This window comes from Papio anubis, chromosome 3, assembly GCF_008728515.1.
Source record: "Papio anubis isolate 15944 chromosome 3, Panubis1.0, whole genome shotgun sequence".
Taxonomy (NCBI): Eukaryota; Metazoa; Chordata; class Mammalia; order Primates; family Cercopithecidae; genus Papio; species Papio anubis.
Window position 1 is genome coordinate 182,466,840 of NC_044978.1, and position 70,550 is coordinate 182,537,389.

At 49.2% G+C, this 70,550-nt stretch overlaps 2 protein-coding genes across 7 annotated transcripts in view; both read right to left on the reverse strand.

The window, feature by feature from the left end:
• Nucleotides 1-14,547: 14,547 nt before the first annotated feature.
• RNF4 (ring finger protein 4) lies at nt 14,548-60,665 on the reverse strand. Of its 3 annotated transcripts, none has more exons than XM_031664779.1 (8): nt 59,942-60,665; nt 39,380-39,539; nt 32,450-32,564; nt 29,740-29,819; nt 18,438-18,447; nt 17,808-17,967; nt 17,263-17,311; nt 14,548-16,728 (listed from the first exon to the last, which is right to left on the reverse strand). In XM_031664779.1, the coding sequence occupies exons 2-8, from the start codon at nt 39,386-39,388 to the stop codon at nt 16,579-16,581; spliced, it is 573 nt and encodes a 190-aa protein (XP_031520639.1). In that variant the 5' UTR covers nt 39,389-39,539; nt 59,942-60,665; the 3' UTR covers nt 14,548-16,578. The 3 variants fall into 3 exon arrangements, with proteins under 3 accessions (XP_031520639.1, XP_031520637.1, XP_031520638.1); XM_031664777.1 differs by lacking the exon at nt 59,942-60,665 and adding an exon at nt 59,640-59,781; XM_031664778.1 differs by lacking the exon at nt 59,942-60,665 and adding an exon at nt 58,841-59,588.
• Nucleotides 60,666-66,103: 5,438 nt separating this feature from the next.
• The window catches only part of CFAP99 (cilia and flagella associated protein 99), a 44,816-nt gene continuing 40,369 nt past the window's right edge, over nt 66,104-70,550 (reverse strand). For 2 of the 4 annotated variants that reach the window (XM_017955719.3, XM_031664781.1), the window contains 5 exons: nt 70,195-70,336; nt 69,800-69,951; nt 68,801-69,006; nt 66,459-66,621; nt 66,121-66,252 (listed from right to left, as the gene is read on the reverse strand). In XM_017955719.3, the coding sequence (XP_017811208.3) occupies nt 66,136-66,252; nt 66,459-66,621; nt 68,801-69,006; nt 69,800-69,951; nt 70,195-70,336 (780 nt within the window). In that variant the 3' untranslated portion in view covers nt 66,121-66,135. Of the gene's footprint in view, nt 66,253-66,458; nt 66,689-68,800; nt 69,007-69,799; nt 69,952-70,194; nt 70,337-70,550 lie in introns of those variants that run through there. The other 2 variants (XM_003890881.3, XM_017955720.3) reach the window with 2 other exon arrangements.

Consider the following 70,550-nt stretch of genomic DNA (forward strand, 5'->3'; position numbering starts at 1 on the left):
GTAGTGGGAAGAGGGAGATAGCCAAAGGTTGGTTAATGGATACAAAAGTACAGCTTGAGGCCGGGCATGGTGGCTCACACCTGTAATCCAGCACTTAGGGAGGCCAAGGTGGGCGGATCACCTGAGGTCAGGAGTTTAAGACCAGCCTGGCCAATATGGTGAAACCCCATCTCTACTAAAAATACCAAAAAATTACCTGAAGTGAGTGAGTACAGCCTGTATTCAACTACTAGGGAGGCTGAGGCAGGAGAATCACTTGAGCCTGGGATATGAAGGTTGCAGTGAGCCGAGATTATGCCACTGCACTCCAGCACAATCTCAGCTCACTGCACCACTGCACTCCAGCACAATCTCAGCTCACTGCAACCTCTGCCACCCGGGTTCAAGGGATTTTCTTGCTTTAGCCTCCTGAGTAGCTGGGATTACGGGTGCCTGCCACCACATCAGGCTAATTTTTAGCATTTACAGGTACAGATTAAGGTTCACCATCTTAACAGGCAGTGAACTCTGACCTCAATCTCGGCCTCAAAATGCTAGGTGAAGTGAGTTGTTTTTTTTTTTTTTTTTTTTTCTGAGACAGGGGTCTCGCTCTGTCACCAGGCTGGAGTGTGGTGGTGAAATCTTGGCTCATTGCAACCTCCGCCTCCTGGGTTCAAGTGATTCTCCTGCCTCAGCCTCCCAAGTAGCTGGGACTACAGGCATGTGCCACGATGTTCAGTTAATTTTGTATTTTTAGTAGACATGGGTTTTCACCATGTTGGCCAGGATGGTCTCGATCTCCTGACCTCATGATCAGCCTGCCTAGGCCTCCCAAAGTGCTGGGATTACAGGCATGAGCTGTGAGCCATCACGCCCCAGCCAATATGCTTAACTTTTAAGGAACCAACAAATTGTTTCAAAAGTGATTGTATCACTTTACATTCCCAATCAACACTGCATGTGAGTTTCAGCTACTCTGCATCTCTGCCAATGGCCGATGTGGTGAGTATTGTTAATTTTAGATATTCCAATGGGTTAAAATGTGTGGTAATATCTTATTGTGAATCTTTTTTTTTTTTTTTTTTTTTTTTTTAAAGACGGAGTTCTGCTCTTGTTGCCCAGGCTGGAGTGCAATGGTGCGATCTCAGCTAACCGCAACCTCCACCTCCCGAGTTCAAGCAATTCTCCTACCTAAACCTCCCTAGTAGCTGGGATTACAGGGATGCGCCACCACGCCTGGCTAATTGTTTGTATTTTTAGTAGTGACAGGGTTTCTCCATGTTGGTCAGGCTGGTCTTGAACTCCCGACCTCAGGTGATCCACCTGCCTTGGCCTCCCAAAGTGCTGGGATTACATGTGTGAGTCACTGCGCCTGGCCCTTATTGTGATTTTAATTTGCATTTCGCTACTAATAATTGTGCTGCTTTTTCATGTTCTTACTATCCACACCACATATCTTCTTTGAGGAAGAGTCTACTAAAATCATTTGCTCATTTCTTTGCATTTTAATTATTGAGATTTGAGTGTTTTTTTTGTTTGTTTTGTTTTTGTTTTGTTTTGAGGCGGAGTCTGCTCTCTGTCGCCCAGGCTGGAGTACAGTGGCGGATCACAGCTCACTGCAAGCTCCGCCCTCGGGTTTATGCCATTCTCCTGCCTCAGCCTCCCGAGTATCTGGGACTACAGAAGCCCATGCCACCTATTTCGGCTAGTTTTTGTATTTTTTAGTAGAGGCGGGGTTTCACCGTGTTAGCCAGGATGGTCTCGATCTCCTGACCTGCGTGATCCGCCCGTCGGCCTCCCCTAAAAGTCAGGATTACAGGCTGAGCCACAGCGCCCGGCCCATGGTGTGTTCCTAAGGTGCAAAAGTTCTTATTTTTTATCAAATCCAACTTGTTTTTCTCTTACCCATCATGCTACTATAATTCTTTCCTGAGACAAAATCACAAAGATTTTCTCCCTTCATTTCAAAACTTTTTTTCTTTCTTTCTTTTTTACTTTGTCACCCAAGCTGGAGTGCAATGGTACAATCTCAGCTCACTGCAACCTCCACCTCCCAGGTTCAAGTGATTCTCCTGCCTCAGCCTCCGGAGTAGCTGGGATTACAGGCGCCTGCCACCACGCCCGGTTAATTTTTGTAATTTTAGCAGAGATGGGGTCCACCATGTTGGCCAGGCTGGTCTCGAACTCCTGACCTCAGGTGATCTGCCTGCCTTGGCTTCCCAAAGTGCTGGAATTAAAGGCATGAGTCACCATGCCCAACCAAAACTTACTTTTTTTTTTTTGAGATGGAGTCTTGCTCTGTTGCCCACGCTAGAGTGCAGCAGCACGATCTCCACTCACTGCAACCTCTGTCTCCGGGGTTCAAGCGATTCTCCTGCCTCAGCCTCTCTAGTAGCTGGGATTACAGGTGTACACCACCACAGCCTGCCAAGTAGCTGGGATTACAGGCTCGTGCCACCACATACATCTGCATAATATTTTATATTTTTAGTAGAGACGGGGTTTCACCATGTTGGCCAGGATGGTCTCCATCTCCTGACCTTGTGATCCGCCCACCTCGGCCTCCCAAAGTGCTGGAATTACAGGTTTGAGCCACCGTGCCCAGTTTTTTGTTTTTTTGTTTTTTTTTGAGATGGAGTTTCACTCTTGTTGCCCCAGGCTGGAGTGCAATGGCATGATCTTGGCTCACCACAACCTCCACCTCCTGAGTTCAAGTGATTCTCTTGCCTCAGCCTCCAGAGTAGCTGGGATTACAGGCATGCAGCACCACGCCCGGCTAATTTTGTATTTTTAGTAGAGACGGGATTTCTCCGTTAGTGAGCTGATCTTGAACTCCTGACCTCAGGTGATCCGCCAGCCTCGGCCTACATCTCAGACAGAAATTCTGTAGTCATTAAACAAAAACTTTACGTCCCCTCTACCCTCAGGCTCCGATAACTTCTACCGTTTAAATTTTTCATTTATTGTTTTTTAGAGACAGCGTCTTGCTCTGTCATCCAGGTTGGAATGCAGTGACACTGTTCATGGCTTACTGCAGCCTTGACCCCCTGGGCTCAAGCAATCTTCCCACGTAAGCCCCTGGAGTAGGTAGGCCATTTATATACCTTCTTTGGAGAAGTATCTATTTAAGTCCTTTGTCCATTTTCAAATTGGGGTATCTGTTTTTGTTGCTGAGTTGCAGTACTTTATATATTCTGAGTATTAATCCCATATCAGATGACTTGCAGATATGTTCTCCCATCCTGCAGGCTGTCTTTTCATATTTAAAAAAATTTATTTTGTAAATTATGTGCAAATATGCCATTTCCTCTTGATAGCGTCCTTTGATACACAAGTTTTTTTTATTTCTTTTCTTTCTTCTTCTTTTCTTTTTTTTTTTAAGATGGAGTCTCGCTCCAAGTCTGGCGCGATTTTGGCTCACTGCAGCCTCCACCTCCCGGGTTCCAGCGATTCTCGTGCCTCAGCCTCCTAGGTAGCTGGGATTACAGGTGCCTGCCACCAGGCCCAGCTTATCTTTATTTTGGTAGAGAGATGGGGGTTTGGAGCATGTTGGCCAGGCTGGTCTCAAACTCCTGACCTCAGGTGATCCGCCAGCCTCAACCTCCCAAAGTGCTAGGATTACAGGCGTGAGCCACTGCGCCTGGCAGTTCTTTTCATTTCATTGAAGCCTTTTGTTTCAATGAAGTTCAACTTATTTTTATGACTTTGTGCTTTGTGTGGTATTGCTATCTTAACACAGCATCGCTTTGTGAGCCTGCCTGTATTCCAGCATCTCGGGAGGTCGAGATCGAAAACACAGGTCAGGAGATCGAGACCCTGAGGACACGGGTGAAACCCCGTCTCTACTAAAAATACAAAACTAGCCGGGCTTGGTGTATGGCGCCAGTCCCAGCTACTCGAGGCTGAGGCAGGAGACGCATGGAACCCGGGAGGCGGAGGCCAGCAGTGAGCTGAGATCCGGCCAGCACTCAAAGCCTGGTGACAGATAAGACCTCGCCTCAAAAAAAACAATAGCATCTTCTGGTCCATGAACATGAGATGCCTGTTTTAGGACTTCTTTTATTTCTTTCAGCAATATTTTCAGCATGCACATTTTGCACCTCCTTATTTATACATATTTGTTCTTTTTTGTTTTGTTTTGTTTCAGGTGGAGTTTTGCTCTGTCATCCAGGCAGGAGTGCAGTGGCATGATATCGGCTCACTGCAACCTCTGCCTCCAGAGTTCAAGCGATTCTCCTACCTCAGCATCCCCAGTAGCCAGGATTAGAGGAGAGCACCACCATGCCCAGCTAATTTTTGTTCGTTTTTAGTAAAGACTGGGTTTCACCATGTTGGCCAGGCTGGTCTTGAACTCCTGACCTCCAATGATCCACCTGCCTTGGCCTCTCAAAGTGTTGGGATTACAGGCATGAGCCACATCACCTGGCCCGTAAGTATTTATTCTTTTTGATGCTACTGAAGATGGAATTGTTTTCTTATATCCCTCTTTGATTTACTTATTGACAGTATACAGAAATACAACAGATTTGTGTGTTTTATATCCTGCAACTTTGCTGAATTCATTTATAAACGAACACTGTGTATTCTTTAGGTTTTTCTTTTTTCTTCTTTTTTTTTTTGAGACGGAGTCTCACTCTGTCGCCCAGGCTGGAGTGCGGTGGCACCATCTCGGCTCACTGCAAGCTCCGCCTCCCAGGTTCACACTATTCCCCTGCCTCAGCCTCCCGAGTAGCTGGGGATACAGGAGCCTGCCACCATGCCCGGCTAATTTTTTGTAGTTTTTAGTAGAGACGGGGTTTCACTGTATTAGCCAGGATGGTCTCGATCTCCTGACCTCATGATCCGCCCACCTCGGCCTCCCAGAGTGCTGGGATTACAGGCGTGAGCCACTGCGCCCGGCCTCTTTTTTCTTTTTGAGATGGAGTCTTGCTCTGTCACCAGGTTGGAGTGCAGTGGCGCAATCTTGGCTCACTGCAACCTCTGCCTCCCGGGTTCAAGTGATTCTTCTGCTTCAACCTCCCAAGTAGCTGGGACTACAGGCGTGAGCCACCACGCCCAGCTAATTTTTGTATTTTTAGTAGAGACGGGGTTTCACCATATTGGCCAAGCTTGTCTCAAACTCCTGACCTCGTGATTTGCCTGCTTCAGCCTCCCAAAGTGCTGGGATTACAGGCATGAGCCATAATTTTTCTGGCTGGCCTGGCCATTTTTCTATATAGAATATATATATTCTATATAGAAGTGAACAGAGATGGTTCTACTTCTTCACTTCCAATTTGGATGGAAGTGAAGCAATTTAGCAATTTCTTGCTAAATTGCTCTGACTAGAACTTCCAGTATTTGGTTCAGTAGAAGCGGCAACAGCAAGCATTCTTGTCTTGTTTCTAGATCTTAGGTGACAAGCTTTCAGTCTTTCACCACTGAATATAATGTTAATGTGTGCTTTTTTTTTTTTTTTTTTTTAGACAGAATCTCACTCTGTCGCCCAGGCTGGAGCGCAGTGGCATGATCTCACCTCACTGCAACCTCTGCCTCCTGAATTCAAGCGATTCGCCTGCATCAGCCTCCCAAGTAACTGGGACTACATGCGTGCACCACCACGCCCGGCTAATTTTTGTAGTTTTAGAAATACAAAATGAGTATTTGTATACATGGTGATACAGGGTTTCACCTTCTTGGTCAGGCTGGTCTCGAACTCCTGACCTCAAGTGATCCACCCGCCTAGGCCTCCCAAAGGCTGAGGCTGGGATTACAGGCATTAGCCACCACGCCTGGTGAAATGTGGGCTTTTTAATATGGCCCTTATAATGTTGAGTTAGTTTTCTTCTGCGCTTGGGTTTTTCTCATGAAAAGGTGTTTTGTTTAGGATTTTTGCGTCTATATTAATAAAATACATTGTTCTACAGTTTTTTTTTTTTTTTTTTTGAGACTTGTTTCACTCTTGTTACCCAGGCTGGAGTGCAATGGTGTGATCTGGGCTCACTGCAACCTCTGCCTCCTGGGTTCAAGCAATTCTCCTGCCTCAGCCTCCCGAGTAGCTGGGATTATAGGTACCCACCACCACGCCCAGCTAAGTTTTATATTTTTAGTAGAGACAGGGTTTCACCACATTGACCTCAGGCGATCCATCCACCTCAGCCTCCCAAAGTGGTAGGATTACAGGCGTGAGCCACTGTGCCCGGCCAGTTCTGCATTGTTTTGTTTTTTTTTTTAGACGGAGTCTGCCTCTGTCCCCCAGACTGGAGTGCAGTGGCGCAATCTCGGCTCATTGCAAGCTCTGCCTCCCGGGTTCACACCATTCTCCTGCTGCAGCCTGCTGGACTACAGGCGCCCGCTACCACGCCCAGCTAAATTTTTGTATTTTTAGTAGAGACGGGCTTTCACTGTGTTAGCCAGGATGGTCTCGATCTCTCAGCCTGCCTCGGCCTCCCAAAGTGTTGGGATGACAGGCGTGAGCCACTGCGCCCAGCCAGTTCTGCAGTTTTATTTTCTTGCAATGTCTTTAGGTAGCTTCAGTATTAGGGTACTATTGACCTCACAAAATGAGTTAGAAAGTTTTCTTTCCTATTCTTTTTTTTTTTTTTTGAGACGGAGTCTTGCTCTGTGCCCTGGGCTGGAGTTCAGTGGCCGGATCTCAGCTCACTGCAAGCTCCGCCTCCCGGGTTTACGCCATTCTCCTGCCTCAGCCTCCCGAGTAGCTGGGACTACAGGCGCCCGCCACCTCGCGCGGCTAGTTTTTTTGTATTTTTAGTAGAGACGGGGTTTCACCGGATTAGCCAGGATGGTCTCGATCTCCTGACCTCGTGATCCGCCCGTCTCGGCCTCCCAAAGTGCTGGGATTACAGGCTTGAGTCACCGTGCCGGCCTCCTATTCATTTTAAAATGAAGTTTGAGAAAGATTAGTCTTTTTTTTTTTTTTTTGAGACAGAGTTTTGCTCGTCACCCAGGCTGGAGTGCAATGGCACGATCTCGGCTCACCGCAACCTCCACCTCCCAGGTTCAAGTGATTCTCCGGTCTCAGCCTCCTGAGTAGCTGGGATTACAGGCACCCACCACCATGCTTGGCTAATTTTTGTATTTTTAGTAGTGACAGGCTTTTACCACCTTGGCAAGGCTTGTCTCAAACTCCTGACCTCAGATGATCTGCCTGCCTTGGCCTCCTAAAGTGCTGGAATTACAGGAGTGAGCCACCATGCCTGGCCTGAGAAAGATTAGTCTTCATTTTCTTTTATGTTTGTTAGAATTCATCAGTGAAGGTCGGCTGCGGTGGTTCATGCCTGTATTCCCAGCAGTTTGGGAGGCTGAGACAGGTGGATCACGAGGTCAGGAGATCGGGACCAGCCTGACCAACATAATGAAATCTCGTACTAAAAATACAAAAAATTAGCTGGGCATAGTGGTCAGCGCCTATAATCCCAGCTACTCGGGAGGCTGAGGCGGGAGAATTGCTTGAACCTGGGAGGCGGAGGTTACAGTGAGCTGAGATGGTGACACTGCACTCCAGTGCAGGTGACAAAGTGAGACTCCATCTCAAAAAAAAATGGCTGGGGCGCAGAGGCTCACGCCTGTAATCCCAGCACTCTGGTAGGCCGAGGCAGGCGGATCACTATGTCAGGAGATCGAGACCATCTGGCTAACACAGTGAAACCCCGTCTCTACTAAAAATACAAAAAAATTGGCCGGGTGTGGTGGCGGGCACCTGTAGTTCCAGCTACTCAGGAGGCTGAGGCAGGAGAATGGTGTGAACCTGGGAGGCAGAGCTTGCAGTGAGCTGAGATCACACCACTGCACTCCAGCCTGGGCAACAGAGCAAGACTGTCTCAAAAAAAAAAAAAAAATTCACCAGTGAAGTTATTTGGTCTTGGACTTTTCTTTGTTGGGAACTTTTTGATTGTTTCAGTTTCACTTGTTGCAGGACTAATTAATTTTCTGTTTCTTTATGAATCAGTTTTGGTAGTGTGTTTCTAGGAATTCATCTATATTATCCAATTTTTTGGCAAACAGTTGCTCACAGTAGTGTGTGATAATTCTTCTGTAAAGTCGGTAGTCATGTCCTATCTTTTTTTTTTTTTTAAGATGGAGCCTCGCTGCGTCACCCAGGCTGGAGTGCAGTGGCGTGGTCTCAGCTCACTGCAACCTCCGCCTCCCAAGTTCAAGCGATTCTCCTGCCTCAGCCTCCCAAGTAGCTGGGACTACGGGTGCCTGCCACCACGCCCAGCTAATTTTTTGTATTTTTAGTAGAGATGGTGATTCACTGTGTTAGCCAGGATGATCTCGGTCTCCCGATCTTGTGATCCATCTGTCTTGGCCTCTCAAAGTGCTGGGACTACAGGCGTGAGCTACGGTGCCCAGCCATCCTTAACTGTTTGTTTATTTATTTGAGACCGAGTTTTGCTCTAGTTACCCAGGCTGGAGTGCAGTGGCACTATCTCAGCTCACCACAACCTCTGCCTCCTGGGTTCAAGTGATTCTCCCGCCTCAGCCTTCCTGAGTAGCAAATTCCTGATCTCAGATGATTTGCCTGCCTTGGCCTCCCAGAGTGCTGGGATTACAGGCATGAGCCACCACGACCGGTTTATTTTTTTGTTTTTTGAAATAAACAGAGTCTCACTCTGTCGCCAAGGCTGGAGTGCAGTGGTGCAATGTCGGCTCACTGCAACCTCTACCTCCCGTGTTCAAGCGATTCTTCTGCCTCAGTCTCCCAAGTAGCTGGGGTTATAGGCACCCGCCACTATGCCTAGCTAATTTTTGTATTTTTAGTAGAGACAGGGTTTCACCATGTCGGTCAGGCTGTTCTCAATATCCTGACCTTGGGTGATCTGCCCACCTCGGCCTCCCAAAGTGTTGGGATTACAGGCGTGAGCCACCACACCCAGCCAATTTATTTATCTATTTATTTAGAGATGGAGTCTCACTCTGTTGCCCAGGCTAGAGTGCACTGGCGTGATCTTGGTTCACTGCAACCTCCACCTCCCAGGTTCAAGCGATTCTCATGCTTCAGCCTCCCTAGTAGCTAGGATTACAGGTATGCACCACAACACCCAGCTAATTTTTGTAGTTTTAGTAGAGATGGGGTTTCACCATGTTGGCCACACTGGTCTTGAACTCCTGCTCTCAAGTGATCCACCTGCCTCCACCTCTCAAAATGCTGGGGTTACAGGCGTGAGTCACTGCGCCCGGCCTACCTTGACTCTAATCTGTATTATGGCCTTCCTTCTGCTAACTTTTTATTTAGTTTTTTGTGTGTGTTTCTTAAGGTATACAATTATGTATTGGTTTGAGATATTTTAATGTAGGTGTTTACAGCTACAAATATTCCCGAGCAGAGCTTCCGCTGCATAAATTTTGGTATGTTGTCTTTTTATTTTCACCCTTCTCAAGGTATTTTCTAATTTCTCTTGTAATTTCTTCTTTGACCCACTGGTTCAGTGTTCTATTCAAGTTCCATATATTTGTGAGCTTTGCAGTATGTTCGTACTGCAAGTCCAGTAATTTCACTTTTAAGTATATACCCATTAGATATGTGAGCAAAATTGCACCAAAAGAGACACACAGAATGTTCATTTTTTGGCTATTAATAGCCCCAAAACTTAAATGACCCGAATAGTGGATAAATTGAAGCATATCCATCTAATAAAATAACATACAGTGAGAAAAATGAACTACAAACATCAATGAATCTTACAATATAATACAGTAGTACACCCTTTTCTACGCTTTTGCTTTGAGAACACAGTTACCCACAGCACACACTACCATGAAATATTTTCAGACCATATTCAGGAGGATTGCTGGAGGCCAGGAGCTCAATACCAGCCTGGGCAACATAGTGAGACCCTGTCTCTACAAAACACAAATAAAAAACTGGAAAAGAAAGTACTACGCTGGGCACAGTGACGCACACCTGTAATCCTAGCACTTGGGGAGGCTGAGGCAGGTGGATCACAAGGTCAGGGGTTCGAGACCAGCCTGACCAACATGGTGAAACCCTCTCTCTACTATGAATACAAAAATTAGCCGGGCACGGTGGTGCATGCCTGTAATCCCAGCTACTCAGGAGGCTGAGGCAGAATTGCTTGAACCTGGGAGGCCGAGTTTGCAGTGAGCAGAGATCGCGCCACTGCACTCCAGCCTGGGTGACTGAGAAAGACTCCGTCTCAAAAAAAAAAAAAAAGAAAAAAAAAAGTACTGCATATACAGTATTTTATTAGTTGCTAACCTCTTACTGTGCCTAATTTGTAAATTAAAACTTTATATGTATGTATATATAAATAAGAAAAAACCAATATATATACAATTTGGTACTCAGGTTTCAGGTATCCACTGGGGGTCTTGAAATGTACAGTAGTGACCGGGCATGGTGGCTCACGTCTGTAATCCCAGCACTTTAGGAGGCCAAGGACAGCAGATCACCTGAGGTCAGGAGTTCAAGAGCAGCCTGGCCAACATGGTGAAACCCTGTTTCTACTGAAAACACAAAAATTAGCCGGGTGTGGTGGTGGGTGCTTGTATCCCAGCTACTCGGGAGGCTGAGGCAGGAGAATTGTTTGAACCCAGGAGGCGGAGGTTGCAGTGAGCCGAGATCGTGCCATTGCACTCCTGCCTGGGCCACAAGAGTGAAACTCCATCTCAAAAAAAAAAAAAACCAAAAAACAAAACAAAACAAAAACAAAAACAAAAACAAAACATATAGAAGGACAAAGTATCATAAATAGGGTGAAGTTATCAGAGAAATGCAAGTATAGTGTATGCTAGAAAATCAAATACAGTCATGTGCTGCTGTAGACCTTTCAGTCAGCAGACCACATACACAATGGTGGGTGGTCCCACTGAGTATAATGGAGCTGAAAAATGCCTATTGCCTAGTGACAGCTTAGCTGTCATGCTGTAGTACATTGTTACATGTGATGCTACCAGTTGTATAAAGGTATAGCACATATAATTTATGTGCAGTACATAATAATAAATGACTATGTTACTGGCTTATTCATTATATTTTAAGATTGTAGTCCTTCTATTATTGTTATTTTTTGAGATAGAGTTTCGTTCTTGTCACCCAGGCTGGAGTGCAGCGGTACCATCTTGGCTCACTGCAACCCCCACCTCCTGGGTTCAAGCTATCCTCCTGCCTCAGCCTCCCAAGTAGCTGGGATTACAGGTGTGCACCACCACACCAGCTAGTTTTTGTATTTTCAGTAGAGATGGGGTTTCACCACGTTGGCCAGGCTGGTCTCAAACTCCTGACCTCAGGTGATCCACTTGCCTCAGCCTCCCAAAGTGCTGGGATTACAGGAGTGAGCCATGGCACCCTGCCTTTTCTGTATCTTTTCTATGTTTAGATACACAAACACTTACCATCGTGTTACAACTGCCTTCAGTATTCAGTATAGTAACATGTACAGGTTTGTAGCCTGGAGCAATAGGCTGTATCACATGGCCTAGATGTGTAGTAGGCTCTGCCATCTAGGTTTATCTAATTACACATTACACTCTACAATGTTCATACAACAGCAAAATTGCCTAACAACACATTTCTCACAACATATTCCTGTAAGGTGGCGCGCAGTGGCTCACGCTTGTAATCCCAGCACTTTGGGAGGCTGAGGTGGATGGATCACTTGAGGTCAGGAGTTCGAGACCAGCATGGCCAACATGGTAAAACTCTGACTCTACTAAAAATAGAAAAAATTAACAGGTGCACACCTGTAATCCCAGCTATACTCTGGAGGCTGAGGCAGGAGACTTGCTTGAACATGGGAGATGAAGTTTGCAGTGAGCTGAGATTGTGCCACTGCACTCCAGCCTGGGGAACGGAGTGAGACTCTGTCTCAGGGGGAGAAAAAAAAAAAAAAAAGAACATATCCCTGTAGTTAAACTACATATACCTGTGTTACACAATACATTAACTATTAGAGAGGCTAATGAATCTTGTCTCAATAGAAGCAGAAAAAGGACTGATAAGATTGAACATTCACTTGTGACCAAAAACAGAAATAGAGAAACCCCATCTCTACGAAAAATACAAAAACTAGCCGGGTGTGTTGGCGGCTCCTGTAATCCCAGCTACTCAGGAGTCTGAGGCAGGAGAATTGCTTGAACCTGCCAAGATTGTGCCACTGCACTCCAGCCTTGGCAACAGAGCAAGACTCTGTCTCGTTAAAAAAAAAAAAAAAAACAAAACAAAACCCAAAAAACAAAAAACAGAAATCGAAGACAAATGCCGCTAGGTGCGGTGGCTCAAGTCTGTAACCGCAGCACTTTGAGGCTGAGGCAGGCGGATCACCTGAGGTCAGGAGTTTGAGGGCAGCCTGGCCAAGATGGTAAAACCCCATCTCTACTAAAAGTACAAAAATTAGCCAGGCGTGGTGGTGGCATGCTTGTAATCCCAGCTACTCAAGAGGCTAAGGCTGGAGAATACCTTGAAACCAGGAAGTGGAGATTGCAGTGAGCAGAGATTGCACCACTGCACTCCAGCTGGGTGATAAGAGTGAAACTCTGTCTTTTTTTTTTTTTGAGACGGAGTCTCGCTCTGTCACCCAGGCTGGAGTGCAGTGGCCGGATCTCAGCTCACTGCAAGCTCCGCCTCCCGGGTTTATGCCATTCTCCTGCCTCAGCCTCCTGAGTAGCTGGGACTACAGGCGCCCGCCACCTCGCCTGGCTAGTTTTTTGTATTTTTTAGTAGAGACAGGGTTTCACTGTGTTAGCCAGGATGGTCTCGATCTCCTGACCTCGTGATTCGCCCGTCTCGGCCTCCCAAAGTGCTGGGATTACAGACTTGAGCCACCGTGCCCGGCCATTTTTTTTTTTTAAAACAGACTTTCGGCCTGATAGTTATCTAACAAGAACCTACAGTAAACATCTGTCTTGATGAAACACTGAAACACAAAGGTGTCCACCCACACCATTTGTGTGTTAATAATAATGAACTGGGCTAGCCTTGGCGTCATGGCTCAAACCTTTAATTCCAGTGCCTTTCGGAGGCTGAGGTAGGAGGATCACCTGAGGCTAGGAGTTAAAGACCAGGCTGGGCAACATGGTGAGACCTCCGTCTATACAAAAATAGAAAAAATAAAAAATAAAAAAAAACAGAGTTGGGGCTGGGTGTGGTGGCTCATGCCTGTAATCCCAACACTTTGGGAGGCCGAGGCGGGCAGATCACTTGAGATCAGGAGTTCGAGACCAGCCTGGCCAACATGGTGAAACCCCGTAACTACTAAAACTACAAAAATTAGCTGGGCAAGGTGGCGTGTCCCTGTAATCCCAGCTACTTGGGAGGCTGAGGCAGGAGAATCGCTTGAACCCGGGAGGCGGAGGCTGCAGTGAGCCGAGATCGAGTCACCGCACTCCAGCCTGGCGACAGAGCCAGACTCTGTCTTGGGGGAAAAAAAAGGAAAAAAAAAAAAAAAAAAAAAAAAAAAAAAAACAGTTGGCAAGGATTCTGGATACACAATATACAAAACTCAATTGTTTCTATGCTGCCAAACAAAACAAAAGAAAAAACCCAGTTAATACAGACATTTTTTGAGTTTCCACAGCCAGCCTTGGGGGCTCCCTCCTTTCCAGGACCAGACCCACTCCAGCAGTACCAGTCTTAGGGATACACTGCTCCCTGCCTCCCCCGGGTAGCCACCAGAAGTGTCTGGTCCAGTGCCTTGAGGTATCAGGGGGGCCTGCAGACCCTACTGTACGCCAGCAAGCAGGTCTTTCTCCTAACTTTCACAGGCCTGGCCTGGAGTCTCTGGAATTCCTTCTTCTCCTTTTTCCCTAGAGAGCTTTCTGGACCTTGAAGATGGCAACTTAGCAGCCCTTACTCAGGGAGAGCTTTCTGGACAGGTTCAACTTCCTCCTGCTGAATCTCCTGGTTTCCTGTACCTCACCCTCGTCAGTTTCAATTTTCCGCTGGCCTGGGGGACTGTCTCCTCTGTAAACATGTTCCATGATGTCTGCCTCACTGCCCACAGAGCCAAAAGTGCAGTGCCAGGAGCATGGTAAGAAACTGCACCGGATGGTAGGCCTTTGGGACCTAGGCAGCCAGCATGTTAGCCTTTCTAGTCCCTGCGGACAGCTGGATAGGTACAGAGGAGGGCAGAGGCAAAGGGAGAGCTTGGCCACACTGCCAAGCCCATTTCCTCCTTGTGGCTTTGCTGGCACTGCTCGCCTGCTCAGCACTGCTCGGCAGTGGCTGGCACATCCATGCACTCCCAGTGCTGACTCCCACTCAGAGGGCAAATTTTGTATCTAGGTGGCAAAGGGGGGCACTGCAATGCAAGGCATCCAGGGCAATCTCAGTCCATCGCACTCAGAGCAGCACCCCAACACCTCTGAGACTGGCTGAGCTGAGCAGACAGCTCCTCGGTCGACCCTGCCTCTCAGGGTAGACTCTGCTCTCTCAGGGACTCCAGGGCTTGGGCTTCCGGCTCTGCTTCGAGAATAGCCTCCCACAAGCGTGCTGGATTTCGGACATGCGAACTTCCCGAACACACACCAACGCAAAATACACTCAACGTGAGGCAGACAAAGGGGGAAACCGATTCTAGTTCCAAAGAGCAAATGAGTGTGTGAAAGATACTTGGTTCAAATTAATGGTTTTATTTCCATCTTTAACACTAGCAGAGGAGTCCAAAGCAGACTGATATCCATGGATATAGTTTAAATGTAACAAAGAAAGAGTTGAACTATGTACATTGAAAAAAGGAAAGACATTTTTTTCATACCAACCTTTCCCTAGTTCGCAGTTTCTGAATAGTAGAAACAAAACACATTTTAAAATCTTTTTATCAATTTAATTTAGGACGAAGTAACACAACTTTTATAATTAACCACTGAAGTTGTCTTTAAGGATAAAACTTAAAGAAATTTTAAAATGGGTGGTACCACATTTTATTAGTGGACTGACTCCAAGGTTGCCTTGCTCCAAGTCTGGGCATCATGACACTCGCATGATGCCCAGAAGAAAGTTAATGGCAATGATGTTCAGTCAGAGGGCAGACATGCTACACATCACAATGATGAGAGCTGAGGATTCTGCCCTCTTCAACTCCAAGTAGAAAATTATTATTTTCATTCAAACTAACAGTTAAAAAGTTAGAATGAAGAATAAAACAATTTTCTTTTCACATAGAGGAGGGACACTCCTTCAGCCCCATCTAAAGTGAATTCTGTGCTGAGTCCCTGCTCCTTCAGAAGGGAAACTGAAGGTCAGTTATTGCTAACAAAGCCAGAAGTGGCCCCTTTCCCACTCTCAAGATGTTTCACACGAAAAGGCCGTTTGTTTGGCTTGAAGCCCTCTGAGGAAGGAGGACAGCGGAAGAGGAGGCAGCTGGCACTGTAAGGCCTCTCTTGTTAGCCACCCCCAGGCCCTGTGCTGTCAGAGGCAGCGTGGGCCACTTTGCTGCCCTTCAGAGAACCTGAGGCTCCCACATACCTGTGGAGTGAGGGAGAGGTTGTCATCTGGGCCCGTGTTTCACCCATCAAAACCTATGGAGCAGTCAAAGCCCAAAGGATCCAAGCCCAGCTGGCCAGAGGAGTAGCTTCTGAAACAAATGGCACTGGGTTGGGAAGGATGAGAAAGCCAAGTCAGGTGGGCCAGGTTCTCCGAAACATGGGGCAACAGTGACTTGGGCAAAAGCCTGGAACTGAGCGGCTGATAAGGCCACAATTACTGCCACCACCTCTCAGTATCTACGCGGGGGCAGACGTTAGGCAGTGGGAACCGAGGAACTGAGGACTGGAGGGCGTGTGGCAAATACAGGATGGATTTTATCAGAAAAGAGAGGACACCCAAACACGTGCCTGCCCTATTTATCTTGCATGTCCTGTGCCAGGTGAAGGACACTGGAGCATGGGTAAGGTTCCTGAGAACAACTGGCAGGCAGAAACGGGCTGGGATGGGCACTGCTCCCCAGGCAACATTAGGCCTCTGAGGGGGACGCTAATAGTGCTACATCTTGTGGGGTGCTGAAAAGTAGGTAACGAATGGCCTTTATTGCACTTTTTTGTTCTTAGGAAACAGGGGATTGCCCTGCAGTTTCTCCTGATTTGCAGAAATCACTGCAGATCAATGGTAAGGTGCAGGCAGAATCACGGGTGACCTCTGACTCTCAAGGGAAGAAGTCCAGTGATTGATCTTTCCAGGGCCTCAAGGGGCCACTCTTGCACCTGGGATCTTCGAGCTGGGTGAACTGGGTCTGGCTTGGTCAATGTGTGGCAGGCAGATTGGTCGACCGGCAGACACTTGGAACAAAAGGTGGTGTGCCTGGGAAAGCTGGGGCAAACTTTCCAAACAAGGAAAATTTCTTGGCAAATGTGCAGGTTCTGCAACCAGACTAGAACCACGATTCCCAATGTGCCTGACTCCCTTTCTCCCACTCTAGAACTGGACCACCCCAGACGAACAGAGATGGCCTGGGAGGGCCCTGGGTCCAGCGCCATAGCATCAAACTGGAGATAACAAAAAGAAGGGGTTGGAAACAAAAGAGCAGTTTACATATCAGACGTTGGTTCTGAAACAGTCTTTTTGAGCTCAGGAAAATGGAGGCAGATACCACTGGAGAACCTGTCTGTCTGTCCATCCGTGTCTCCTGGGCGACTCTGAATACTTCATATATAAATGGGGTGGTACCGTTTGTGGTTGATCTTTTTCCTACAAGTTGGGCAAGTATTAGCATTCTTCAGGGAATCGCGGAGGCACTGGCTACAGAAGACATGGCCACACTCTGTGGAAACGATGAGACGTCCATTCTGCACGATCTAGAAGGGATTAAAAAGAAGAGCCTCTGAGTTTGTCCTTATCCCAGAGCAGCCATGGTCCCCAGAGAATCCCACCCATCTATGCCTAAGATGACCAATTGAAGGAAAACAAGAGCCAGGCTGCAACAGGGAGGGGTCTGGAGAGCTAACTGTGCCTGCTGCGATCACTCTAAGCTGGAGAGGAGGAGGCAGGGGCCATGGCATCTCAACAGTGTGACAGCCCAAGGTTATGAGGGACGCCAGTAAACACTAGCCGCTTCCAGAAGAGTCAGGATGGGGGACACAAAAGGAGGACGCATTTACACCTGGAAGCTCAAGGCATACAGGGGTACAGGCGCTGAAGGTGAAAGTTGTAGGGTCCAAGGAGAAACTGGCACATTCTCCACTCACAAGCAGATCTGCAGCAAGTGATGCCCAGGCACGACTGCGAGTAGGGCTGTCCAGCCCCACCAAGGGAGAAGATCCTGTCTCATCCAGTTCTTTCAATGAAGTTTAGAAACCAGAAGCAAGGAAGATACAGCTTGGTTTACTTACCTCAGAGTATCCATCCATGCAGATAGGACAACTGACAGTACCCGAGGGCCTAAGAGCACAGTGCTTCACATTAGTTTTTCAGTCAATGCAAACATTTTATTATACCCCATAAGTGACCTTCATGTAAGTGGCCTGCATCCTCTACAAGAGAACGTCCCCGGCCTCCTCTGACTCTGCCTTAGCACAGGCATCCAAGAGACTTTCAGAAAAGCCAACTGCCCCAAGGGCATGTGGCAGGGTGAACATCAGAAGGTGCAGACAACCTGAGTCACCCTGCCCTCCCCCAGGTCCCTACTGGCCCCAGGATCCCTGTCTGGAGCCACCAGGACTGCCTGCGCCCACTCTGTCAGCGCTCAGCATACTCTGGTTACAGTGGAAACAGCTGGGCTCAGTTCTGGGCCAGGTTCCAACTGTATCCAGATGCTGGGGAGAGGCTTGGTCAAGCCCTGCCAGGGCCAAGCGCTCACAGATTTGCTGAAAGGCATTCCTATGCCCTGGCCCCACCCCCTAGCATGGCAGCAGCAGAGCTGGGGGCATGTTGGTACCTGAGGCCTGTAGCGCCCTCATCCCTGGTGTTTCTGGGAGTGTGGGTAGTCACATACACGTCTCTGTCCCTGGACAACTCCTCATCGTCACTGCTCACCACGCAGCTGTCAGCATGGTCCTGGGGCAGCCTCCTAGCATTCCTCCTTGGTCTTCTTCTTTCTAAGGTAAGAGGTCACATTTTCAGGTTGGAGGCTCCCTACTCTTACCATCCTCACCACCCCCATCCTGATGCCTCTTAAGACCCTCTTCCTTCCCTGCCTGGGACCCCCAGAAAGAAACTGCTGCCATGCTCAGCTACAACCCAGAAGGTTCTGCCCAGCTCTGGAGGCCACTATCTTATCTTCTCAGGAGAAATGCCCCAACCCCTGCTGTGAGCTACCAGCCTTCCCCAAAATCTGGTAGGCCACAAGAAAGGACGACAGCTCAGTGTCAGTGATAGGGGTGAAGTTTCTTCAGCAGGCACAAGCGGACTGCCTGTGCGGGTCTGACCACAGTATGTGTGAAGGGATCTTCCTGCTTGGAGAGCTCCAAGCCCTTGGGGAAGGTCTGCCAAGGCCTGTCGCACCGCAGCTCTCACCTAAGGCAGTTTTTGCTCCAAACCCAGTGAAAAAGGAAATGAAACCACTTACCATCAACAATCTTGTAAAAAGAAGGAGAAAAACAAAAGAGAAACAAGCAATCAGTTTGATATAAGTGATAAATGAAGGCATTTCTTTTTTCTGACCTGTGACGCCCTCTGTGGAACCCTCCGGTGAGCAGCAGGGGCCCCACCCTCCTCCCACCCGCAGAGTATCTGTGCACCTCCCCCAGTCAATCAAGCCCATTTCCCAGGTCACTCCACCTCCCAGCTGATGGGCTGCGTCTCTCCCTGTTGGGTGTTTAGTGGAGTCTCTGGGAGCGTGAACACAGCCACAGCCACAGCCATAGCCACACCATGTGCTGGCTGCAAGACCTGGGGACCTTACTTACTATCTGGGGGCTGCAGCTTCCTCTTCTGAAAAACAGAGTCACCAGAGCCCACCTCTGACTGTGGTGTTGTGAGGATTACATGAGGCAGTGAACATTCAGACAGCACTAGGGGCACCATGCTTTCGCAAGCTGACATGGCCAATGTAGGCCCCTGCCAAGGTGGAGCCTTCATGTGGAGGAGGATTTGCATTGCTCAGTAGGTTGTTACAAATAACTAACAAAGCAAAGCAGGCTATGCATGACCAATGCGTGTGACACACACCAAGGACAGAGCTCAATCCAATTCTGTGTCCTGGGGGTCTAAGAACCTGACAAGCCCCTCACCTGCCAGCTCAGAACTTACAGCTAGACGATTTCTGCTCCAACAGTTTCAAATTCCGTTCCTCCCGCCTTCTGGCCAAGTGCTCTTACCCATCTAGGGAGGTCAGTGGAACGCCCTTTCCCTCTTGCTCAGCATGCAGGAGGGACTGCTTCAGGAAAAGTTCTCACCGCCAAAGCCCTACTGCTCACCTCACCCTGCCTGTTCCCTGGGCAGGATATCTGCCCCACAGTGACAAGAAGCTCTAATCCTCTACTCTGACTCCCGCACAGCTAGGATCCTGGACGTGAACCATGTTCCCTCAAAAAGACACACTCATGCTACTGGCAGGGCAGGGGGTGGAGGCCGACTTGAGCTGCTGTGGGTGTTGGCACTGGCAGGCACAGCTGCATCATGAAGAAACAGTTCTGGCAGAGGCTGCTATGTCTTGAGTCCAGGCCTCTCCTCCCTAGAAAGGGTCTGCAGTACTGTCTACTCGAACCCAAAGATATGAGTGCAGGGGGTGGATCCCACCTCCAGACTTTCTTCGTGGAGCAGACATAGCAGCTCCCTAGGTGGGTCAATACTTCGAGGTCAAGAGTTATTCCTTGCGACGCAGCCCGGAGACTGCTGATTTAGGCTTCTCCTTCCATGTTAAAATCCACTAAGCTTAAGAATAATTAGAGTGGATTTTGTTTCCCAAATGGCATCCTGACATACACAAATGGCCATGCAGGAAGAATGTAGGCCTGAGCATAAAGGTCTTCGATTTGCGGATGAGAATATAATCCACACATGTGGAGGCGCTGAAAAGTGCTCCCCTTTCCTCTTAGAGGAGACTGCAGAAGGTGAAAAGGGAAATCCGGGGACAATCAGTCAACCTCATCAACAGGACCAAACTTACCAGGGCCAGCACAATGTACTGTCCGCATGAAATCTAGAAAGGAGGCGCTGGTAACAGTGCTGGCCCTTGTGGAAACCCCTGGGTTTAGCTGGGAGCAGAAGCAAATTCTTCTGTGGCTCGAAATGACCCCAGCTTTCTACAGCTCCAGCATGCCCCCACCCTCTGCCAAGATGACCCACTAGTTAGGTGTGGACACCTGGAAGGGCTATGACACTCCCAGTTCCCCAGCCATGAGAGTGTGGGTACTGAGTCTTTATGGTCTCCTATGAGTCATACCCAGTTTGCCCCTGGATAGTGCCAAACTGAGGCCTGTCCTGAGCCCTGAGCCCGGGGGCTGCTGGCAAGCAGCAGGTGATATACACACAACTACTGGGTGCATAAGAACAGGGGGGCCAGAGTGTTTCCTCACTGGTAACAATTCTGACGGTCCCCACTTTCAATGAGAGAAAAACAGCTTACAGATGAGTCTTCAGCATAAGAATGACACCACAGGCCAGGCGCAGTGGCTCACAACTGGAATTCTAGCACTTTGGGAGGCGGAGGTGGGTGAATCACTCACGGTCAGGAGTTGGAGACCAGCCTGGCCAACAAGGTGAACCCTCACTTCTACTAAAAACTGGGCTACAAAATTAGCTGCGTTGGGCTTAGTGGTTCAAGCCTGTAATCCCAGCACTTTGGGAGGCCAAGACGGTGGATCAATGCAGGTCAGAGATCGAGACTATCCTACACGTGAAACCCCGCCTCTACTTAAAAAAATACAAAAAAAAAAAAAAAAAATTAACTGGGCGTGGTGGTGGGCGCCTGTAATCCCAGCTACTTCGGAGGCAAAAGCAGGAGAATCACTTGAACCCGGGAGGTAGAGGCTGCAGTGGGCCAAAATCGCACCATTGCACTCCAACCTAGGCAACAATAGTGAAACTATCTCAAAAAGGGGAAAAAAAAAAAAAAAAAAAAAAAAAAGCCTGGGCACGGTGGCTCACGCCTGTAATCCCAGCACTTTGGGAGGCCGAGGCGGGCAGATCACCTGAGGTCAGGAGTTTGAGACCAGCCTTGCCAACAAGGTGAAACCCCGCCTCTGCTAAAACTACAAAAATTAGCTGGGCATAGTGGTGGGCACCTGTAATCCCAGCTACTTGGGAGGCTGAGGCAGGAGAATCAATTGAACCCAGGAAGTGGAGGCTGCAGTGAGCCAAGATCGCGCCATTGCACTCCATTCTAGGCAACAATAGTGAAACTGTCTCAAAAAGAAAAAAAAAAAAAAAAAAAAGCCTGGGCGTGGTGGCTCACGCCTGTAATCCCAGCACTTTGGGAGGCCGAGGTGAGCAGATCACCTGAGGTCAGGAGTTTGAGACCAGCCTGGCCAACATGCAGAAACCCCGCCTCTACTAAAACACAAAATTAGCTGGGCGTGTGGTGGCTCATGTCTGTAATCCCAGCTACTTGGGAGGCTGAGGCAGGAGACTCACTTGAACCTGGGAGGCGGAGGTTGTGGTGAGCCGAGATCGCACCATTGCATTCCAGCTTGGGCAACAAGAGCGAAACTCCGTCTCAAACAAACACACACACACCACAGCCTGGCCTCTCAGCTGGTGGACAATACAGTATTGATCACTGGTGTTCCCTCCACACGGTGGCCGAGTCACATCAAATTCCAGAATCCCTGCAGACATCCCAAGAACTCTGTAATGTACTTAACTCACAGCTGTGGCCCCGCGGGTGACACAGTGCTTGCCTAGCACAGAAGATGGGTGCAAGGGGAAGAGTACCAGCGCTTCATAAACGCCTACTGGATGAGTTGAGAGATGGACAGAGGTGCAACACAAGCTCTGCGGCCTCTAATCCATTTGAGAGGCCTTTAAGATAAGTGAAAAACCGAAACTGAAATAAGAACAATGAACTAATCCCCTGGACTGAATAGTTTAATTAGTGCTGTGGTAAGCTAGCCCAAGATCAGAAATTCACACTTCCTGGGCTGGGCATGGTGTCCCACACCTGCAACCCCAGCACCATGGGATGCCAAGGTGGGCTGAATCGCTTGAGCTCAGGAGGTCGAGACCATCCTGGGAGGGCAACATGGCGAGACCCCGTCACTACAAAAAATACAAACAATTAGCTGGGCATGGCAGGGAGTGCCTGTAGTCCCAGTACTCCTGAGGCTGAGGCAGGAGGATCTCTTGAACTTGGGAGGTTGAGGCAACAGTGAGCTGAGATTGGGCCCCTGCCCTCCAGCCTGGGCAACGGAGGAAGACCCTGTCTCAAAAAGAGAAAAGAAAAAAGAAAAAAAGAAGATTCACTCTCTCATACATTCTACTTTACTCTAACTTCTTAACTATGGAGAAGAGTCCACAGGTCAGAGCATTTAGAGACAAGTGGGCCTGCAGCAGGCACATCTGATTGGTCACTCAAAGCCCCTTTGTGCTTCTAAAAGCACAAGTGAGCCTCAGAACACCTCTGCATGAAAGAAACAAGTATAGGAATCACTGGGGTCCCGTGCACTCAGGCTGGCCCCTAGCATTTCTAGGAATGTTCACCCAGCCAAGAGCACCGAGACACACTTGCTTTAGACAACTTCACAGCTCACAGCACTGCACATTGCTCCACTGGAGAAACAGCCATCTCCAAGCACTGTGCACACAAAAGGCTACTCGATGTCCAACAGCTACACACATCATGCAGTTACTGATGCCTGTTACGTGGAGCACTGGCAGGAGTGTTGGGAAGACTGGTGCCGACAATTACGTTCTAGCTGAGCAGCCAACCCATCTTGGCTCATTCCTGGATATGATATTTGGGCTTTTCTGAGCTCTTCTTTCTTCCTATAGAATTGGGCTGGCTCACTTATTCCAAGAGTGTGCCTCCTGTGTCCTTTATACCCAGAGATCTACAGGGTTCTGTCTCGTCCTTCCTTCCAGAAATATCAAGCATCGTTTCTACAGAGTCTCATAGGAAAACCAGGCAGGATACAGAATAAAAAGCAAATAGTGTGACTTATTAATACACTGTAGAAACAGACCAAAAAAAGATTCCAGAAAAATCAACCTTACTAAGAGACAATATTTGGAAATTTAAGAAAAACAGCCTAAGTAACATTTTCAATAATCTCCCCCTAAAAAATCTCGATTCCTTGAAGAGAGGTGCCAGTCTCTTTTCTACCACTGCATTGCTTCCAGCCAGAGCAGAGATGGGCATACTGAAAATGCTCATGAAGTGATCCAAGGCCAGCCTCAGTGGTTCACAACTATAATCCCAGCACTTTGGGAAACCAAGGTGGGAGGATTGCTTGAGCCTAGGAGTTTGAGACCACCCTGGGCAACATAGTAAGACCTTGTCTCTACAAAAAAAATATAAAAAATCACTATAGTGGCACACCCCTATAGTCCCAGCTACTTAGGAGTCTGAGGCAGGAAGCTCAACCGAGCCGAAGAGGTACAGACTGCAGTGAGCTGTGATGGCACGACTGCACTCCAGCCTGGGTAACAAAGTGAGACCCTGTTTCAAGGGGGGAAAAAAAAAGAAAAAAAATCAACAAATTTGGAAAAGGCACACAAAACAGAAAAAAAAAAAAAAAGATTTGCTGTTTAAAAGCAACCAAGGAGGCTGGGCATGGTGGCTCACGTCTGTAATCCTAGCACTTTGGGAGGCTGACTCAGGTGTATCACTTGAGGCCAGGAGTTCAAGATCAGCCTGGTCAACATGGTGAAACCCTATCTCTACTAAAAATACAAAAATTAGCTGGCCAAGGTGGCATGCACCTGTAATCCCAGCTACTCAGGAGGCTGAGACATGGGAATCGCTGGCACCCTGGAGATGGAGGTTGCAGTGAGCCAAGACTGTGCCACTGCACTCCAGCCTGGGTGACAGAGGGAGACTCTGTCTCGGGGGGGAAAAAGAAGACAACCAATGGTTTGCTTTGTTCTAGTTCAATTTCTTCAACTATTTAAAAAGCTGATAGGACTCAAGGAACCAAAATTGTATCTGATGGCCTCAAGGGTTATGTTTGAAGGCTTGCTGATTTGCAGAAAACTCAAGCTGACTGTTCAAGATGTTCAGGGCAAAAACTGCCTAGCTTCCATGCATGGGTCTTACCCATGACAAAATGTGTTCTGTGATTTAAAAATGGCAGGCCAGGCGCGGTGGCTCACGCCTGTAATCGCAGCACTTTGGGAGGCCGAGTAGGGCGGATCACAAGGTCAGGAGATCGAGACCACGGTGAAACCCCGTCTCTGCTAAAAATACAAAAAACTAGCCGGGCGCGGTTGCGGGCGCCTGTAGTCCCAGCTACTCGGGAGGCTGAGGCAGGAGAATGGTGGGAACCTGGGAGGAGGAGCTTGCAGTGAGCCGAGATCGTGCCACTGCACTCCAGCCTGGGCAACAGAGCGAGACTCCGTCTCAAAAAACAAAAAACAAACAAACAAAAAAGGCAGACCACCTGGGCAGATCACTTGAGGTCAGGAGTTCGAGACCAGCCTGGACAACATGACGAAATCCTGTCTTTACAAAAAATACAAAAATTAGCTGGGCGTGGTGGTACATGCCTATAGTCCCAGCTACTCGGGAGGGTGAGGAGCAGGATAATCGCTTGGACCCAGGACGCGGAGGTTGCAGTGAGCTGAGGTCATGCCACTGCATTCTAGCCTGAGTGACAGCAAGACACCGGCTCAAAAAAAAAAAAAAAAAAAAAAAAAGGGCAGACCATGATTGAAGCTCATGTTGATGTCTAGACTACCAATGGTTAGAGAAAACCTCAGCACCAACAGTTCTAAGATGATGGAAATTATGATCCAAGAGATGCAGATAAGTAACTTGAAAGAAGTGGTGGAGAAAATTATTCCAGACAGCATTGGAGAAGACACAGAAAGGCCTGCAAATCTATCTATCCCTCCGTGATGTCTCTGTTAGAAAAGTGAAAATGCTGAAAACACTCAGGTTTGCAAACGTAGGGAGCTTTTATGGTGAAGACAGCAGTTCTGGAAAAGCTACTGGGATGAGACAGGTGCTACAGCGAAAAGTCCTATTTATGATGAAAAAAGTTTATATATGAAAGTTGTATTAAAAAAAGGTATACAGCCGGGCACAGTGGCTGACGCCTGTAATCCCAGCACTTTGGGAGGCCAAGGCGGGTGGATCACGAGCTCAGGAGATCGAGACCATCCTGGCTAACATGGTGAAACCTCGTCTCTACTAAAAAGTACAAAAAATTAGCCGGGCGTGGTGGTGGGCGCCTGTAGTCCCAGCTTCTTGGGAGACTGAGGTAGGAGAATGGTGCGAACCCGGGAACCAGAGCTTGCAGTGAGCCGAGATTGCGCCACAGCACATAGCACTCCAGCCTGGGTGACTGAGCAAGACTCCATCTCAAAAAAAAAAGGGGGTATACAACAGTCAGGTGCAGTGGCTCATGCCTATAATCCCAGCACTTTGGGAGGCCAAGGCGAGTGGATCATCTGAGGTCAGGAGTTCAAGAACAGCCTGGGCAACATGGTGAAACCCCATCTCTACTAAAAATACAAAAAATTAGCCTGGCATGGTGGCATGTGTCTGTAATCCCAGCTACTCAATAGGCTGAGGCAGGAGAATCGCTTGAACCTGGGAGGTGGAGGTGAACTAAGTGAACTGAGATCTTGTCACTGCACTCCAGCCTGGGTGACAGAGTGAGACTCCGTCTCAAAAAAAAAAAAAAAAAAAAAAAAGTTATAAAACAAAAAAGTTTTATAACAGGCACTTCACAAAAGAGAAAAATAAACATGAAAAGGTGTTTGATCCCATCAGTAATCAAAAAGCACAAATTAAAACTACAATGAGACACCACTGGACAAGCATCAGAATGGCTAAAATTAAAAGTGACCACGAGGATGTGGAGAACCTCAAACACTGGCACAAATGTGAACTGCTCCCTCTTTAGAAAACAGTCTGGCATTTATCCAGTAAAACTCAAAGACACTCACACCTCGGGACGCAGCAGTGACGCCTTTTTTAGGCAATGCAATGCCAAAAATGAAAGTTCATTTTGAGGGAAAGTAATAAAGCGAGATGAACAAAGCCTCTCACTGCATCTTACCACATTTTTCATTTCCCTTCATATTTCAGGGGCTTTGAATTCCTTTGAAAGTTGGAAGAAGGTGCACACCTGCATGCAGAGTTTCCAGTCTTTTTTTCTTTTTTGAAGGAAACAGGGTCTCACTACGTTGCCCAGGCTGGCCTTGAACTCCTGAGTTCAAGAGATCCTCCTTGCTCAGCCTCCCCAGTAGCTGGGACCACAGGCACAGAGTTTGGAGGGTTCCCTGATGTTCTGACGGCTACCTCTGGATCCTGGTATCCGGGGATTCCTGTCTTAAAGGTACAGAGCTCCAGGAGCTAAAGCAGTGCACTCAAGCTATTCAACAGGTCCTGGTGGAACTGGTAAGGAAGGTTACCCCACTTCCAGAAAGAATACATTTATCCATTTTACACTTCCCTGCAGGTGGAGTCTAGGGTCACCCTGAACACATGATCCATCTATAGATGCCCCTTGTCCTCAGTGAATAGCATTAGAGGCCTCCCAAACAGATTCGCTCAGAGAGGCAGAATTCCAAACTCAGGTATACGCCTCAGTGTAAATTCATAAACTGGCATTTATTAAATGGACTTATTAAAACCAAAAATAAGTGGAGAATGATTAGCAAGAGCTATCAAGTCCAAAACAATTATTTTGTGGCTGAGAACACTAAGGACAGTGTGAGATAAATCCACTGATCAAACTGACCAGTAGATCTCAGACCAGAACCTAAGACTCCTGCCTCCCAAGCCAGGAGTGTCTCCCTTTTACCTATCAGCTCTCCCTCTGGCCACCCATCCATTTTCCAGGGCAGCTCCCTCAATGCCAATATTCCCGGTCCCTGGGTCTCCCAATGACTGCAGATCTTATAAAGGTTAACCAGGCAGCCCCAGGTTAATTGGGAGTAGGACTGACAACATAGAGCCCTAGCCCAGGGAAACAGAAGGAAGGTAGGGAAGTACAGAGAGGAAGCCCTTGAAGCAAGAGCAGTTTAGTCATCAAAACAAAACAAAGCTGGCCAGTGTGGTGGCTCACACCTGTAATCCTAGTGCTTTGGGAGGCTGAGGTGGGTGACTGCTTGAGCCCAGGAGTTCAAGACCAGACTGGGCATCACAGTGAGACCCTGTCTCTACAAAAAAATTTTTTTTTTTTTTTTTTTCTCGCGGGGTCGCCCAGGCTGGCCCGCAGTGGCCGGATCTCAGCTCACTGCAAGCTCCGCCTCCCGGGTTCCCGCCATTCTCCTGCCTCAGCCTCCCGAGTAGCTGGGACTACAGGCGCCCACAACCGCGCCCGGCTAATTTTTTGTATTTTTAGTAGAGACGAGGTTTCACCGTGGTCTCGATCTCCTGACCTTGTGATCCGCCCGTCTCGGCCTCCCAAAGTGCTGGGATTACAGGCGTGAGCCACCGCGTCCGGCCACAAAAATATTAAAAAATCACCACCACCACCCCACCCAAATTTAGTAGGGTATGGTGGCATGCACCTGTAGCCTCAGCTACTCAGGAGGATAATGTGGGAGAATCACTTAAGCTCAGGCGTTGGAGGCTGCATTTGTAAGGTATGATCATGCCATTGCTCTCTAGCCTGGGCAACACAGTGAGACCCTGTTTCTTTTTTTTTTTGAGACAGAGTCTTGCTCTGTCACCCAGGCTGGAGTGCAGTGGCGTGATCTCAGCTCACTGCAACCTTTGCCTCCTGGGTTCAAGCAATTCTCCTGCCTCACCCTCCCGAGTACCTGGGATTACAGGTGCGCATCATCACGCCTGGCTAAGTTTTGTATTTTGTTTGTTTGTTTTGTTTTGTTTTTGAGATAGAATCTCACTCTGTCGCCCGGGCTGGAGTGCAGTGGTATGATCTTGGCTCACTGCAACTTCCGCTTCCTGAGTTCAACCCATTTTCCTACCTCAGTCTCCCCAGTAGCTGGGATTATAGGTGCCCGCCATAATCCTTGTATTTTTAGTAGAGATGGGGTTTCACCATGTTGGCCAGGCTGATCTCAAACTCCCGAACTCGTGGCCCGCCCACCTCGGCCTTCCAAAGTGCTGGGATTACAGGCGTGAGCCACCCCGCCCAGTCTGAGATCCTGTTTCTAAAGCAAAAGAAAACACAAGTGTGAAAGGGGAAATGATGTTGGTTTGTCAGCCAACAAAAAATCAGTAATTGTCTTCTTGTGGTCAGAATCCTAGCTCTCTCCTCAGGGTCCGGCAGAGAGAAAAGGCCAAGAAGACTGGTGAACATGGAGTATTCAAGAAAAAAAACTTTTGCAGACACCACTTTTCAGCTTTAATTAGCAACTGGTGAAACCAAGGTGTCAGCTGGGAAAAAGAAAACAGGGAAAAAAATCAGTGACTGTGCTATAGCTTTCCGTTAACATACCAAATTAGTTATCTTTCCAGAACTCCATGGAGTACACAGGGACGATAAGCAAAGTCGTATGTGTATATGCACCTCAGAGAAAACACTAATGAGACCTAAGCAGAGACCACTTACAACTAAAGCCACTGCTGCTTATCTCAGATGGTTTTCCATCCCTGCCCTTTTCTATGGATTGAAGTCTTGAAACTTCTCAGTACAACCCTATTCTGAAGTTCTCAGCACAGCTAAGAAGCAACACCTATGGTATGTCCCTGTTCAGATACCCTGGCATCAGCCAGACAGAATAACCCGAACACCAGTGAGCCCAGGGCCAAGGCGAAGACTCAGCTACTAGCAGCCCCCACACCCTACAGTCCTCCTCAGCAGCACCTACCACCCCACTGCCAATGCTGCCAAGTGTGCCACTGCCCCTACCCTTGACCTGCAGTCCGAGCACACTGTCAGAAAACGCTCAAGTGGCATCTTCTGGAGGCAAACCTGTACTTAGGATGCTGACCAGACTCCCAGACCTGCATGTACCATGAAACAGGTCTACTAGAAATAGCTTCTCCATGTGTCCTCTGATCAGACAAGGCCTCCCTCCTGGCAGGCAGGACACGCAACACACATGTCCCCTGCCGTCTGCAACCGGTGCCATGGGACAGGGACACAGGCAGCCTCCTGGACTCCGGCCTCCCTGGCATCAGGACACAGCAGGCATCAGGTGGCAACGCAGGGAGCCTGCATCCCCTGAGGCCATGCTCAACAGCAGGTGCTTTTAGAACTTGAGAGATATCCCACTGGCAGTGCTGGGCCAACGTTCTTTCCTTTCAGGTGGGAGGGCATAAACTCACAGTGACTGGGCACCATTCTAGGTGTCAGGCACTCAAACATGGCATCTCTTGTAAGATCTCTTACACCATGCCCTACTGTCATGAGTGACCTGTCCCCATTTCATGGAAAGTGAATGAGGCTAATGAGGCTAAGTCACATGCCCAAGGTCACACAGCTGGTGTAAACTGCGTAATCAGGGACTGAAGGCAGATGTGGGGGCCTTGAGATTTTCCCCAAACCACTTTTGTGCCCAGGTGTGGCAAGGTCAGGTTACACAGACCTACTCCATAGGCAACAAGGCCATAACAAATTTTTCCTGAAACATTTTTCATTTTGGGCTCTCGTCACTGAATGCATGTACTTCTTTATTATTATTGTTGTTACAGTTTCTTTCTAAAAGCTCAATTCCACAAGATGCATGAACTTCTTTAGCATAAGCTATAACCTTGACCCGTAGTCTGTGACCAAGGCTGTCAGATGCTGGCACTGGCCAGGGACCCACACCCAAGAAAGAGCCGACTCTCACACTCCAACACTTACCACAACAGAGTCATTGTGAGTCAGGTCAACAACCACGGGCTCTAAAGATTCACAGGTGAGGTCCACAATTTCATCTCCAGCTTCAAAAGAAAGTATTTCAACAAGCATTAAGAGGAAAATAAGGTTGTATCCCTCTACCCTTTAGTATGACTGCAAACGTAATATACGTTTACCCCAAACTAAAATAATCCTGAAGTACACACTGCAAAGAGCACCAGGACCAACACCTCCTTCAGGAGGGAAAGCCAGTCAACACCCTTCCAGAATTCTGCTCTGAGTGGGGATGTATGGTTTTTACAAATGTACCTTGGCGGTTATATATGTGTGCACACGCGCACACCTCTATTCCACGGCATCCCACTTCCACACGGCTATGCCTCTGTGCCCCATCTGGGAGAAGGCACCATGCATGCCCAGCCCTGGGCCTTTCTCTTTGGGATGGACCAGCCTGAAACTTTTGCTCCTCCCAGTAGGGGAAGCAGACCACTCTCACCTGGCCTAAGGACCAAAAGTCAGGCTTAGTTTAGTAACTTCATTGGTTAATCTAGGGATCTAGGGCAAACTCTTTTTTTTTTTTGGAGACAGAGTCTTGTTCTGTCGCCAAGGCTGGAGTGCAGTGGCGTCATCTCAGCTCACTGCAACCTCCGCATCCCAGCTTAAAGCAATTCTGTCTCAGCCTCCCAAGTAATTGGGATTACAGGCACCCGGCAGCATCCCTGGCTAAATTTTTTTGTATTTTTAGTAGAGAAGAGGTTTCACCATTTTGGCCAGGCTGGTCTTGAACTCCTGACCTTGTGATCCACCCGCCTCAGCCTCCCAAAGTGCTGGGATTACAGGCGTGAGCCACCATGCCCAGCCAAGGACAAACTTTTAATCTCCATTTATCTCCCAAGTGTCCCCCTACTCGGATGGAGAATAACAGTGATATTTACTGGTCCCTAGAACCTCAGCACACAAAATGGGTTGCATCTCTTGTGAAGCTTGCCTTTCAGCCCTTAGGGTATACTGTGATGTCTACGTGAGCACAGGATGAAGGTGAAAAGGACATGGACCAAACAGTTAATGTACAACTTCCATTTATATAAAGTAAAAAATGACTCACAACCATTTTGTTTCTGATTACTATTAATATTTAAAAGCACTAAATGGGCCAGGCACAGTGGAACTCCTGACCTCAGGTGATCCGCACGCCTCAGCTTCCCAAACTGCTGGCATTACAGGCGCGAGCCACAGCGCCCAGCCTAACGTAACTTCTTTTACTTTTTAGGTGGGGTTTTGCTGTTGCCCAGGCTAGAGTGCAGTGGCATGATCACAGCTCACTGCAGCCTCAATGTTCCAGGCTCAAGTGATCCTCTGATCTCAGCCTCTCACACTTGGCTAATTTTTTTATTTGTAGAGACAGGGTCTTGCTATGCTGTCCAGGCTCGTCTGGAACTCCTGGGCTCAAGCAATCTGGCTGGCCTGTTTTATTTTCTTGTATCATAAAGTTTCACAGGAATAAAAACCATGATAACCTTAGATATACAATATAATTTATATAACATTATTGCATTCTTTATTAAAAAGAAGGGCTGCCCAACAGTCCATATACTGATATACAACAATTTATTGAACCATTCTCTTTCTGGTGAACACAATTCTGGGCTCTTACAAAAACAGTGCTCTAGGCCTGGCGCAGTGGCTCATGCTGATAATCCCAGTACTTTGGGAGGCCAAGGCAGGTGGATAATCTGAGGTCAGGAGTTTGAGACCAGCCTGGTTGACATGGTGAAACCCCATCTCTACTAAAAACACAAAAAAATTAGCCAGGTGTGGTGGTGGGCACCTGTGATCCCAGCTACTTGGGAAGCTGAGGCAGGAGAATCGCTTAAACCTGGGAGGCAGAGGTTGCAGTGAGCCGAGATCGCACCATTGCACTCCAACCTGGGTGACAGAGTGAAACTCTGTCTCAAACAAAAAAGTGCTCTAATGGGCAGCCCTAAGCACACACAGGGGTAAGACTGCCTAGAGGATGACAAGTGCCATGCTGGAAAGCGGTTGGTTCCTTTTTGGTCTAGAGCCAGGATCTTAGCCTCAAGTCAAGGCTTTCAAGAATTCACTTGTAGAAGTGAAACTCAGAGACCACATAGAGAACTTCACTACTCCTGGGGGGCCCATGAAATTTATCTTGCACTAAGCTGCTTCTGTTTAAAATGCCAGTTTGCAGATATCCTAGTTATAAAAACAATATATGCAGAGCAAAGGGACTTAACTCAGGCGGGTCATCAACCACTTCTTGAGCAGGCAGAAAGGCGAAATCCAATCTGGACTCTGCCTACACCAAGCTCCAACACAGAGAGCTCTGTGGACAAGTTTACCTTCGCGGGTGATTTTGTGTCTTAATGAAAACCAGAGGAGGAAGGCCAAGTCCTTTATGAGGTCAAGCAAATTGGGGATGTAATTTCAAAAAGAAAAGGTGGGCTATCTCATTGGCACTAGAGACTTTTCTAAATGGGTCCTACCCCACTGCTAAACATTATCAGAGTTGAATAGTTAAACCAGCTGAGAGGCTATTTCAGAATCCGTGAAGCTTTGAGTTGTAAATGGTGAGCTGAGATTGCATAGGCCTTCTAAAGACATGGAAAACACCTTCTAATAGCTCACCCTGGTACAGTGAGCTACCTATCTCCACTTTAACATCCCACAGTTGTAGCGTCCCTGGCAATCTTACCGGTTTCCACGAGTTCTATGGGCTCTGCTTCCAAGGAAATCTCGGGGGTGGAGGTTGCTTCCCGAGTTCGCTTCTGGGTTTGTCTAGAATTTATTGCTCCACCACGACGTTTTCTCTGAGTAGCAAGAGGGAAAGAATAGTCACATGAACACCAGAATGTCAGGGTTTCAGGAAGAACTAAAGGGGCAACAACAGAAACGGTTCACCTCATTAACAGGTCAGTGAGTAGACTTGAAGTTAGGGCTCCTCTCAAAACTTGAGATTCCAGAATACTGAATGCTTATATAGAGAGAAATCATCCAAGACATACAACAAGTAGAAATTCTAGAAAGTAAAACTTCTGTTTTATCAAACCATCAGCAGGTCGGCTTGGGGTGGTGGCTCATGCCTGTAATCCCAGCACTTTGGGAGGCTGAGGCAGGAGAATCATGAGGTCAGGAGTTCAAGGTTAGCTTGGCCAACATGGTGAAACCTCATCACTACTAAAAATACAAAAAGTTAGCTGGGCCTGGTGGCAGGCACCTGTAATCCCAGCTACTCCAGAGGCTGAGGCAGGAGAATCGCTTGAACCCAGGAAGTGGAGGTTGCAGTGAGCTGAGATCACGTCACTGTACTCCAGCCTGGACGACAATGTGAGACTCCATCTCAAAAAAAAAAACAAAAACAAGCCAGGCGTGGTGGCTCATGCCTGTAATCCCAGCACTTTGGGAGGCCGAGGCAGGCGGATCATGAGGTCAGGAGATCGAGACCATCTTGGCTAACATGGTGAAACACCTCTCTACTAAAAATACAAAAAAAATTAGCCGGGCCTGGTGGCGGGCGCCTGTAGTCCCAGATACTTGGGAGGCTGAGACAGGAGAATGGCGGGAACCCGGGAGGCGGAGCTTGCAGTGAGTTGAGATGCGCCACTGCACTCCAGCCTGGGCAACAGGGCGAGACTCCGTCTCAAAAACAAACAAACAAAAAAACCCAAAAAAACAAAAACTATTGGCACGTCAAAAGGGACACGATGCATCCCTTTACAAAAGCTTCAGGGCAAGTCAGGATTTGGACTTGTCGTGGATGCCCTGGCCAAAAGGCTGGAAACCCTTCCCTTTAACCAAAAGTTATCAATTTATCTTCCCTGACTTTGTGTCCAGCCTTTCTGAGCCCTTTTTGTTTCTTAGCATAAAGAACTTGGAGTTTTCTGAGTTTCTATACATTGTGGAAAGCTCATCTTCCCCCGGGGAAATGTGGCCTTGAACCTTTCAGGGTATTATCAACTGTGATTCACACCAGACAATCATCCCCCACAAAGAACTCAGAGAACCAAACCTGTTTTAAGCCTGTTCCCAGTGGCTACCCAAGAGCCATGTCTTCCGGAAGGTTCAGGCTTTCAACTGGCTGATCTGCAACTGATGCTCTGACCAGCCTTTCTTCCAAATCCTTAGGCTGCCTTTTGCCAATATGCTCTAGCCATTTCTGGGCTGGCTGGTCCCAAAAGACTAGCTGAGAATACCCTCCACCTTAACCAAGAGACAGAGCCTCCCAACAGAGCCTGTCGCCTTGTTATTCCCACTGTGTATTTCTGTGCTCTTCTCCCCTGTGCCCTGTACTGCTATCCTTCACACTGGACCACCTGGACAAGTACTGCACTACTAAGTCTCAAGTTCCCCACCAGTACCAGCCTTGCAGAACTGTTAAAAGGTCTAAATGAGATCATGTATGTAAAGTACTGCGCAGAGGTGGAATATGCTACTATCCCAATTCCTTAGCCTTACTAGGGTCAATCTGTCCCAGGAAACTCTCAAAGGACCAGATATTGCAAGTGAGATTCATACAAGATCTAGGAACACTCATCACCCAGCCAAGCCCACGCCAGGTAACAGGGATAAGCCTAATTATATCTGTGTTGCAATGCTACTCTTATCAAATGGCAGCTTGAGATGTTCTGGAAATGAAGCTGGGTCTAGCAACTTCCCACCGACTAAGGAGCACAAAAACAGCCCCAGGGGGGCCCAGAGGCCAAGTGACAGCAGCCATAACTCCCAGGTGAGCAGCTGCTCTTGGCCTCAAGTGAGCTGACAATAACCCCAGTGGGGTTCTACTGCCTAGTGTTTTAAGGGTTTCCCCAGCAGTCACTAGGTTACTTATGTAAAAAGTAGAGGTTCCTCTTCAAAGACTTTCCTCCCCATCTAATTACAAATAAATAGTAACTTCTCTTAAAAGCAAAACTTACTCAAAGACCTTTACTAACATTCTTAAATATCTGCTAGCCATAAAAAAGAAATCAATGTACTTTATATTCTTAGCTCCCACAATTTAGCCTAAATATTTACCCTAGCATGCTTACATTAGTCCAAGCAAGCATTAGATCATAGCCTGTTTCTCTTCCTTATTTAAAGGTTATTTTTACCTTTCTCAGCATTCCATAAGTTACTTCCTCATTCCTTTATTCTCCTCTGCCTTTGCCTCTTTTACAAAGTTCTGGCCGGCGCGGTCACGCCTGTAATCCTAGCACTTTGGGAGGCTGAGGTGGGCGGATCACGAGGTCAGAAGATTTGAGACCATCCTGGCTGCACACAAACCCCACCTCTACTTCAAAAATATAAAATTAGTCATGTAGGCGGGCTTCAGTCCTGGGCCACCAGGGAGACTGGCAGGAGAATGGTGTGAACCTAGGGAGGCAGAGCTGCAGTAAATGAGCCTAGATCACACCGCCTGCACTCCAGCCTGTGGAGACAGAGCAGACTCCATCTCCTCCTCCCCAATACTAAATAACAACAAATAAGTTTGTAAGACAACTCATCACAGCTATAGAAATGGGAGGGTCCCATTCCACCAATAAAAAAACCGGTCGACAGCATTAGGTAAACACACCAAGTTATAAATAACCCTGTTCCTTTATCCATGCCCTCAAACCACAGAAAAAATCCTCTCGCAGAAAGAGGAAATTACCTGTCAAGTCAAGCGCCGTGGTCAAGCCTAACGACACTTTGGAGGCCGAGATTCATGATCACGTGAGGTCAGGAGATTGAGACCATCCTACAACCCAGAAACCCTGTTTCTACTTAAAAAAAAAAAACTAGCCAGGCAGGTGGCGGCTTTGGGTAGTCCCCAGCTACTGGAGGCTTGAGTGCAGGAGACGCAGGGAACCTGAAGGCGTGAGCTTGCAGTGAGCTGAGATCCCACACTGCATCTGAGTCTTGGCTGGCAGGAGTGAGACCGTTCCAAAAAAAAAAAAAAAAAAAAAAAAAGGCCTTGCTGTGCTATTAAATTTATGTTCAAATATGGTTTTTACAGCACTGAAAACAAGCATTTTAAACATTCTAGGACTTTTAATATTTACCCCATTCTATGGACCGAGGTCAGAGTTCAAGACCAGCCTGAAGCAAGATGCTGGAAACCTTTGTCTCATTATGATAAAGTAGCCATCTGGTGGCATGGACCCAGTCCCAGCTACTTGGGAGGCTGAGGCAGGACAATCACTAGAACCCGGGTGGCAGAGGTTACAGTGAGCCAATATTGCACCTACTGCACTCCAGCCTAGGCGACAGAGCATGACTTCTGTCTCAAAATAAATAAATAAAAAATTTATCCCATTCTCTTTGATAATGTCCTTTTGTCCTTGTACCCTCCTTCCCTTGTAGCTGACCAAGTCTTTTTTTTTTTTTTTGAGAGAGTCTGGCTCTGTCGCCCAGGCAGGAGTGCAGTGACACGATCTCAGCTTACTGCAACCTCTGCCTCCTGGGTTCAAGCAATTCTCCTGCCTCAGCCTCCCGAGTAGCTGGGATTACAGGCACCTGCCACCATGCCCAGCTAATTTTTTTGTATTTTTAGTGGAGATAGGGTTTCATCATGTTGGCCAGGCTGGTCTCGAACTCCTGTGATCCACCATGCCCAGTCTGTAGCAGACCAAGTCTTTCTTATTAGACACTGCTAAGCAGACCTTCATGTCCCACAGCTACCTGTGTGGTTTCTGGGCCCCACTGAGGGAGCCAAGAAAGCAGCCATGGGTCCTGGATCCCAAATCTCCCCTCATAGATAATTACAGGAATGTCCCCACCCCCTCCCTAACCTCAGGAATCCTCTTTCCTGCCTGCTCTATCGACCCCTCCATGCCTTTATCCAGAGCTTCTTCCCTGCCTGGAGTACCCATCCCTCCCTTTCTTCACTTGGCCAATTCTTGCCCAGCTTTCCAGAACCCACTCAAATGTCACCTCCTTCCTGAGGACATCCTTCACCCTCCCACTCTGCTTTCTCTGAGCCCCCTCCTCCCCCCAAGTAGCTTCCCTGCACCACTCAAGACAGGCTCAATAAATCCAGGAATATCTGCAGAACTCTCCCCTCTCGCCCTCCCATAATTCTGGTTATAACTCTTCTCCTTTTTACTAGCAGGGCCCTCAGAGGTCCACAGCTTTTGGTGAAAACTGACCATCCAATCACAACCACATAAGCTATAACCACACCATAACTTTCAGGAATTTTAACCAATTTCTTCACACACACTCACAAAAGGCTACATTGTTTTGCCTGTTCTGATCCAGCCTAAGCAGAGATGGGGCTTCAGAGGTAAGGCTTAGAGCACCTATTTCCGTATAGGTGAGCTACGTGGTAACCTGCAGGTGAAGCACCAAGGTGGGAGGTCAAAGAAGCAGGCTTTTTTGTGTATCACTATCAAAAGTGGGTCCTGGAGCAAAATGGGGGCCAGGAATGGCCAGGAAGTAACAGAAGAGGGTGAGCACTCAAATGACTCAGAGGGTGTGACCAGCATTTCCATGACCGTTTCCTCTGAGAGCTGTTTGTTCAGCCTCATCCTGCCCCCACCATCCATCTTCCCATACCATTCACAGCATCTCTGGAGCACTGGAAGAAATCAGCAGGCTATTTCACATCTGGTCTGTCTGACAAGGAATTCAGGATCTCAGACAACAGTTGTTTTAGAGTTTAGATCATTTAAACCACCTTGCAGTGGGAACTCTATCAGTAGGGAATAAACTGGGACAGGGGGACCTTCAGGCAATCTCCTCTAGAGCTCAAGGGGTTCCATGTGATACCTGAATTACACCAAACCAGAGCTGCCTCACAGATGTGATAAAAGCTCTAAACAGTCTGGATATGGTCACTCACTTTGGGAGCCTAGGTGGGAGGATTGCTTGAAGCCAGAAGCTCAAGATCAGTCGGGGCAATAAAGCAAGACTCCATGCCTACAAAAAAAATTTTTTTTTTTTTTTTTTTTGAGATGGAGTCTTGCTTTGTCCCCCAGGTTGGAGTGCAGTGGCGCGATCTCAGCTCACTGCAAACTCTGCCTCCTGGGTTCACGCCATTCTCCTGCCTCAGCCTCCCGAGTAGCCAGGACTACAGGTGCCTGCCACTATGCCCGGCTAATTTTTGTATTTTTAGTAGAGACGGGGTTTCACCGTGTTAGCCAGGATGGTCTTGAGCTCCTGACCTTGTGATCCGCCCACCTTGGCCTCCCAAAGTGCTGGGATTACTGGTGTAAACCACCACGCCCAATCAATATTTTCTTAAAAATTAGCCAGGTGTGACGGTGCATGCCTATGATCCTAGCTACCCAGGACGCTGAGGTGAAAGGACTGCTTGACTCCAGGAGTTGGAGACTGCAGTGAGCTATGATCACACCACTGCATGCCAGACAGGGAGACAGACAGAGACCCTGTCTCTTAAAAACAAACAAAAACTGCTGGGCACAGTGGCTCATGTCTGCAATCTCAGCACTATGGGAGGCCAAGATCACTTGAGGTCAGGAATTTGACATCACCCTGGCCAACAAGGTGAAATCCCGTCTCTATTAAAAATATAAAATCAGCTGGGTGTGGTGGTAGGCGCCTGTAATCCCAGCTACTCAGGAGGCTGAGGCAGGAGAGTTGCTTGAACTCAGCAGGCAGAGGTTGCAGCGAGCCGAGATAGTGCCACTGTACTCCAACCTGGGCGACACAGAGAGACTCCATCTCAAAAAACAAACAAAAACAGCCTGGCCAACATGGCAAAAACTGTCTCTATTAAAAATACAGAAATCAGCTGGGCAGGGAGGTGCACGCCTGTGATCCCAGCTATGTGGACGGTTGAGGCACAAGAATCACTTGAACCCAGAAGGTGAAGGTTGCAATGAGCCAAGATCGGGCCACTGCACTCCAGGCTGGGTGACAGGGCAAGACCCTGTTTTAGAAGATAAACAAAAGCTCTAAACAGTTATTATAATGACGAATCAACTTTGGTCACAGAATATAAGAAACTTTTCACTATGGATCATTACTATCATGCTCACAATGAATGAACCAAGAACGTCACAGGGAAACAAAATAGAAGGAAAAATGGAAAACTGGGTGGAAAGACTTTTATAGAGACAGGGTCTCACTCTGTCATCCAGCTGGAGTGCAGTGGTGTCATCATAGCTAGCCTTGAACTCTTGGGCTCAAGGACTCTTCCTGCCTCAGCCTCCCAAGTAGCTGGGACTACAGGTGCACCCCACCACGCCTGGCTCAATTTTTTTTTGTTTATTTGTTTGTAGAGATAGGGCCTATGTTGCCCTGGGTGCTCCTAGACTCAAGTGATCTTTTTACCTTAACCCCTCCCAAGTGTTGTGATTACAGGTGTGAGTCACCATGCCCAGTCTACAAATAATTTTAAAAAGCAAAAAGTCTTAGTATTTCCATGACGCTGACGACTGCTGTGAAGGTCTGAGATTACCAAACCCTAAGTTATTCCTTCTTAGCCTTTTGTCTTCCGGGCACTGCCCTTTATGACTGGAATTTAGTTCAGTGTCGATAAGTGAGCTGATGTAACTACCAGAAAGATCCTATACACACTCCTTCAAGAAGTGGGGCTACTCTGAAGTGCCATTATGGAACTCACTTTCATTCATGTGCTACAAGGAAGAAGGTAGTTAATTAGTCCTAAAAAATCACAAATTCAAGAGATAAAACTTACTGTACTCATTGTGCTCTTTGGTGCCAACCTACAGGAGAGGAAGTGATCTATACCAAGGTTTGCAGGGAAGTCAAATGTTCTCAACCTTTCATGCCGTCTGGTTACTCATCTGGCTTGCAAAAGAGTTTGGATCCGGACAGATTTCCAGTATTTTCAAGTCCTGAAAAACAAAGATACTGATTTGATAAATGCTGCCACTTACATCACTGAAACAAAGCTCAGCTCGATAAAGTACTGGTCCTTTCTGTCCCTAGGTTCTTTGCTGAATATGTTACGCAATGACATCCTTAATTCTATATTCATCTTAGGAAGCAAGCATTCTTGTTGCATATAGGACTTCCTGATCCCAAAGTCTGCAACTGTAATTATTATGCTCCCTCCTTTCTGGCTCCTGCCATCTCGGCAAGGTACTGTGCTAACGCCTGGGAAGCGGTGCAAGTCAGGACTGCCACACACGACCACACCAACTCCTCAGTAACCGTAACCGGAAGGGAAGGGAAAGAGCTTCTGAGGCCAAACAGAGCTCAGAGCCTCAGGCTCTTCCCACAATTTCACTGTCACCGTCTAGAGTTGAGGAGACAAGAGCCATTCACTCTAAAGCACACTGTGTGTCCAGCTGAGACTTCTGTTGCTGGGACCAGGTGAATGGTGAACCAGGAGACTGTGGACTAGGCAGCCAAGTAGAAGCTTTGAGCAAAGGCAGAGAAATCACCAGATGCAGAGGTTGAGAGGCCCTTGGATTTCACTGAGAAGTGAGGCTGAACACGGTAAACTCAGTGTCAGCAATGCAGTGGGTAATGGAGCCACAAGCCCTGAGCACAGGACAAGGCTGAGGGACTAGGAGAGAGCCAAAGCAAGGACAAGACCCTTGTGGTCACCCACTGCTGGGTGCTAGCAGCTTAGATTAGGAGAGTGCTTCTCAAGCATGAGCCTCAAGCATCAGGCTCCCCCACAGAGGGCTTGTTAAGCCCAGGCTGCTAGGCCCTCCAATTTACACGTCTTAACAAGTTCCCAGGTGCTGCTGTTCCAGAGACCACACCATGGTACATACTGAAGTAGCATAATGGGATGGAGTTGCAAAGCAGACACAGGTGAAAGGGATCCAGGTGGCGGAAACAACAGGAACGCTCTTCATATCCACCCTCTGTGCATCCCCAGTGCTGCTGCCGTGTCATCCTTCTCTGCACCATCACCATGCCTGCTCATGCTGGGTCTCCTGTCCCTGGGTGCCCATCTACCCTACTGCCAGGCCATCTTTCCAAAACATTTGCCGCAGCAACTTTCCCTGGATCCTTATCCTAAGCATGGTGTGTGGAGCCAGGCTGGCACTGCAATCAGCGCACATCTCTTGAGCCAGGCAACTGGGATTGAAATCCAAGCACCAGCTGGGTGCGGTGGCTCACACCTGTAATCCCAGCACTCTGGGAGGCCGAGGCGGGTGGATTACCCGAGGTCAGGAGTTTGAGACTAACCTGGCCAACATGGTGAAACCCCATCTCTACTAAATAACACAAAAAATTAGCCGAGAGTGGTGGTGGATGCCTCTAATTCCAGCTACTCCTGAATTAGGCAGAAGAATCTATTGAACCCAGGAGGTGGAGGAGCTGAGATCACAGCATTACACTCCAGCCTGGGCAACGAGAGCCCAACTCCAAACTCCATCTAAAAAAAAAAAAAAATCCAGGCACCTGAACCCCAACCTGTGACCTTGGGGCATGGCACTGAACTTCTCTGTGCCCCATTTCTTGTCTATAGAACAGAACTGCACCTACCTCAATGGTGTGTAAGGATTACAGAAGTTATTAGAAGAGAGTGTTTGGAGCAGTGCAGACACACTGTAAAGGCTCAGGGTCTGTGGGCTGACACATACCCATCACCACACTCAGCCCCACAGCACAGGCTGACAGTCTCTCCAAATTCACCTTTCCAGTGCCCAGCTCCAACCTTCTGCTCAAGCCCTAAAACGCTGTGTGATATCACATCCCACTGTTTTGTTTTGTTTTGTTTTTGCGATGGAATCTCACTCTGTTGCCCAGGCTGGAGTGAGTGCAGTGGTGCAATCTCAGCTCACTGCAACCTCCACCTCCCAGGTTCAAGTGATTCTCCTGCCTCAGCCTCCCAGGTAGATGGGATTACAGGCGTGTGCCACCACACCCAGCTAATTTTTCTACTTTTAGTAGAGACGGGGTTTCACCAGGTTGGTCAGGCTGGTCTCGAACTTCTGACCTCAGGTGATCCACCTGCTTCAGCTTCCCAAAGTGCTGGGATTACAGGCATGAGCCACCACGCCCGACCTCCCACCCAGCTTTAAGAAGGGGCTGCATACCTCCCTGCCTCATTCATAGTGGGGATGTAGAAATGCAGAAATGTACCATCCTGGCTAACACGGTAAAACCCCGTCTCTACTAAAAAATACAAAAAACTAGCCGGGCGAGGTGGTGGGTGCCTGTAGTCCCAGCTACTCGGGAGGCTGAGGCAGGAGAATGGCATGAACCCGGGAGGCGGGGCTTGCAGTGAGCTGAGATCCGGCCACTGCACTCCAGCCTGGGCAACAGAGCGAGACTCTCTCAAAAAAAAAAAAAAAGAAAAAAAAAGAAAAAAGAAATGTAGAAATGCAGAGTGAAAGGAGACCTTAGGGGTCATGGGAAAGTAGCCCTCACCAACTACAAAGGGTTCTGGATCATGTAGGTGAGAGTCCAGTGGAATAAGAAAACTAACAACAGCTGAGATGTGCCTCTATGCATCTGCACAAGGCACTGTGCTTCCCAAATATTACCACATGTGCTCCTCGTATCACCCAGTAAGGAAACAGGCACTGTTATGGTCCCCTTTTTACACATGAAGCAGCTGAGGATTAAAGTTAAGTAACTTGACCAAAGTCGTCCACACCTAGTAAACAGAGCCTAGACTTAAACCAGGGCAGTCTGACACCAAAACCCGCACCCTCAAATAGGTATGTTAGTGCCAGAATCAAATACATCAATTCTAGAAACTAGCTGGAACACTGATGGTGATTTTTCAGATATCTCAAATTTAGTGTGTTCCAAAAGGAACCCATGCCTCCTCCTTCCGCCAACATACACTCCATTTCAGGAAAGGGCCCCACCATCCTCCAACCTCTCGTCCAGGATGCTCTCACTTACACAAGTGCTACGAGGACAGGGCTCGATTTACTTTGTACCTAGCTAAGACCTTACACAAAGCGGATGCTCACATTTATTGAAGGAATAAATGAGGGTAAGAGTAGGGTGCTGATGGCACCCCCGCCACTAAGAAAAGAGGAGCTGGGGTAGAGAAGTGGTCATTCCTGGCTGGGGATGGTCAAGAGAGCCAGATGCTAGGGATTCCTAAAGTTCCAAGGTGAAAGGAGAAACAACTCATGTCAAGGTTATCTAGCTTCTTACCCTGCAAGAGTGATACCACAAAACCCAACGAGGGAAGGGAGAATAGAAACAGGAGCTGAGTGTAGTTTTAGAAAAGTGGGGTGTGAGATACCCAGGGAGAAAGGGCCGAAGGTAGCTGGAAACTCAAGAGTGAGAACTGGGATGGACGTAGAGATTTCAGAATGTGTGAAAACTTGGGGAAGCAGGTAGATAGAATCTGTAAAAGAGAATTTAAAAGAAACAAAGCTAGGATAACCTGGAGCTGTCACTTAGACAAAACCTCCTTCTTCAAGGAGGAAGAAGCAGTGAACAGCTGCAATGCACAGGCTGAGGAACTAAAAGGCAGCCAGTGAGCTCAGACACGGAAGTGGGACACGGTGACCTAAGCAAGTGGAAGCAGCAGCAAAGGAGTTGCAGTCCCAGCCTAACTGCACTGAGGATCAAGCTGGGCTGTCTAGAGGAAGCGGCACTGAATGGGGCCTAAAGCGACAGGAGGTGTCAGTCAAGAAACAATGTATGTGGGTGGGGTGGGCGGAAGGAAGAGGGATGTCCCAGACAAGCACTGTGTGGAGGTGGGGAGAGAACTGAGGACAACAAAGGTGCCGAAGAGAACAGATGGGAGACTGAACAAGTCAGACGGTAGACCAAGGAGGAGATTCAGGGTAGACCAGGCGTGAAGAAGGCCGTGAGGCTCAGGGGTAGTGACAGAGTATAGGACAGAGAGGTGACTGACAGGGTGGAAGTTGGGGGGGCTTCGGGGCTTTCTTCATTCTTATAGATTTATTATTTAAGGTCTACGTAACTATTCTTTTATTCTTAGAGGATCACCCCCACATAAAGCTATTATAAGCACTTCAGATACTGACCCCCCCAACTCTAGCAGGAGTATGACATTTAATTATGTATATTTATGGTATATATGCATATGATGTGCAGATGCTCCTTGACTTACAATGAGGCTAACTCCCAATAAATCTTAAGTTGAAAAATCCTAAATAAAACACTGTAAATTGGCCAGGCGCAGTGGCTCACGCCTTATAATCCCAGCACTTTGGGAGGCCGAGGTGGGCAGATCACAAGGTCAGGCGATAGAGACCATCCTGGCTAACACGGTGAAACCGGGTCTCTACTAAAAATACAAAAAATTAGCCGGGTGTGGTGGCAGTGCCTGTAGTCCCAGTTACTCGGGAGGCTGAGGCAGGAGAATGGTGTGAACCAGGGAGGCGGAGACTGCAGTGAGCCGAGATGGCGCCACTGCACTCCTGCCTGGGCAAAAGTGCGAGGCTCTCTCTCAAAACAAAACAAAAAGGCCGGGCGCGGTGGCTCAAGCCTGTAATCCCAGCACTTTGGGAGGCCGAGGCGGGTGGATCACGAGGTCAGGAGATCGAGACCATCCTGGCTAACATGGTGAAACCCCGTCTCTACTAAAAATACAAAAAACTAGCCGGGCGTGGTGGCGGGCGCCTGTAGTCCCAGCTACTCGGAGGCTGAGGCGGGAGAATGGCGTGAACTCGGGAGGTGGAGCTTGCAGTGAGCCGAGATTGCGCCACCGCACTCCAGCCTGGGCGACAGAGCGAGACTCCGTCTCAAAAAAAAAACAAAAAACAAAAAACAACAACAACAAAAAACCCCACTGTAAGTCAGAAACTGTCTGTGTATTCGTATGTGCATGTGTCTCTATCATATATAAGAGAGTCTGCTGATTGACAGAGACAGACTGTCAGGCGGGCAGGAAACAGGAAGAGGGTTAGACTGGAACCAAATTCTATGACTGTATCTCATATCACTGTATTCCTATGAGCAAAGAGTGAGTCAGTGGAAAAGGGGCAGTGGGGAGCACACCAGAACCAGAATGATGCTGTAACTCTGCAGCCAGTCCACAGGGAGATGCTCTAATGAGAAGCTCTTCTGTTTAGCCCAGCCCTACATCAGGTACACAGAACCCTCAAATCCTGCCTGGGAGGCAGGGTCTGATACAATCACCCACTGAAAATAAGAGACCTGGGCTGGGCATGGTGGTTCACGCCTGTAATCCCAGCACTTTGGAAGGCCAAAGTGGGCGGATCACCTGAGGTGAGGAGTTCGAGACCAGCCTGACCAATATGGGGAAACCTACTCCCTACTAAAAACACAAAAATTAGCTGGGTGTAGTGGTGGGCGCCTGTAATCACAGCTACTCGGGAGGCCAAGGCAGGAGAATCACTTGAGCACAGGAGGCGGAGTTTACAGTGCCATTGCACTCCAGCCTGGGCGACGAGTGAAACTCAGTCTCAAAATAAACAAATAAATAAAAACACATAATTTTTTTTTTGAGACAGTCTTGTTCTGTCACCCAGGCTGGAGTGCAGTGGTGTGATCTTGGCTGACTGCAGCCTCTACCTCTCAGGTTCAAGCAATTCTCATGCCTCAGCCTCCCAACTAGCTGGGATTATAGGAACCCACCACCATGCCCGGCTAATTTTTGTATTTTTAGTAGAGATGGGGTTTTGCCATGTTGGCCAGGATGGTCTCCAACTCCTGACCTCAAGTGATCCGCCCACCTCGACTTCCCAAAGTGCTGGGATTATAGGAGTAAGCCACTGCACCTGGTCACAAACACCTCTTAAACGGAACTTTGATACCCTCAGTCATATCAATAACCACACCTTAATACTCAGAAGAAATACGAGCCTCTTGCTCATTATACAAATGAGGGTATGTGGTAAGTGGTCAGCAATGATGTGGCTGGCCAGTAAGCCCTACAGCCTTGGACAAATACTTGCCCTCTGTGCCTCAGTGTCCGCATCTTTAACCGAGTAGAACGCCTCACCTCTGTGGAACCAGTGGCCGCTGAATGAAACACGCAGTATGGTTCCTCGCACCCAGAAGGCAACTCTATCAGCTAATTCGCTCACTATTCACAGGTGCCTAGTCTGGGTAAGGCACTGCTCCAGGGGCTAGGAACGGAATGGGAAACAGCAACAAAAAACCCCCAAGGAGCATATATCCCAGCTGGACAGATGACCAACACATTAAGTAATAAACACATGTTATATCAGAAGGGCTGGAGAAAATGTCTCTTCTTACAGGTATGAGTGCTATTCAATGAAACAAAGCTTCACCCCAGGAGGAACTGGAACCAATGTTTCCGGCTCTTAGCAAGGGCTTTATTCATTTCCAGAAGAGACTTGGCAGGATGTAGCTAATCACAATGGCTTAGACTTAGAGGAGGACTCAGAGGAGGTTGAAGAAAGCCGGCACAGAGCCAATGACAGGCAGTTCTCACCCAGAGTTATTTATTCCTAAAGCTCAGGGGCCTCGAACATTGGCCTCCCTTGAAGGTTTGCAGGGACAAGAGGAATGAACTTGATCAAAGCAGAAAGCAGCAGACTATGCTCAGAGAGGCAATGAGGCAGGTTCAGATGCCAAGTAACCAGGTCTTCCATAAAATTATCTTATGGCCCTGGTTAAGCTGCCACCAGCGATCAGGCTACAACCAAAATCCCCAGGGTCCTGAAAGGCGCAAAGGGCTTTCACATCTTTCAGCCAAGATGGCCTAGGCTTTGGAGTCTCATACAAAAACAACGTAATTTCTGGAGGCCAGGAGAAAGGGTAAGATCATGAAGGAAATCTAAGGATCAACTCCTCCAGAGGCCGATGGGCAGGTGTACTTCAGATGCTAGAGGCCGTCAACATTCTCGACACTTCCCCAGAGCCCACAGTCAGCACAGGAGGCAGGCTTGCCAAGCTACCTGGTGTTGATGGCCACTGAGCACAGAGCCTGCCGGAGAAGACCAGCTAGCAGCTTAGCTGCCTCTACTGTATCCAGAATTCAGGGTTGGTTGGGCTATAGAGATGGTTGTGAGACGCTCACAAATCTGATTATTTGACCCATACCAGGTGGGAGCAGCTGAGCAGTGCCCCACAATGGGAATTCTCTGAAGGGCACACCAGAGGAGGCCTAATCTCAAACAGCACTTTCTCCGGCTCCAGGCTCCTCAACAGAGACATGTTCTTCTAGCCTTAGTCAGATGCATCTGTGGGCTAAGGAGCAATACAAGCTGTCACCAAAGGGCTAGCCAAACCCAGCTCTTTAAGGGCTTGCATCTTGGTGGAGAAATCCAGCATCCAGAAGCCCTAATCTAGACCCTCTTCAACTCTCAACACTTTACCTAGAAAGTAAACTAACAAGTCAGTGTCCCAGCCTGGACAACATGGGGAAACCCCGTCTCTACAAAAAAATACAAAAACTTAGCCGAGCACAGTGGTGTGCGACTCTAGTCCCAGCTCCCAGCTACTTGGGAGGCTGAGGTGGGAGGCTCACTTGAGAGTGGGAGGTTGAAGCTACAGTGAGCCATGACAGCGCCACTGCACTCCTGCCTTGGTGAGAGTGAGACCCTGTCTTAAAAACAACAAAAACACCGGGTGTGGTGGCTCACGCCTGTAATCCCAGCACTTTGGGAGGCCGAGGTGGGCGGATCACGAGGTCAGGAAATCGAAACCATCCTGGCTAACAGTGAAACCCCGTCTCTACTAAAAATACAAAAAATTAGCCAGGCGTCTGTAGTTCCAGCTACTCCAGAGGCTGAGGCAGGAGAACGGCGTGAACATCGGAGGCGAAGCTTACAGTGTACAGAGACTGTGCCACTGCACTCCAGCCTGGGCAACAGAGCAAGACTCTGTCTTCAAAAAAAGCCAAAAAACAAAAAAACCAAAACTGTCTCAAAAAAATATCATAAAACAAAAACACACATGCAAGTCAAAAAATTACTGGCTCCCGGTGAAGATGAAGAAAAACAGGCACACACAACAGGAATGCTCTGAAGGTGACAGAAGGCAGAAGGGAGAAGGGGGAGGAGGAGGTTCAAGGAAGTTAAAAGCACCACAAGGTAATGCAAAGAGTCACCAGGCTCCAAAATATCCAAGAATATTGCAAGTGCTCCCAAAGAATCACAAGCATTGCCTACAGAACATAGGCCAAAGTCTTCATATCATATAGCCAACCTCCCCTCCCAACTCCTCCTCACTTTTCTGGGTTCATTTGCAGTTACAGACATGTGTTTCTTAAAAAAAATAAAAAAGCATCTTGCTATGCAAAAACCCACCATTTGTGAGGAAAAATGGAATTAGGGGCACAACACTAAAAAATTTTGTCAGTGACACACATACACAAAACAATCTAGTGAAAATGGTAGTAAAGTTCTACACGTTAAATGGTTAAGAAATACAAGTAACTGTGATACTCTACCTTGAAAAAGGCCTGAGGCTTGCTCTGTGGAAGTAGGCCTCAGACGGTTTACAGCTTGTGAGTTATTGAGAAGTGGAGGCAAAGAGAGTGAATGCTGTAACATCCGATGTACACAACTGTGGCTCACATACAACAAGTCAACTGAGGTGACTGATCTATGTTGAAGGTATGTATATTACATGGCTTGGTACAGCTGGCCTCAACTTTTCACGATCACCTAACGTTTCTCATAGATGACACAGTGTACAGCAAACTCTCAAGTGGTTATCTAATACAGCAGCCTCACTGGAACAAACTCATGTTTCCAAACAAACACTTCAAGCAGAACTGTACTTTACTCCAGGAATCCTGGAAGTCAGTTCAAAGTACCTGACTTTGGAACTCAAAGAAGGTCTGAAGTTGGCCAGGTTGGTCCTGCCACTCCCACCCTTTGGGGGAATTTCTGCTCATTCTTCAAGGCCTACCTCAAAGGGCTTCAATTTCTCTCACTCCTCCCAGTGCTGACTTAACCATTCCTTCTATACTCCCTTAAGACAAGAAACATAACTTATCAAATACTTATCAAGATGTCCCCACCCATTAGCACAGCACTTGGCCCAAACATGTAAATAAGATTTTTTTTTTCCCCACTGAAATTATCAAGGTCTGGGTTCACGCCTGTAATCCCAGCACTTTGGGAGGCCGAGGTGGGCAGATCACCTGAGGTTGGAAGTTTGAGACCAACCTGGCAAACATGGTGAAACCCCAACTCTACTAAAAAAACAAAAATTAGCCAGGCATGGTGATGGGCATCTGTAATCCCCGCTACTCAGGAGGCTGAGTCAGGAGAACCCCTTGAACTCAGGAGGCAGAGGTTGCAGTGAGCCGAGATTGCACCATTGCACTCCAGCCTGGGTGACAGAGTGAGACTCTGCCTCAAAACAAAAAAAAAAAAGAATGAAATTAGCAAACTCTAGGGCCAGGAAAGAGGCTCATGCCTGTAATCCCAGCACTTTGGGAGGCTGAGGCAGGACTGCTTGAGCCCAGGAGTTCTGGACCAGCCTGGTCATCACAGTGAAACTCTTTCTCCACAAAATATTAATACCAAAAAAAAAAAAAAAACAAACAAACAACCTAGCAGGCTGTGGTGGCACACGCCTGTAGTCCCAGTTACTCAGGAGGCTAAGATGGGAGGATCGCTTGTGCCCAGGGAGGTCGAGGCTAAAGTGAGTTATGACTGTGCTACTGCACTCCAGCCTGTCATTCCGAACACTGACTCCCAGCAAAAGTTATCAAGCTGATCACATGCTTGAAAGAGATGGCAGATACCTTGAATACATGGTAGAGCGTTTTTGAAAAAGAAAAAAAATAATTTCAGAGATGGGGGAAATGAAGCCTTTACACTGCAAGTAAAAACAGTCACAATTAAGAAACAAATGGAGCCTTAAAAGCGGGACTGGAGCCAGTGCAGCGGTGTGCACCTGTATTAGTCCGTTTTCACAATGCTGATAAAGACATACTTGAGACTGGTCAACTTACAAAAGAGGTTTAATGAACTTAACAGTTCCACATGGCTGGAGAAGCCTCACAATCAAGATGGAAGGCAAGGAGGAGCAAGTCACATCTTACATGGATGGCGGCAAGCAAAGAGAGCTTGTGCAGGGAAACTTCCCCTTACAAAACTATCAGATCTTGTGAGACTTATTCACCATCATCAGAACAACATGGGAAAGATCTGCCCCCATGATTCAATTATCTCCCACCAGGTCCCTCCCACATGTGGAAATTCAAGATGAGATCTGGGTGGGGACACAGCCAAACCATACCATTCCACCCCTGGCCCCTCCCAAATCTTATGTCCTCACATTTCAAAACCAGTCATGCCTTTCCACAGTCCCAAGGTCTTAACTCATTTCAGTATTAACTCAAAAGTCCAAAGTCTCATCTGAGACAAGGCAAGTCCCTTCCACCTATGAGCCTGTAAATCAAAAGCAATTTAGTTACTTCTTAGATACAATGGGGGTGCAGGCATTGGGTAATTCCAAATGGGAGAAATTGGCCAAAACAAAGGGGCTACAGGCCCCATGCAAGTCCGAAATCCAGCAGAGCAGTCCAAATCTCAAAGCTCCAAAATGATCTCCTTTGACTCCATGTCTCACAACCAGTCATGCTGATCCAAGAGGTGAGTGCCCAAGGTCTTGGGCAGCTCCACCCCTGTGGCTTTGCAGGGTACAGCCTCCCCCCCGGCTGTTTCATAGGGTGGTGTTGAGTGTCTGCAGCTTTTCCAGGTGCACAGTGCAAGCTGTCAGAAGCTCTATCATTCTGGGGTCTGGAGGACAGTGGTTCTCTTCCCACTGTTCAACCAGGTGGTGCTCCAGTAGGGACTCTGCTTGGGGGCTCTGACCTCACATTTCCCTGCTGCACTGCCCTAGCAGAGGTTCTCCATGAGTGCCCTGCCCCTGCAGCAAACTTCTGCCTGGGCATCCAGGTGTTTCCATGCATCCTCTGAAATCTAGGTGGAGGTTCCCAAACCCTGATTCTTGACTTTGGTGTACTCGCAGGCTCAACACCATGTGGAAGCTGCCAAGGTTTGGGGCCTGTACCCTCTGAAGCCACGGCCTGAGTTCTACTCTATGTTGGCCCCTTTCAGCCACAGCTGGGGCAGCTGGAATGCAGGGCACCAGGTCACTAGGCTGCACACAGCAGAGGAACCCTAGGCCCAGCCCAGGAAACCATATTTTCCTCCTGGGCATCTGGGCCCATGATGGGAGGGGCTGCCATGAAGACCTCTGACATGCCCTGGCGACATTTTCCCCCACTATCTTGGGGATTAACACTTGGCTCCTTGTTACTCATGCAAATCTCTGCAGCTGGCTTTAATTTCTTCTCAGAAAATGGAATTTTATTTTCTAGCACATTGTCAGGCTGCAAATTTTCCAAACTTTTATGCTCTGCTTCCCTTATAAAACTGATTGCCGGGCCGGGCGCGGTGGCTCAAGCCTGTAATCCCAGCACTTTGGGAGGCTGAGACGGGCGGATCACGAGGTCAGGAGATCGAGACCATGCTGGCTAACACGGTGAAACCCCGTTTCTACTAAAAAATACAAAAAATTAGCCGGGCGAGGTGGCGGGCGCCTGTAGTCCCAGCTACTGGGGAGGCTGAGGCAGGAGAATGGTGTGAACCCAGGAGGTGGAGCTTGCAGTGAGCTGAGATCCGGCCACTGCACTCCAGCCTGGGCGACAGAGTGAGACTCCGTCTCAAAAAAAAAACAAAAAAAACAAAAAAAAACTGATTGCCGGGCCAGGCGCGGTGGCTCAAGCCTGTAATCCCAGCACTTTGGGAGGCCGAGACGGGCGGATCATGAGGTCAGGAGATCGAGACCATCCTGGCTAACACGGTGAAACTCCATCTCTACTAAAAAATACAAAAAACTAGCCGGGTGAGGTGGCGGGCGCCTGTAGTCCTGGCTACTCGGGAGGCTGAGGCAGGAGAATGGCGGGAACCCGGGAGGCGGAGCTTGCAGTGAGCTGAGATCACACCACTGCACTCCAGCCTGGGCGACAGAGCGAGACTCCGTCTCAAACAAAAAAAAAACAAAAAAAACCTGATTGCCTTTAACAGTAGTCATCTCTTGAATGCTTTGCTGCTTAGAAATTTACTCTACCAGATATCCTAAATCATTTCTCTCAAGTTCAAAGTTCCACAAATCTCTAGGGCAGCGGCAAAATGCTGCTAGTCTCTTTGCTGAAACATAACAAGAGTCACCCTTGCTCCAGTTCCCAACAAGTTCCTCATCTCCATCTGAGACCAGCTCAGACTGGATTTCATTGTCCATATCCTTACCAACATTTTGGTCAAAGCCATTCAACAAGTTTCCAGGGAGTTCCAAACTGTCCCACGTTTTCCTGTCTTCTTCTGAGCCCTCCAAACTGTTCCAACCCCTGCCTGTTACCCAGTTCCAAAGCTGTTTCCACATTTTCGGGTATCTTTTCAGCAGCATCACACTCTACTGGTACCAACTTACTATACTAGTCTGTTTTCACAATGCTAATAAAGACATACCCGAGACTGGGCGATTTACAAAAGCAAGAGGTCTACAAAAGCCAGTTCCAAACGGCCGAGGAGGCCTCACAATCATGGCAGAAGGCAAGGAGGAGCAAGTCATGTCTTACATGGATGGCAGCAGGCAAAGAGAGCTTGTGTAGGGAAACTCCCCCTTATAAAAGCATCAGATCTCTTTTTCTTTTTTTTTGAGATGAAGTCTCACTCTGTTGTCCAAGCTGGAGTGCAGTGGTGCGATCTTGCTCACTGTAACCTCCACCTCCTGGGTTCAAGCGATTCTCCTGCCTCAGCCTCCCAAATAGCTGGGACTACAGGCATTCACCACCATGTCCAGCTAATTTTTGTATTTTTAGTAGAGACAGAGTTTCGCTCGTCTTAAACTCCTAACCTCGTGATCCGTCCGCCTTGGCCTCCCAAAGTGCTGGGATTATAGGCATGAGCCACCGCACCCGGCCTAGAACATCAGATCTCTTTGAGATTTACTCACCATCATGAGAACAGGATGGGAAAGACCTGCCCCTAAGATTCAATTGCCTCCCACTGGGTTCCTCCCACAACATGTGGGAATTCAATATGAGATTTGGGTGGGGACACAGCCAAACCATATCAGCACCTGTATTCCCAGCTACTTGGGAGACTGAGACAAGAGGATCACTTTAGCTTAGAAATTTGAGGCTGTAGGCTGGGCACAGTGGCTCATGCTTATAATCCCAGCACTTTGGGAGGCTGAGGTGGGCATATCACCTGAAGTCAGGAGTTCAAGACCAGGCGGGCCAACATAGTGAAACCCTGTCTCCACTAAAAATACGAAAATGAGCCAGGTGTGGTGGTACCCACTTGTAATCGCAGCTACTCGGGAGGCTGAGACAGGCAAATCACTTGAACCCAGGAGGTAGAGGTTGAAGTGAGTTGAGACTGTGCCACTGCACCACTCCAGCCTGGGTGACAGAGCAAGATTCTGTCTTAAAACAAACAAACAAACAAACAAACAAACAAAAAACAAGTTTTAGGCTGTACTGTGCTATATAATTGCACCTGCAAATGGCCACTGCACTCCTGCCTGGGAAACACAGGAAGACAACCTTCTCTTAAAAAAAAAAAAAGAAAAGAAAAGGGCCGGATGTGGCGGCTCACACCTGTGATTCTAGCACGTTTGGAGGCCGAGGCGGGTGGATCATAAGGTCAGGAGTTCAAGACCAGGCTGGCCAACATGGTGAAACCCCGCCTCTGCTAAAAATACAAAAAATTAGCCACGCATGGTGGCGCGTGCCTGTAATACCAGCTACTTGGGAGGCTGAGGCAGGAGAATTGCTTGAACCCGCGAGGTGGAGGTTGCAGTGCTGAGATCTTGCCACTGCACTCCAGCCTGGGTGACAGAGTGAGACTCTGTCTCAAAAACAAAAACAAAAACCAAACCAAACAAAAAAAACCACAGATGATCGTGATGGGAGAATAGGAGAGAACATTTCTACCTGAGGCATTTTCAACTTTTCAACTTGCAAGAGTAGGAAGCCAGAACCAACACTGGAAGACATCAAGAAGGTACTTAGAAAGGAAGCAAATTCTAGTGCAGGTAACACAGAATGCTGCCATTTTTAGCAGCAGAATTTAGCAGTAGTTTGGCTAAAGAAAGAGGTGAGGTGCGGCAGATAGGGAAATGCCTAGGCCCTAGGCCAACTTCCCCTAGCTGGTGAGAGGAGAAAACTTAGGAACAATAACTCTGAGGAATACAATACAGTCACTGAGAATCAGTAACATTTCTTGAGGGTATTTATCAGACTCCTCTGGGATGAAAGCAAAAATAAAGATACTATTAAGTTTTGTTTTTACTATTTGAAGTTTCTAGAAACATTGGCCATGTGCTTTCCCACCACACACAAAAAGCACAAGACATAACAAAGCCTAACAAAAGAACAAAGGTAGGAGTCAGGGGTTAAGTTGCAAGCTCTGCTTACTAACTGTGTGACCTTGGGCAAGTGACCCTGATCTCCCCATGCCTCAGGAAGAGTAAGATGGGGCTAACTACAACAACTACCTTATAGGGTGGTTCTGTAAGATAGTGAGAAGTAGGGAAATCACTCAACCGTAGATATTAATCACGAATCAGGAGTCTGAGACCAGCCTGGGCAATATGGCAAGACTCAGTCTACAAAAATTTGTTAAAAATTAGCCAGGTGTGGGCCGCGCAAGGTGGCTCACGAGGTCAGGAGATTGAGACCATCCTGGCTAACATGGTGAAACCCCGTCTCTACTAAAAACACAAAAAACTAGCCGGGCGTGGTGGCAGGTGCTTGTAGTCCCAGCTACTCAGGAGGCTGAGGCAGGAGAATGGTGTGAACCCAGGAGGCGGAGCTTGCAGTGAGCTGAGATACGGCCACTGCACTCCAGCCTGGGTGACAGAGCAAGTCTCCGTCTCAAAAAATAAATTAGCCAGGTGTGGTGGCATGCGCCTGTAGTCCCAGCTACTTGGGAGGCTGAGGCGAGTTATGATTGCACCAATGCACTCCAACTGGGTCAACAGGGAGAGATTCTCTTAAAAAAATAAATAAAAAATGCTAATGATCATTTGAGTCTTCATAAAGTCGTAATCTTTTTGCTGGTGAAGGGTCTTGCCCTGATGATGGCTGCTGACGGGTCAGGGCAGTGGCTGATGAAGGTTGGGGCAGCTCAGGGTGGGGGCTGACAAAAGTTAGGGCAGCTGTGACAATTTCTTTTTCTTGTTTTTTGAGATGGAGTTTTGCTCTTGCTGCCCAGGCTGGAGTGCAATGGTGCGATTCTGGCTCACCACAACCTCTGCCTCCCTAGTTCAAGCAATTCTCCTGCCTCAGCCTCCCGAGTAGCTAGGATTACAGGCATGCGCCACCAAGCCCGGCTAATTTTTTTGTATTTTTAGTCGAGACGGGGTTTTTCCATGTTAGCCAGGCTGGTCTGGAACTCCCAACCTCAGGTGATCCGCCTGCCTCGGCCTCCTAAAGTGCTGGGATTATAGACGTGAGCCACCGTACTGGGTCAATTGTGACGATTTCTTAAAATGAAGTTTGCTGCATCAGTTGTCTCTTCCTTTCATGAAAGATTTCTCTGTAGCATGCAATGCTGTGTGACAGTATTTCACTCAGTGGAACTTCTTTCAAAATTGGAGTTGATTCTCTCAAACCCTGCCACTGCTTTATTAACTAAGTTCATAAAATATTCTAAATCCTTTGTTATAATTTCAGCAATGTCCACTGCAACTTCAGCAGTAAATTCCACCTCAAGAGACCACTTTCTCTGCCTGTCCACAGGAAGCAACTCTCCATCTGCTCAAGTTTTATTATAAAATAACAGCAATTCAATCACAACTTCAGCTTCTGCTTTTTTTTTTTTTTTTTTTTTTTTTTTTTTTTTTTTGAGACAGAGTCTCGTTCTGTCAACCAGGCTGGATGGAGTAGCAATGGCATGATTTAGGCTCGCTGCAACCTCCGCCTCCCGGGTTCAAGCGATTCTCCTACCGCCTTGCCCAGCTCTTTTATTTTTTTGAGACAGAGTCTCACTCTGTTGTCCACGCTGGAGTGCAGTGGCCCGATCTTGGCTCACTGCAAGCTCCTCTTTCTGGGTTCACACCATTCTCCTGCCTCAGCCTCCCGTGTAGCTGAGACTACAGGTTCCCACTGCCACGTCTGGCTAATTTTTTGTATTTTTAGTAGAGATGGGGTTTCACCATGTTAGCCAGGATGGTCTTGATCTCCTGACCCTGTGATCCACCCGCCTCGGCCTCCCAAAGTGCTGGGATTACACGCACGTGTGAGCCACCGCGCCTGGCGACAAATATTCTTTTTTTTTTGAGGCGGAGTCTCGCTCTGTCGCCCAGGCTGGAGTGCAGTGGCTGGATCTCAGCTCACTGCAAGTTCCGCCTCCCGGGTTTACGCCATTCTCCTGCCTCAGCCTCCCGAGTAGCTGGGACTACAGGCGCCCGCCACCTCGCCCGGCTAGTTTTTTGTATTTTTTAGTGGAGACGGGGTTTCACCATGTTAGCTAGGATGGTCTCGATCTCCTGACCTCGTGATCCGCCTGTCTCGGCCTCCCAAAGTGCTGGGATTACAGGCTTAAGCCACCGCGCCCGGCCCGACAAATATTCTTAATGGTATCTAGAATAGTGTATCCTTTCAGGAGGTTTTTAATTTACATTGTTGAGACCCATCAGAGGAATCACAATCTATGTAGCTATAGCCTTACAAAATGCATTTCCTTCCCCCGGTCCGCACCCCCCCCTTTTTTTTTTTTAAGAGATTGGCAGTGGAGGGGGTGGTCTCACTATGCTGCCCAGGCTGGTCTCTAACTCCTGAGCTCAAGGGATCCACCTGCTTTGGCCTCCCAAAGCGCTGCGAGTACAGGCATGAGCCAACGTGCTCAGCCCCAAAATGCATTTCTTAAATAAGATTTGAGAGTTGAAATTACTCCTTGATCCATGGGCTGCAGAACAGATGTTAACATTAATCTCATTCATCTCCATGAGACCTCTTTGGTGACTAAGCACATTCTCAGTGAGCAGTAATATTTTGAAAGAGATCTTTTTTTTCTGAGCTGTAGATCTCAATAGTGGGCTTAAAATGTTCAGTAAAACATACTGTAAACAGATATGCTACTATACAGGCTTTCTTGTTTCACTGATCAGCACACAGTAGATTGCTGCATAATTCTTAAGGGCCCTAGGATTTTCAGAATGGTAAATGAGCACTGGTTACAATTTAGTCACGGGTCACATTAGCCCCTAACAAGAGAATCAGCCTGTCCTTTGAAGCCAGGCATTGATCTTTCTCTGGCTATGAAAGGCCTAGATAGTATTTTTTTTTTCCATATAAGGCTGTTTCATTTACACTGAAAGTCTGTTGTTCAGTGTGGCCACCTTCATCAATTATTTTAGCTATATATTCTGCATAACTTGCTGCAGCTTCTACATCAATGCTTACTGCCTCAACCTTACACTTTCACATTACAGAGGCGGCTTCTTTCCTTAAACCTCATGAACCAACCTCTGCCAGTTTCAAACTTTTCTTCTGCAGCTTCCTCACCTTTCTCACTCTTCACAGAATTGAAGAGAGTTAGGGCCTTACTCTGGATTAGGCTTTCGCTTAAGGGAATGTCACGGATGGTTTGATCTATCCAGACCACTAAAACTTTCTCCCTATCAGCAATAAGGCTGTTTGGCTAATCATTCATGCGTTCACTGGGGTAGCATTTTAATTTCAAGAACTCTTCCTTTGCATTCACAACTTGGCCAACTGTCGTTCAGCACAAGAGGCCTAGCTTTTGGCCTATCTCAACTTTTGATATGCCTTTCTCACTAAGGTTAATCATTTCTTAACTTGATTTAAAGTAAGAGAGATTCAACTGACTGCTCCTTTTGTCTGGACACTGTAGGGTCACTGACTGGCCTAATTTCAATATTGTGTCTCAAGGAATAGAGAGGCCTGAGAAGAGAGACTGGGAACTGCCAGTCAGTGGAACTGTTAGTAGACACCCAACTTTTACCAATTAAGTTCACCATCTTATATTAGTGCTATTCATGGTAACCCAAAACACTGACCACAGCTCATCGTAACAGATGCAATAATGAAAAGGTTCGGGGCTGGGCATGGTGGTTCATGCCTGTAATCCCAACACTTTGGAAGGCCAAGGCAGGTAGATCACTTGAGGTCAGGAGTTCGAGATCAGCCTGGCCAACATGGTGAAATCCCGTCTCCACTAAAAATACAAAAATTAGCTGGGTGTGGTAGTACGTGCCTGTAATCCCAGCTACTCCAGAGGCTGGGGCAGGAGAATCACTTGAGCCCAGGCAGCAGAGGTTACAGTGAGGCCGAGAACATGCCATTGCACTCCATCCTGGGTGACTGAGATTCCATCTCAAAAAAAAAAAAAAAGTTTGAAATATTGTGAATTACCAAAACTTGACACAAGAGACACGAAGTGAGCACACGCTGTTGGAAAAATGGCTGGCACTTACAGACTTGCTCGACGAATACCTGCTATAAACCTTCACCTTGCAAAAAAGGCAATATGTGCAAAGCACAATAAAATGAGGTATCTCTTATTCCCTCCATCCTCACCCAGCTACAGGAGGGCCAGCACCACGACTGCTGACTGCTGTATTACAAGCAGAAAGCTTGGCATACAGAACACCTCAAAAATATGCTACTTCGATCTTGAGGAGAGTGAAATATCTTACTCATTTTATGTACAAAGCACAGATGTGTATACATTCTATAAAAAATAGTTTACGTATGGCATTAAGATTTCATGAAGATTAGAAAAACAATGTTTACAAAAGCTCCTTACAAAGGTAGTAATTTAAGATCAATAAACGATGTATTAAAGTAAGATTTTTGGAAGCTCAAATTCAGGCAATACAAAAGCCAGCAACACAGCTTGCTACTCAAATGTCCCTATTTCATCTCAAACTCACAGTAAAACTGAACCCAATGTATCCTTGTCCATTAACAAGTAAAACACCAAGAAAATAACAAAACATTCCCTTCAATGTCTCTTTTACTGTCAGCGGTCCCAAAACTCCTGGTCACCGCATTCAAAAGCCTAATCCTGCAGTTAAGACTTAATCTCATCTGCTGCTAAAGAGCCGGCTTTGTGACCTTGGGCAGACCACCTCACTTCTCTGGATCTCAGTCTCCCCAACCACTTGGACAGTCTAAGTCAGATTCCAGAGCTGAGACCCTACGTCTGGCTCAAGAACTTCGTGCAGAAACAGAACGAAGGTTATTAAGACTGTGAACGTCTATGGGAACCGACAAGTGAAAGACAAAAGCTGAAATCCCTACCAAAACTGCTTGCCCAAGCTCTATCCTTTTCCCTGTTTCCTCGATGGATCAAAGGCAGAAAAGCGGTGTTTACTAGCAACTCTGTTTCGGGTCTTGAGAATCTTCATACATCAGCCTACAGGCGAGCCAGAGGGTGAAGGGCCCGAGCGGTGCAGGGCTGGGCCGCAAGCCTCACAGTCACACGTTCCACCAACCATCAGCCGGGGCCCGGAAGCGCGCCCGGAAGTCGAGGCCCTACTAAGTTTTAGACTGCGACCTCGGCGCCCCGCACAGTCAGTCCCGCACCCGTACTCGGATCCTCCCGACCTACAAAAGGCCCTGCCACGCGGCCCAGGCACCCGGGCACCCGGGCAAACTCGCAGGCCCCACGATGGCGGGGCGGCGGCACGAACACACAAAGGAGACGTCGTCAGCGGGGAACAAAAACCCTGCCCAGGTCTCCCCCCTAACAGCACACCCTGCCCGACTCTCCGAGTGACCTTGGGGGCGTTCCTGCCCTTCCCAGAGCCTCAGTTTCCCTTCCTAATCTATGGACTAAGCCCCATGGCCGCGGCCCGCCAGGGTGAGCCGAGACCCAGACGCAGGCCTCTTAACTTCTGTTGCCCGCGCCAAGCCGGATTAGGTGCGCCCGCGCGGAAGGCGGTGCGAGCGGCCAGAGCTGGCTCGAGGTCCCGGGCTGCGGAGTCTCGGCCGGGTGGAGCCGCGCGGGCCGAGGCCTCTGTAGGCCGCGAAGCCGCCTAAACCTCGCATCTGCACAGGCCCTGATTTGCCGCTGCTTCCCCGCAAAGCCCAGCCTAACCTGGAGCTAGTTAGGTCCGCAGGCGCCGCAGCCGTCGCACTAGAGAGAAGAAGCTGCTTCTCCAGCCGCCCAGGAGAGCCCCTCGAGAAAGATGCCGCCGCCTCAACAGCAACCCACTTCCGCTTCGGAGGCCTCGGCTCCGCCCCCCGTCGTGTCCCCATTGGCCGCCCGCCTACCCTACTTCCGCGGTTGGCCGGGTAAGGACAAATTTTTAAATCCTATTGGATAAGAAAACCATCTGTTACCACTTTAAAGCGCGCCTCTTTCCGCCCCCGCCCACAATCGAGCGCCCTAATTCGCACCTTCCGGCAAGAGACGGCGCGGGCGCGGTCCCGCCCGCAAGGCCTTCCGGGAGTGGCGGTCTGAGGGCCGACCGGGCTCCTGTACCCGGCTGCGACTGACTGGCCCAACGCCGCCAGGGACTGCCCGCCGACTGCCTCCGGAGCCGAGCGGGCCCCGAACCTTCCCATTCCTAGTTTTCGAACCGCACACCAGCTGCCGTGCCCCTGGCTCGACGCAGCTGGCCGGGACGCGGAGCTGGTAGTTCGTCCCGCCCGCCGTTCCGCGCCCCTCTCCTGGCTCTTGTTTCCCCGCCTCTTAACGATGCCTTTGTGAGGAAGGTTGCTGGGCCTGGGGACTATGACGATCGGCTGGAAACCAGGCCTGGCCCTGTTTCAGCACCCCCGCGTGCCAAGCCCTGGGCCGGCGTGCGGGTCCCTGCCCCTGAGAGGAACCTGGAACTTTTACAGGCTGGGGTGCAGACGTGTACCTAACAGACGAAGAGTGTGGAGGATTGGAGGACTCAGGGCAGCACGGCACAGGTGCATGCAGGTCCCCGGTCGGACTGGAGAATGGGTGGTGGGTTTCTTGAGCTCCAGTCCCTGAGCTGGACTTTGACGTGGGTTTAGCAACCAGGAAAAAAGCCCACCTTGTCCCTGCTGCCTGAGAATACCCAGACCTTAGTCCATGGCCAGCATCTCTGGTCCCTCGGCACCCTCAGGCAATGTGAAGGTCACCCCAGATGCCTTGGGTTGCATTGTTTTCTTACACTGAGTTTCTGTTTGTTTTGAGATGGAGTTTCGCTCTTGTCGTGCTGGCCGGAGTGCAGTGGCGCGATCTCGGCTCACTGCAATCTCCAACCTCCAACCTGGATTCTCGTGATTCTCCTGCCTCAGCCTCCCGAGTAGCTGGGATTAGAGGCGCCTGCCCCCACACCCGGTTAATTTTCTTTGTATTTTTAGTAGAGACGGGGTTCCATCATGTTGGCCAGGCCAGTCTCGAACTCCTGACCTCAGGAGATCCACCCTCCTTGGCCTCCCAAAGTACTGGGATTACAGGTGTGAGCCACTTCGCCCGGCCACCGTACAGTAAGTTTCTAACCTCGAAAATGGAGTCAAATAATGGAATGACAAGGCAGATAGAAACCAGAGCATTAACGTTTTTGCGTTGTGTTTACAAACAATATGTGTCTGCTATTTTCTGTAATTGTAAGGAAATCTGGCATGGTAGAGTATCTGATAGATAAATCTAATTCTCATGTAAAATATCTAAGTATTTGTGTGTGTGTGTGTGTTTTGAGACGAGGTGTCACTCTGTCACCCAGGCTGGAGTGCGGTGGCACGATCATGCCTCACTGCAGCCTTGGCCTCCCCAGGTTTAGATGATCAACCCACCTTGGCCTCCCAAGTAGCTGGGACCACAGGTGTGTGCCACCACGCCTGGCTAATTTTTTTTTTTTTTTTTTTTTGTGGACACTGGCTTTTGCCATGTTGCCCAGTCTTGTCTTGAAGTGCCAGGCTCAGGCTATCTGCTTGCCTCGACCTCCCGAAGTGTTAGGATTACAGGCATGAACCATCACACCCTGCCCTAGGTATTCGATTTTTGATAGTGATTGTAAGTTGAAAGGTATAAGATTTTCCAAAGTTTGTGATTATAATTGGAACAAAGAGAACTTACAAGTTTAAGAGAAATGTAGACATTTAATATACCTATGAGAATTATTTAAATATTAATACTTGATAAGGCAGACAACTGAAATGCTAAAGAATAAAATTAGATTCTACATGTATAAATGCAGTTGAAAATGTTTAAGAGAATTTCAGTTCATAAATGGAGCCGTACATGATTAATCAAAATGGTGGTTAAAAATGATCAGATTTAGGCTGGGCATGGTGGCTCTCACCTGTAATCTTTTTTTTTTTTTTTTTGAGATGGAGTCTGTTACCCAGGCTGGAGTGCAGTGGCATGATGTCGGCTCACTGCAAGCTCCGCCTCCCGGGTTCACCCCGTTCTCCTGCCTCAGCCTCCCGAGTAGCTGGGACTACAGGCGCCCGCCACCACGCCCGGCTAATTTTTTGTATTTTCGGTAGAGACAGGGTTTCACCGTGTTAGCCAGGATGGTCTGGATCTCCTGACCTCGTGATCCGCCCGCCTCAGCCTCCCAAAGTGCTGGGATTACAGGCGTGAGCCACCACACCCGGCCTCGCCTGTAATCTTAATACTTTCGGAGGGTGAGGTGGGAGGATTGCTTGAGCTGAGGAGTTTATAGATGAGCCTGGGTAACATGGTAAAACCCCGTCTCCACCAAAAAAAAAAAAAAAAATTATCCGGGTGTGGTGGCATGTCCCTGTGGTCCCAGCTACTCAGGAGGCTGAGGCAGGAGGATTGCTTGAGCCCAGGAGGTCATGGCTGCAGTGAGCTGTGATTGCATGTCAGCCTGAGTGACAGAATTAGACCCTCTCTCTCTCTCTCTCTCAAAAAAAAAAAAAAAAAAAAAAAAATCAGATTTAGAAAGAGTAATATGGCCGGGCACGGTGGCTCAAGCCTGTAATCCCAGCACTTTGGGAGGCCGAGATGGGCGGATCACAAGGTCAGGAGATCGAGACCATCCTGGCTAACACGGTGAAACCCTGTCTCTACTAAAAAATACAAGAAAAACTAGCTGGGTGAGGTGGCGGGGGCCTGTAGTCCCAGCTACTCGGGAGGCTGAGGCAGGAGAATGGCGTAAGCCCGGGAGGCGGAGCTTGCAGTGAGCTGAGATCCGGCCACTGCACTCCAGCCTGGGCAACAGAGCAAGACTCTGTCTCAAACAAAAAAAAAAAAAAAAAGAAAGAGTAATATTAGTAATTTGTATTTTACAGCCTAAGGAAAAGTTAGGGTTTTCTGTTTGTAACTGTAATACATTGAACATGTGATGTTGAAAGTCTCTACAAATACCAGTTTCATGCTCAAAGGCTGCCTTCAGCCTGGGCGACATAGTGAGACCTCATCTCTACTAAAAATAAAAAATTAGCTGGGTTTGGTGGTAAGTGCATGTAGTCCCAGCTAGTAGGGAGGATGAGGCAGGAGGATCACTTGAGCCCAGGAGTTTAAAACTGTATGAGCTATCATCACGTCACTGCACTCCAGCCTGGGTGACAAAGCGAGACCCTGCCTCAAAAACAAAAACAAACAAAAGCTGCCTTTAAGTCTTCTCCAAGCCTCACTTGCACTGAACTTGTTCCTTCACAAATAGCGCTTCCCTTGGGCCCTGAACACCTGCAGCTTGGCGAAAAGACTGGCACCTTGGTGCTCCCGTAGTCCCACATGTGGAAACCAGCTGAATGCAGGTTCCGGGGCCTCACACCAGATTCTGAATCTGCTTTCTTCACTATTTCCAAAGAAAGCCCCTGCCCAAGTGGGTCTCAGATGCTATGCATAGGACCTTCTGACTAGCCTGTACTCAGGCAAAGTGTCCACTCCCCAGGCAGTCCGGCCAGGAAAGGTTCAGAGAGGGATTGTCAGCACTAGCTGGGTCATATCTCACTCTAGCTGGCCCCCTTTGGGGGAGTAGCTTGATTTTCTGTAAAGAGCCTATGCAGGGAGGGGAGGCAGGGGCCCCCACTGTGAAGGCCCTGGGCCCTTAAGGGTGTGCCCCTTAGCTATTTCTCTGGAACAGACCACCCCAAAGCTTGATACTTTGAACGACAGACATTTATTGTTGCTCATGAATCTACAAGACAGTGGGGCTGGGGGAGGTTCTTGTCCGTCTGCTCTCATTTTGTGCTCTGCTGCTCTAGGATGGCCTCTGAGATAACGGGCTCTCCTCCACATGGTGTCTGATCGCAGCAGGCCACCCTAGTCATGCTCACATGGGGCCTGGGCAAGGTTCCTTGGGAACTCAAAGGCCACCTGAGGCCCAGACTCAGAACTGACACATGGTTACTTCTGCTGCACCCTATTAGCCAAAGAAAGTCACTAGGCCGGACCAGATGCAAGGGCTGGGGGAAATAGACTCCGCCTCTTGGTGGGAGGTGTAAAGTCACACGGCAAGGGGCCAGGATACACAGACTTTTTGCTGTGATAGACTTTTTGTCTATCACACGATGCCTACTCCCAGGCCACAACTTTAGGGAGTGGTCCCAGGCCTGCTCCCACCTAGGTTTGTATGAGGAGAGGCCCCAGGTGCTCTCAAGCTAGCTCTAAGCAGCTGCTCAGTCCAGGAGGGGACAGGGGAGGACCTTGTTACCTGCCAACCAACAGTGTTGCCAATAGTACCCTCAGTTTGTTAGCTGCCACATCCCCCCTCTGCTCCTGAGGCCAACCTCCTAGGTGAAGGGTAATTCCCCGCCTTGCCACAGTGCTTCAGGCACCCGTGCAGACCTTCCCCCACAGCAGGAACTGGCTCAGCACAAGCATGTTCAATTCAGGCCAGTGAGACTGGGGCAACTGTTCTTTGTCCCTCAGGCTGGAACTGCTACCAGACTGGATCTGGCACATCATGAAGTCTGCCACCTTTGGATTGGCATTATGAGAGCTAATAAATCCCCCTTTGAAACCCCCAGAGCTCAGAGGGGCTCTCTGGGCCAGGCATCATCAATGTATTCCGTCAATATCAAATTAAATGGGTTTGGATCACACAACACAGAATGTGAGCAATGTTTCTTTTTTTTTGAGATGGCATTTTGCTCTTGTTACCAGGCTGGAATGCAGTGGTGCAATCTCAGCTCACTGCAACCTCCGTCTCCTGGGTTCAAGCAATTCGATTCTCTTGCATCAGTTTCCCGAGTAGCTGGGATTACAGGCACCCGCCACTACGCCCAGCTAATTTTTTGTATTTTTAGTAGCGACGGGGTTTTGCCATGTTGGCCAGGCTGGTCTTAAACTCCTGACCTCAGGTGATCCATCTGCCTCAGCCTCCCAAAGTGCTGGGATTACAGGTTTGAGCCCCCTAGCCCAGCCAATGTTTATTTCTTTAAATCAAATTTAATCTGCTCCCAGCTGCAATTCTACAGAGAGGTGGACATTCTTCTCCCTACCCACCTGGGTGGTAAAATCCTGGGGTTCCCACAAACTCAGAATATTGGAGTAGGGCTCTGGTCCTTTAGTCTGTTCTTAACACTGCCAAGATGCCTGCCTTCCTGGGCTGAGTGTACCCTGGGACTCAGCCTCCTTATCTGAGGTGCCATCTCCTCTGCAGGCCCAAGGAGAATATTGGGAGTTGGGGGTGGAAACATATCTCCCCTGGACATCTATCTTAAATCTGTTAGTTTCCACTCCCCAACCCCTTACTGCTCACCACCCCACGGACTGGACCCTCTTCTCTCTTTCCTGGGAAGAAGATGGCTTAATGTACTTTCTTCTTGAGGCTGACTTTCACCAGCAGGCATTCACTCAGCAAGCCTGTCCTCAGGGTGGAACCCTCTCTAGCCCACGGGGTCCCAGGACACTGCAGAACCAATCCATCTTGGTCCCTGCCGTGGGTGAAGTCCTGTCTCCAGTGGACCTGATCTTGTTGGATCTGGGTTGCTTCTGATGCTAGAGAAAGGGGAGTAGGGGGTGCTCTAAAGTCACCCAGGCCCAGCTCTGGGTTCTGGCCCTCTAGGCAGGTCACATCGCCTCTCTGAGCACCTGTGGCCTCATCAGCAGAACAGGGGCAGGCCAGTTCCTAGGTCCCTGGACGGTAGTGAGGATGGTGGAGGTGCGTGAAGGGCCATTGCAACGTTGGCGCTCAAGAATCCTGGCCACTTCCCTAGCCAAACGCACACTGACAGTCGCCACTCAGTCTTGGGGGTTCCCTAGGTGAAGCCACCTGGATGCCAGCAAAGGGTGGGGGTTCCAGATTTCCACATCCGAAGGAGTTCTGGGAGTTCCAAGAGGTGGGCACCAGGAATGCCTTGTGCTAGGCTGTAGGGAAGTGCCAGGACCTGGGCCGGGGTGGCCAGATTTCGCTTATAAAATTGCAGGACGCCCAGTTAAGTTGAATTCCCGATAAGGAGAGGATACATTTTTAGCATAAGTTTGCCCCCACGCAGTAACTGGGCGTCCTGCCTTTTTATCTGGCAATCCTTTTCTGGGCAGATGGGGGCTAGGGAGGGAGAGGGGTGCGGGGGCAGGTGCAGCGGGGCCAAGGGGGTCCCGGCCAAGGAAGAGGAGGCGCGCACCGCGGGCCGCACGCTTTATTGGGGCAGTGGGGGTGGGGGTGGCCCGCAAGCGGCTGGGGCGCGCTCTGCCCCGCTCAGGCGGCCTCCAGGCGGCGCGCGGGCCCCGGTCCGGAGCCTCCCTGCTGCAGCGCCTGCAGCCTGCGCTCGCGGCTCCGCTCCAGCTCCAGCCAGTGCTGCGCCTCTAGCTGCGCCTGCAGGTCGGAGAACGCGTCGGCGCGGGCAGGGACGCCCCCCACCGCCTCCCGCGCCCGCCTCTGAGTAGCTCCTGGCTGCGGCCCGGAGCGGATCTCCCCGCCATCCCCTCTTCCTCGACGCCGGTCCCTGCGCGCCGCGCCCGTCATCCCCACCCGGCCCCGGCTTTCAGTCGCCCGGGCTCCTCCCACCAACCCGGACTCACGCGGGGCTTGGGGCCCGCGGCCCGCGGCGCCGACACGTGCAGCAAGGCCGCCTGCCTGCTGCGCTCGGCCGCCCTCTCCGAGATCCTGCGCCGCAGCTGCTGCACGCGCTCGTCCTCCGAGGGCGCCTCCGCGGCCGCCGCAAGGGCCTTCTTCTCCTCCCACCTGGCAGGCGACGTGGCGGCCTCAGAAACAGGCCGCCGGGAGGCCCAGGCCAGACCCATGATGCCACCTGTGTCCAAGCGACGCGGGGACAAGGAGCTACGCGGCCGGAGAGGTTCACCGGAATAATTTAGGACAGACAGCGAAGCCCAGGGGCCGCGGTGCGCTCCCAGACAGGACCACCGCGCAGGGGCTGGGGGTGGGGGGTCTCCAGCACTTCTACCCTTTTGCTCTTTTTTTCTTTTTAAAAATTTTTGTTGTTGTTGTTTGTTTGTTTGTTTGAGGCAGGGTCTCACTGTCGCCCAGGCTGGAGTGCAGTGGCACGATCATGGCTCACTGCAGCCTTGACCTCCCAGGCTCAAGCAATCCTCCCACCTCAGCTTCCCAAAATGCTGGGATTACAGGCGTGAGCCACGGCGCCTGGCAGCTTTTTAAAAACTTAACATTTTTTTAAAAAGGTATTACAGGTGTACTAACTATATGCATAACTGGGATACAAATGTGAAAGCCCCCTTTGACCTCACACTGTTTTGTCTCTTGCCTGGAGGTACTCCCTGCTAACGCTGTGGTGCTGTGGTGCTGTGGTGTGCATCTCCACAGGTATCTGCAGACATGGCCCTTGATCCTTCTGATGGTATATATTGTTCCCTGCTGGCTTTGGCGTCCGGGGTCCTCACAGCCTTGGGGTATTTGCATGTGCTGTTCCCCCGTCTCCACCACTCTTCTCTGACTGTCCAGGTCGCCCCTGGTGAATTTATGGCCTGGGGCCTGAGTGCATGCCTGAGCCCTGCTCTAACTTTTTTAGCAGGAAGTAGACCTTTGGAGGCACCCTGACACCAACCAGGCTGCATCTGAGCTCTGCCAGGCCGTGGCCAGCAGCTGGAAGTAAGAGCTGTCCAGGTGTTTGCCACCTTGGGGATCTGGTGGGCAGCCAGCCAGCCCTGAACAGCACCAGCAGCGGTTGCCCTGTGCCGCCTCTGAATTGCAGCCAGAGCAGCAGCCCCTCTAAGGACCAATAGTGAAGGGTTCTCTTCCATCAGCAATGATTAGTCCTTCATTCTGTCTGCCCTGTCATCCACCCCACCCAGTCCCACTCAGAAACTTTCTCTGGAGCCCTGTATGCCAGGCTCCAAACAAGGCTCTGCTACAACAGCTGGGCCTCCCTGGGAACTAGGCCAGGGTCCAGAGACCAGCCTGACCCCAGGGCCAGGGGACATGCCTGCCCATGTCTGACCTGGTTGCCAGGGGATAGCCACAAGGGGCTAAAAAACATCACCAGACTGTCCCCCCAACAAGTAAAAAGGCATCTGTATGTGTGTGTATGCACACGAGCTATCTGCCACCCTCAACTAGATCCTGGTTTAAAAAGAAAAAAAAAAAATTACAGCAGCAGTCTTTAAAAAATGTTAGCCAGGCTGGGCTCACGCCTGTAATCCCAGCACTTTGGGAGGCCAAGGCAGGCGGATCACGAGGTCAGGAGTTTGAGACCATCTTGGCCAACATGGTGAAACCCCATCTCTACTGAAATACAAAAAGCCAGGCATGGTGGCACACTCCTGTAGTCCCAGCTACTTGGGAGGCTGAGGCTTGAACCTGGGAGGCAGAGGGTGCAGTGAGCTGAGATTGTGCCACTGCATTCCAGCCTGGTGACAGAGCAAGACTCCATCTCAAACAAAAAACAAAAAAACACAGTTGGCCAACAGTCTTTGGACACCTGGAGAAATGTGAAAAAAAAAATGAGATATTTAGATGATGTTGGAATTTTTTTCAATTTTCTATTGGTGTCAGGGTGCTGTGGTTTTATGTAGGACGATCTTTTTTTTTAGATGCTGAAGTGTTTAAGAGTAAAGTGTCTGATTCCTGCAGCTACTTCCAAATGCTTCTGCAGACATAAATAGCTAGCTGGATACGTGAAGCACATATGGTGAAAGGTTGGACCCATGAGCTGGGTGCAAAAATGACCGCATCTAGGTCATGGCATCTAAGCCATGGAAGCAGAATTTTGCACCATTCCCATGTGCCTGGAAGTCACCTAATACAATAATAGGGGTGAAGGGAGTTATGGCAAGGAACTTCCTGGGCAGGAGGGTGGCGGGTTGTTTCAAGGAGACCCACCCAGGAGGGTACAAGGCAGGCTTACTGCTCACTGTCCACCCAGAGGCACCCTCCCCAAGGTGCCAACCTCAAGGCTGCGGATCTCCCCATGGCTGCACGGCACAACGAGATCTGCTCCACCGTGTTCTGCAGTTCCTGGCTCTTGGTGCGCTTGCCCTGAATGATTTGATCCCGCTTTTCTTCTTCCTTGCGCCGCTGATTCTCTTTGAGCAGGGCCAGCCGCTCCCGCAGCTCCACTATGGACATCTCTCCTTCCAGGCCATAGCCAGGGGTCTATGGGGTGGTAGGGGAGGCCCCAAGCTGGGCCCTGATGCTTCCCACCAGGATCCCTCCCCTGCTCCATGGGCCCACCCCTTGCCCACCTTCCCTCTGCTTCAACACTGCTTATGAAACATGCCCCCAGCCTCTCCAGCCTGGGCTCTGCTCTGCAACGCTATACCTTGTGTGGGTCTGCACGTCTCAGCTGGACTGAGGCCCCTCCACTGTGGCAAGTCCCAAATGGAGCTCATGACTATCTCCCCAGCCAGGCTTCGGGGCCTGGGGCAGACAGCCGTTTGCACTCTCCATGGCCTTGGGGCTGGGCCAGGCCCTGCAGCTGGCTCCTCATGCTCCTCTGAGGCCTGGCCCCTCCCCGTGCTCCTCTGAGGCCTGGCCCCTCATCATGCCTTCTCACACGGGCTTCCAGCAGACCCTCCTCAACCTCCTGCTCCATCCAGCCTCCATCCAGCCTTTGAACACCTGCCCTCTCCCTACACTGCCCTTTCCACCCTGGCCCTCCCTCAACAGGCAGCTCCTAAGTGGTCTCCTCCGTGAAGCCCACCTTGGCCACCCCCAGGGGTTACAGAGGACTGGCTCAGTGTCTGCCTCACCTGCGGGATTGTGAACTCTTAGGACCAGACCCAGGCCCGCGCCACATGGGTGCTAAGTCACAGAGGGTGGCAGGCCAGGTTTCAGGTGGTGCAAGACCCACCTGTGGCGCTGGTGGGAACCCTGGAAACTGCCTCCCATGGCAGTGCCAGCACGGAGGCTCCCTGAGGCATGGGCCTGTCCAGGACTGTGTCCTCACCTGGGTCAGGTCCACGAGCTTGCCCTTGCGCGTGGGCTGCGTCTCGAGTGCGCGCAGCTGGGAGATGAGTTCACAACGGCGCCGCTGCTCCTCCTGGGCCGCCTGTGCCCTGCGCCGCAGCAGCCCCCGACTCTCCTCAATCACCTCCTGAACTTGGGGGCCAAGCCAGGAGCTGAGGTGGCCGGTGGGTGTCAGGGCAGGCGCTGGACAGGGAGGCACCTCCCCCAGGGTTCCCCAGCCAGGCCCCTGGCCTCAGTGCGGCCACTTGGGAGTACCTCCCTTAAGGGGCCCCGTGACCCTTGACAGCTATAGTAGCTGGCTCAGGAAAGGGTGGTAGCCCAGCACCTGAGTGGGGAAGAACGGGGCCGGGCCAGTGACACTTGGCTCCTGACTACCTGTCTGCCGTCGGCCCTTCGCGAGCTTCGTCTGGGCAGCCTTGACGTTCTTCTGCCCCTCTATCACCTGCTCCACCAGCTGCTTCCTGGACCTGTCCTCCCGGAGCCGTGTCTCCGCATGCTGCAGCATCAGCTTGGCCATCTGCTCAGACAGTGGACCTGCCACAGTGAGTGGGTCTGCACCGGCTTCCCTGCCTGGTCCCGCCCCGGCCCAGGGCACAGCATGAGGTCTGAAGGTAGACCCAGTCCCTGCCTTTGAATCACCCCCGAACCCAGGTCTAAGCCCATTCACTCCTGGCGGTGCTTTGGAGGTTGGGCCTGCTGGGGAACTTCCACCTCACGTCCTCTCCCTTCCT

Bases quoted from the DNA above. Each gene is read 5' to 3' on its own strand.
- RNF4 (XM_031664779.1), bottom strand. The intron at 29,820-32,449 runs GTAAGATTGCCA...TTTCTTTTGAAG, and splicing joins CATAGAACTCGTGGAAACCG to CTGGAGATGAAATTGTGGAC. The intron at 17,312-17,807 runs GTACCAACATGC...CTGTGCTCTTAG, and splicing joins GAGGGCGCTACAGGCCTCAG to GCCCTCGGGTACTGTCAGTT.